The sequence below is a fragment of the Aegilops tauschii genome, chromosome 3, assembly GCF_002575655.3.
Source record: "Aegilops tauschii subsp. strangulata cultivar AL8/78 chromosome 3, Aet v6.0, whole genome shotgun sequence".
In the NCBI taxonomy this organism is placed as follows: Eukaryota; Viridiplantae; Streptophyta; class Magnoliopsida; order Poales; family Poaceae; genus Aegilops; species Aegilops tauschii.
Genome location: NC_053037.3, coordinates 531,982,075 through 532,054,163, shown reverse-complemented (window position 1 = coordinate 532,054,163; position 72,089 = coordinate 531,982,075). Strand labels below are relative to the sequence as shown.

Below are 72,089 nucleotides of genomic sequence, written 5' to 3'. Positions count from 1 at the left end.
CTAAAATGTACTCCTATTTTATTAACATAGTACAGACTCAAACTACCATTTATTTCTTTCATATACGGGCTGACAGGTGGGCCCCACGGTTACGCGCCCCGATGGTGCAACACTAGTTGCGCCGCGTGGAACGTTTGACTGGTCAATTGATTGTGTCATCAACAAAATACGGAGTTGTACGGGTGAGCCAGTGACCGTATAATCATGATATGTATTTCTTTAACACAGTACAGACGCAAGGGCTCATATATACGCGCAAGCACTCACCGCTATAAGCGCACACACGCGAACCCTACCCCTATGAGCACCTTCGAGAGAGTGGGCCATCATATATGATCTTGAGATTTTACGAAGTCACCATAGGTGCCTCGTAGTCGAGTGGAACGTCTCCTCCCACAGAACGTACATCGCCGGAAAATACTGAAATTAACACAAGATAAATGCGAGCACCGGGACTTTAACCTTGGTGGGCTCGAGAAACCACTGTCCTCTAACCATCCAACCACATGTTGGTTAGCACGACAAAATGTATGTGGTGACCGTGATGAGCTTATTCTGAAGTCCAGTGACCATATCGTGCTTTCGCTTCAAATACAATGACCGTAAGTGTCGTCAACAAAATACGGAGCACGCATCAAATGCAAAGTCCGTCAGTGTCATCAACAAAATATGGAGACGTATCGTGAGCTAGATACCGTTGTACTATTGTATATGCTTATTTTCTTAGTGGCCGATTGCGTGTGTGGTGTGGTGGGCACATCATTTCTAGTTGTGGTGGGTCAACATGAAGACTCATGGGTCGGTTCCATCCTGCGCCACATATAGGTTGGACCGAGGCATGTTATACGAAGACCCATGTGGAGGACTCGGCGTACAACACGAAGCTACCAGAGTCGCGGAGGACTCTATCCCCACTGGTGATAAGCCGACTATATATGATTTGTAACCCTAGGCCCTTAGTATGTTATACAAGCTTGGGGGCTAGTTCGTCGATAGTATACACACACGCACAATGCCTGGTATTCACGTGTACTTTGTACACACCCCTATCACTAATATACAGTACCAGGTGTAGGCTCTTTCTTCAACTGCAAGGGTCCGAACCGAACTAGGGTAAAACTTTGCCTCGTATTACAATCCAGCCTAACAGCCAGGGGTATCCTACCGAATGATATGGTGAAATCATATCTGCCAACTACTAAGAGAGAGGTGTGTCGGGGGGGCAATGTGTGCGAGAGAGGCCTAAAGATAATGTGCGTGCGGGAGACACGTAGGCACATATATGTGCGTATAGAGGGCTAGTAGAGACCGTGCATGTGTATATATGCATGTGAGAGAAATAGTGTTTTCCAACTGAGATAAATGAATAGAGTGGTACATAGTAGTCAGAAAGAGAGAGAGAGAGAGAAACAGAGAGAGCATGTGTGTGAGACACCCCGACACCCTGAGAAAGATTGTGAGCATGTGTGAAAGAGAAATGCCGATGCATATAAAGTGTGTGCACTTATGCGTTAGATAGAGAGATATATAACGCGTTTGTGAGAACGGGGCGAGGCATAGTGCATCTACGTGTAAAAGGAGGTTCTACGCATTAAATTAAAATATAAATGGCATTATTATTTTTGGATGAGATCATGAATTTTGCAAATTGTGTATGGACGAAAATCGGTCTATCAGACACCCATACTCTATTGAATTCTAGCATGTGCATGTGTTTATTTCATATTATCGATCCATAGAGTGAGAGCGGTTTGAAATACACGCAATGGATGCTTTCGCAATTCATATATAAACATTAATTAGTGCACTCCATGTTGTTAGTGTGAAGCACTTTATACATTTGTCACTTGCATGGATACATTCCAAATTGCTAGCTACGAAATAGAATACATGTCGAATTCAACATAAAGGGGGTTTTGAAGATTCGAATTCATAGGAAGTGCATTCATCTATTTGAACCCGAGATAATGGCATTTGTAAATCAGATGTAAAAGGGGGCATCAATCTTTGTTGTGAGTTTGAACATGCTATATATATTCATACGCATAGCTAACTTTTTTTTTTGCAACCAAGGAGATTATATCTGGAACCATGCATGAACTGAGGTAAGTTGCATATTTTTTAATATATACTCGTGTACAATGTATATTCAAATGTACCCCCTCCATTCCAAAATAATCATAGCTTTAGGATTTTCAAGAGTAAAGATTTGTGAAGTTTGACAAATCCTGAAAGTTCAATTCAAGGGAACCAAAAACGTTAATGCTTCTACTCCCAAATATTGAAAGAAGCGCCAAATAGGCCTCTGCTCACCCGAAACCGCGCGAGACTAATGTTTTGGTGGTAGGATATTACTGTCCTGACTCTGGCCCGTGTAGCCTATCGGCCCGATGTCCAGAGGTCTAAACCGGGGAAGGTTTGTAACTTCACCAAGACGCCAGTCTCAGCCGCCTCCGAGAAGCATTCATACGCCGTGGGCGCCTACCCATGCGCTCGGCCGAAATCTATCCCGCCCACATTTGGGACACCTGACATGACTGTCCTACCCCCAACCCGCAATATGTCCGAAATTTTAGATGGGGGCAAAGTTTGTAACTTTCCCCAAATTTCAAACAAGCGCGTCTCAAACCGAAACATTGTTCCCCCTTAGTTCCCTGCCTCCCTCTGTTTCCCCATTCATACTCCGTGGGCGCGAAAACGCCCTCTCCACCAGCCGCGAAACCCCAGCCTCCTCCGTCCTCCACCCCATAGCGGCCAATCCACCGCCGCCCTCCTCCATCCCGCCGGAGCCGGTACCCCGACGTCGTCGTCCAACGCAACCGCAACCGCAACACCCTCAAGGACTTAGCAGCTGAAGCCGAGGTAGAGCTGCCTCCACGACGCCGACGCCGACGTGCGCTGTACCTGAACCACTCCGACCACACCGTCCTGCGCCTCACTGCTGCGGCTCCACTGTCGCAACCGTCCACCGCACCGGAGCTATTCCCGCTACACCGTCGTTCGCCGCCTCGGATCTGCTTCCCCGCCGCCGACAGACGGCCACCGCACCACACTCAACAACTTGGCCATGGGTTCGTCCAAGGCTGCACCATCCTCCACAACTTCTGGTTTCCGGCGAACAACAAGAAGATCGTCGGAAAAACAGAAGGAGGACACAGCACTGCCAGCAGAAAGAGGTACTCCTCTTCCCTTATTCGTGCAAATCTTACGTCTCCGCTCACACCGTATTCATCCCACGAAAGAAACTAGTTGAGCGCTTCTTACTGCATCTTCTTCGTGATACTAAATGCACAAGGTTTCCTCCCTTTTACTATTTCACCTTTGCTAGAGGTCAGTAGCCCGCCTGGATTTCAATTCAGGGTCAGTCGAACCGCAATTAAAAGAAGCAGCACCCGCTTAGGCGCGCGGAGCACCTAGTCCGCCTGTTCCCCGGGGAAGCGGCGCATCGGTGTCTATCATAGGGGTGTGGGGCGTAGGAGCTGCTTGCGCCCGATCTAGAGGTCGGCGGGGCTTGAATGGATGGCCGGGGGGGCGGTGCCAAGCACGGCGGTGCGGTGAGGTCGAGGGGAGGGCGCAGGCAGGGGAGGAATACTGGGCCGGTGGTCGCTGGCATTTCGAGGAAGATCGTCAACACTGACTGGCTGGAGGTAGATGAAGGCGATCTGCCCGTTCTTTGTACATCGGACGGTGCAAAAAAAATGGACTGACCTATTTGCTTTCAGTCGACTGTTATTTTCATAGAATCCGGTAGTAATTTAGTGTGGCATGCATGTTGTAGAGCTATCATATGTCTCCCGTCATTTATTTCTCACCGACCTGCTATCTGCTACCTTTACACTGTATTAATTGTGCACACACTTCACCCATACTCACACTATTGTTTTTTTATGCATGGATACTTCAGACTTTGACGCGGTGTTGATGAATGCAGAAAAGAAAAGACAGAAGTCGCTCCAGTGTAATTCAAAGATAAGCACTAAGCGTTTCAGCGCTCTAATGGGTGCAGTGTCAGCAGTTGGAGACAGTAAACGTAGCTCTGAAGTTGATGATCTCAATTGCCACACACAACCATCCCAGGTGCTTTCTTTAACTTTGCGCTGTCAAATGTGGTTGCATGTTGCATACGGTGTCTAGCTTGTATTGCTTCCAATTTGGTTAAATTGCATCTGCTTACTTTACACATTATACCTTTGATAATGACATGCCTTCCTGTTTTTGATACATACTACATATGTCTATTAACCATGTTCGTACATCAAACTAATGCTCTTTTGTATCACTCGTCAATCACTTATGATGAGATAGCCACCCGAGTGGGTTACTGTGAGACGCCCTACTCGTCTAAAGAGTGCAGTGTCATCCTCCCCACATGATTCTCAAGAAACAGCAATGCTAAATGAAGATAGTCAACGTAGCTCTCTAGTTGATCACCGCAATTCCCCCACACCACCATCGCAGGTGCTTGCTCTTACTTGGCAGTCTGACATGTGGTTGCATGTTGCATATGGTGTCTACCTTGTAATGCTTCTAATAAGGGTAAATTGCATCTGCTTAGTTAACACATTATACCTGTGAATATGACATGCCTTCCTATTTTTGGTACATAATACGTCTTTCTATTAACCATGTTCTTACATCAAACTACTTTTCTTGTGTATCCCTCATGAATGCTCCTAATTTGTTAAATTGCATCTCCTTAGCTTACACATTATACATGTGAATATGACACGCCTTCCTGTTTTTGGTACATACTACATCTGCCTATCACACCATGTTCTTACATCAAACTACTGTTCTTGTGTATCCTGCGTCTATCGCTTATGATGAGACAGTCACGCGCGTGGGTTAATATGAGACGCAATACTCTCATAAAGAATGCAATTTCATCCTCTCCACATGATTCTCAAGAAACAGCAAGCCTAAATGAAGATATTGAACGTAGCTCTGTACCTGAAGACCGCACTTCCCCTACACCACCATCACAGGTGCTTGCTCTAACTTCGCAGTGTGATATGTGGTTGCATGTTGCATACGGTGTCTAGCTTGTAATGCTTCTAATTAGGGTAAATTGCATCTGCTTAGTTTACACACTATACCTGTGAATATGACATGCCTTCCTATTTCGCTACACACTACATCTATGTGTTAACCTTGTTCTTACATGAAACTACCTCTCTTCTGTATCCTGCATCAATCACTTACGATGAGTCACCTTTATTCGTTGCATATTGCATATTATTTCTACCCTGTTGCCATGTATTGCTTCTAATTTGGTCAAATACATTTGTTAGGGCACCCTTTTAATTTGGCAGAGTGATATTGGTTTCATCTTTCATATGGTTTCTAGCTTGCATCGATTCTAACAAGTTCAAGCACCTTGTGCTTAGTTTACACTTTATACATCATACATGTCAATATGTCACGCCGTCCTGTTTTTCATACATATTCCATCCTCCTATCATGCGGCTGCCTTACATGAAAGTAGTGTTCGTCAGTATCATGCATCAATGAGTTCTGAAGAGCAAATTTTATTCCTTTTTCTTGTGGGTTTGAGTTGACAAGGCAAAATCAAGAAAGAGGAAGGAAAAGAGTAAGGAAGGCGATGATGGTGGTCCACTGCAGCAATGTAAACGGAGCATCTGTACCGATTCTCCTTGTACTGATAGTGGATTACAAGGTCCAAGTCTCCGCTCCCCTAGTCCACCATCCAAGGTGCTTGCTCTAACTTGGCAGTGTGATATCTGGTTGCATGTTTCATATGGTGTCTAGTTCGTATTGCTCCTAATTAGTGTAAACTGCATCTGCTTAGCTTACACATGATACATGTGAATATGACACGCTTTCCTGTTTTTGGTACATACTATATCTGTCTATCACACCATGTTCTTACATGAAACTCTCTTCTTGTGTATCCTGCATCAGTCACTTATGATGGGACACCTTTAAGTTGGCAGTGTGATATTAGTTTGCGTCTTGAATATGATTTCTAGCATGTATTGCTTCTAGTTTGATGAACGCCACCTATGACAAGACAGTTTTAACTTTGCAGAGTGATATTGATTGCACCTTCCATGTGGTGTCTTGCAGTGTTTCTAATTTGTTGAAGTGCCTTCTGCTTAGTTACCACATCATAGGTGTGAATATGTCAAGCCGTCCCTTTTCTTGTACATATTCCATCCTCGTATCATGACTTTGCCTTTCATCAGAGTAGTGTTCGTCAGTATCATGCATGAATGAGTTCTGAAGAGCGAATGATATTCCTTTTTCTTGTCGGTATGACCTCACAATGCAAAACCAATAAAGCTGAAGGAAATTGGCAAGGCATTGGATGATGGTGGTCCTTCCGCGCAGCTGAAACGGAGGTTCTCTACAGATTCTACTCCGCCATCCTCCCAACAAGATTCGCCAGACAACGCAAGGCTAGACAGTCAACGTAGCTGTGTAGATGATGAGCACATCTCCCCTACTCCACCATCACAGGTGCTTGCTCTAACTTGGCACTATTATATGTGGTTGCATGTTGCGTATGATGTCTAGCTTGTATTGCTTCCAACTTTGTTGAATTGCATCTGCTTACTTTACAGATAATGCCTGTGAATATGACATGTGTTCCTGTTTCTACATCAGACTACTATTCTTGCATATCCCGCATCAGTCACTTATGATAAGGCACCTTTAAGTCGCCACTGTGATATTGATTGTGTCTTGCATATGATTTCTAGCATGTACTGCTTCTAATTTGTTGAAACACCATACAGTTTGAACTTGGCAGAGTGATATTGCTTGCATCTTTCATATGGTGTCTAGCTTGCAGTGCTTCTAATTTGTTGAAATGCCTTATGCTTAGTTACCACATCATAGGTGTGAATATGTCACACCATCCTGTTTTTCATACATATTCCATCCTCGCATCATATGTTTGCCTTTCATCCGAGTAGTGTTCGTCAGTATCATGCATGAATGAGTTTTGAAGAGCAAATTTTATTCCTTTTTCTTATCGGTTTGACTTCACAATGCAAAATCATTACAGCTGAAGGAAATTAGTCCGGTAGTGGATGATGGTGGTCCTTCGGAGCAACTCAAACAGGGGGTCTCTACAGATTCTACTCCGCCATCCTCCCAACAAGATTCGCAAGACAACACAAGGCTGGACAATCAACGTAGCTGTGTAGATGATGAGCACATCTCCCCTACTCCACCATCACAGGTGCTTGCTCTAACTTGACACTATTATATGTGGTTGCATGTTGCGTATGATGTCTAGCTTGTATTGCTTCTAACTTGAATTGCATCTGCTTACTTTACACATAATGCCTGTGAATATGACACGTGTTCCTGTTTCTAGAACATACGTGTACATGATGAGCACATCTCCCCTACTCCACCATCACAGGTGCTTGCTCTTACTTGGAACTGTTATACGTGGTTGCGTTTTCCGTATGATGTCTAGTTTGTATTGCTTCTGATTATGTTGAATTGCATCAGCGTAGCTTACAACTTATACCTGCAACGATCACTTACCCATAAGACACATTTAACTTGGGACTGTGATGTAGGTTGCATCTTGCATTGTCTTCTAGCTTGTACTGCTTCTAATTTCTTGAAATGGCACTTACGACGAGACACTTTTTACCTGATAGAGTGATATTGGTTGGATGTTCATATGGTGCCTAGCTTTCATTTCTTCTAATTTTGTTGAAATGCCTTCCGCTTACTGTTTTTTCATACATATTCCATCCTCCTATCGTACGTGTGAATATGAAACACTGTCTTTTTTTGTATATATTCCATCCTCCTATCCCACGCTTGCCTTATATCAAAGTAGTGTTCGTCTGTATCATGCATCAACCAGTTATGCAGAGCTAATTTTATTCATCTGCTTGTGGTTTTGACTTCATAAGGCAGTATCAGAAAATAGGAAGGAAAAGAGTAAGTTAGGGGATGTTGGTGGTCCTCCGGACCGACGCAAACAGAGACTCTCTAGATTTGCCACTGCTACTGCTAATGAAGTTGAAGTCCCAAGTCTACATGATGAGTTCATCTCCCATACTCCACCATCGCAGGTGCTTGCTCTAAGTTGACAGTGTGATAATTGGTTTCATGTTGCATATGTTGTCTAGCCTGTATTTCTTCTATTTTGATTAAGTTGCACGTGCTGAGTTCATACGTTATACATGTGCATATGACATGGCTTTTTGTGTCTAGAATACACTGTATCTATCTATCATACCATGTTCTTACATCAAAGTACTGCTGTTGTGTATCCCGCATCAGTCACTCATGATTGGACGCTTTTAACATGGCAGTTTGATAGTGGTTGCATCTTGCATTGATTTCTACGTTGTACTGCTTCTAATTTTTCGAATTGCCACTTATGACAAGACACTTTTAACTTGGTAGAGTAATATTGGTTGCATCTTTCATACGGTGTCTAGCTTGCACTACTTCTATTTTCTTGAAAATCCTTCTGCTTAGTTTGCACATCGTAGCTGTGAATATGTCATGTCGTCCTATTTTTCTTACATATTCCATCCTCATACGGTTGTCTTACATCAAAGTATTGCTTGTCTGTATCTTGCATCAATGAGTTCTGAAGAGTGATTTTATTCTTTTGTGTTGTGGATACAGCTTGACATGGCAAAGCCAAAAAAGAGCAAGGAAAATAATATAGTAGGGAGTGCTGTTACTCGTCGGGTGAAACGGAAAAGGTTCGGCCGTCGAGATTCTGCTGGTACTTATAGTGCAGTAGAAGGTCCAAGTCCACCGGCTAAATCTACAAACACAGTATCACCTGCTCCACCAGCTGCAGCATCCGCTTCAACTATACCAGCATCTCAACCTGTTACTCGTTCGTTTGCTCCGGAACTGGCCAGTTCCCAAGCTGCCTTCACACCTAACACTACTTCCGAAGCACTGATGACACAACATGACTTGGCAAGATCAGATGAACCTCATGAGCATCAACACCAAGACGGTACCTGACCGAGTCAAGTTGCAGTTGCATGCTCCTTTATATGTACTCTCAAAGTTTGATGTACACTAACACTTTCCGTATTCGTTGTTGAACTAGCACCACGGCGCAAGCGGAAACAGACATCAGGGATAATGCTTGACAGATTAACAAAATCTAAAGGAGGAAGAATGGAGATCCATTTTGAGGCAAGTTTAAAAAGGCCACGTGATGCTACAGAGTCAGCCAAGTTAGTATCAGAGGCAGCCGTTGCCGTTAGGTGTCATGCACGTATCCTCCCAACATGGATCCAGTACAGGAATGAGAAAGACAATACCCAGTTTAACACCTTCCTTGACCATTTATCCGTAAGTAATGTTATTCATCGCAATTAGTAATATTGTCTTGCTCTGTCCCATACTTTCTAGCTTCCTCCTAATAAGACTCACATTCTTTTTTCAACAGATGAGGTTCAAGTTGGATCCGAAAGATGATGCAACTAAACAAGCATGCACTCATGTTTTTCAGTCTGCTCTGCGACAGTATCGGTACCACCTTAGAAAATCTCACTTTGAAGGCAAGGCTAACAATGAAATCGCCCAAACATCTCCAGTGGAATATATTACAGATGAAGACAGGACAGCCGTCGTTAAATACTGGTCTGATCTAAAATATTAGGTAGGCTATATGTATTTGATCAGACCACATATTGAACTTGTATTTATGTATGTGCCTTACAAGTGTATCTTCTTCTAGGCTAACTGTTTGAAGAACAAAACCAACCGTTCTAAAGTGAAATTCCAACAGACAACAGGATCTCGTAGCTATATTGCACACTGCGAGGCTCTTGTAAATAGCTGCTACTTCCTTCTTTTTTGTGCCATATTATCGTATCTATATTGACTTGTTCCAAATACAGAGGAAAGCCCGTGCGGACCAAAAAGAACCTGAACCGAATGTAGTGCAAATCTTCAAGGATTGCCACACGAGCAAGATGAAGGGCATGAGCACACCAGTTCAAGCCGCTGTTGTAAGTCCTTACTCCTCCTGCCTTGAACTGATTGGTACTGTGATGTGTTCATTTAACTACTTGGTTTGCAGCCAATGTCAGTTACTCTATTCACTTTTATTCACAGTTGTCTTACCGTATCATTTCACCTTACATGGTTTAAAAGAGATGAAGGATATTCTTTTGGTCTTGATCTGTAATCTAGTTGTTATGTTCACGTGCGCAGACAATGATAAAATAGCCTGTTTGTTTTATATCTGTTTGCCCATGATATGAATGATGTCGTACTATGTTCATCCTACTTTAAACCATGTCTCTTTATCCTTAGATGTCAACCAATGTGAGGAAATAGACAATACAGTAGGCATGCTACATGGACATATGTTCTGAAAGTGATTTTATTATGTAGTTGGCACGACAATACATGCTAATGTATTACAGTAGTTCACCAAAATAAGTTATGTATAAACGTTTAACCTACTTTGTTTGTTTTTGTCTCATTAGTAACTTATCTGGTACACTAATCTACAAGTTCAAACTTTCAGGAAGCTATGGAACAAATGATTGAATAGCCACAACCACCTGAAGGTGACGAGGCTACTACAGGCACAATATCACCTCTTGCTGCAGTGTGTCAATATCTCTCCACTAACAGTGCAAAAAGCACCTTCCTGCGTAATTCTGGGTTGGTTGTCAAGGTAACCTCGTCCAAATCGCCTACTGAACAAAATCTTCTAGCTAGACAGAGTGATATATCTGTGCTCCAGACACAAGTCCAATCCCTAATGGACGTTGTTTCGGAAACAAGAATAGTGGTTGAGAAATGTCGTCAAGATATGAATGGTTTTGAAACCAGACTATCAGACATTCGCTTCGTTGTTCAAGAGCATTGGCGGAAAAAGGTGGAGATCGTGCTACTCCATCAGATTCTACTTCCTGAAACATTAGCACCGAGGTCAAATGATCTGTGCTTCTATACATCTGATGGAGCTTTTATCTGGAAGGACTGTAAACTTTATGCCAACAGGCCTTTTGTTGTATGGTTGGAATTTATTTTGTTGTGATACAACATTTATGATGCTGCCTCAGGCTGCAGTAATTACGACGCTATTTTTGTATAGTGTAGGTTTATCTTAGTAATGTATTCGGCCGAAAGCTTCATAGGAGCCCAACATGCCAACATTCGTCGGGCCCATTCCAATTGGGCTAAAAACGATTACGGGCCGAAATTGGCATGTAGCCCACTAAAAATATCTGGGCCTAAATCAGCATAATCTTTCATATTTTTCTGGTAGGCCTGTGCCCATAGTGGGCCTTTAACAGGCCTAAACATAATTTGGGCCCTCAGTAAAAATAGGTCGTTTACAGGCGTAAATATCTCGAGCCCATAAAAAACATGGGCCTTTAATAGACTGAAAGCGAGATTGGGCCCTGATTGTGCCAAATAACCCACTGGACTTAGCAGGCCGAAATGGTGGCCCATTTACGATGCGGATCTTTGACAGGCCGAAATTCAGATGGGCCGTAAATGCGCCGACCTAATACACGGGCCTTTAACAGGCCCAAACTTCAGTCGGGCTAGATTATCGTCATTTTTATATGGGTCGTTAATGGGCCCGATATGACGTTGGGCCACATATGGCCCATGGTTTACGTTCAGCGTTAACAGGCCGAAAATGACAACAGGCTGAAAGTGGCCCAAAGCTATAGTGGGCCTCTAACAGGCCGAATGTCAAACATGGCCGAATATGACCCAAATCCTTTACGGTCGTTTATGGGCCGAAAGTTTTGATGGCCTGTAATTGGGCCCAAATTAAGCCGGACCTTTAACAGGCCGGAAATACACCGGGCCGTAATTCGGCCCAATTACTTAGCGGACTGTTAACGGGCCAGAAGTGACCATGGGCCGCGTTGATGACAAGTTTAGGACAGGCCGTTGACGGGCCGATTTGATAGAGAATGTTGGGCCTTTAGCTGGGCCGGCCCATTATGGTCTGCAGAATCTTGTGGGCCTTTAGCTGGGCCGGCCCATTGTGGTCCGCAAAATCTTGTGGGCCTTTAGCTGGGTCGGCCCATTATGGTCTGCAAAATCGTGTGGGCCTTTAGCTAGGCCGGCCCCATTATGGTCCGCTAAATTTTGTGGGCCTTTAGCTGGGCCGGCCCATTATGGTCCGCTAAATCTTATGGGCCTTCGGTTGGGCCGACCCATTTAAACTTTGTGGGCCACTTTTGGGCCAGTCCACGTGTCAACATATCATAGGCCCATCTCGACCGTTGGATGAGTGACACCTGTGCCAACGCGGAGCTGACGCGTGGATCCGTCAGCCAATGAGAATTTTACACGTGGAAAATCGGCATTGGTCGTGGCTGTTAACGGGTTATTGGATCCAAAATCCGACCCGATAGCTTAACGGTGTTCCGTTACGGTGGATGCCATGTGTCGGTCACCCTTGACGAAAGCACTTCTGTGACGCGCGATGTATCGTCATGGAAGTGGACACTTCCATGATGATAATTTTGGCAATGTCATGGAACACTTCTACGACAGCACAGGTATGACTATCTTGATACTGTCATAAATTTGTCATGGATGTACATGCATGACAGAAAACGCGACCTACTGTGACAAACACGTATCATAACGGAAGTGTATTTTTTCTGTAGTGAGTAAGGTGCCCGTGCGTTGCACGGAACAGTTAAATGCATTGATCGGCGAGTTGTTTATTTTGACAAAGGATGTGAGGGTCATCTCATGTGTAACGGGTATCGATAGGTTTCTTCGGATATTATTTCATCTCTAGAGCTCACAAACATCTGGGTGAAATAGATAAAAAATTATCTTTTGCAAACAAAAGCATTCAACTATTCAACCTGCATCCAAAACTTGTGAAGAAATAACATTTATTGTGCTTTGCAAGAAATGATCTTTAAGAATTAGTTTTTGAGTATCGATTGTTGTACATGTTGGCTATAGATGACATGGCACTTTCTTATAGTCAACAGTTTGCTATACTATTAAGTATTAACCATGCCCTTATACACCTAGACAGAGGGACTAAATCAGGATGACTTAGAAGGGGGCAGAGGAGATGTAAGAAATTGTTCATCATAAGTCTTTCACCAGTACTGTAGTAAAAATTCATACATGGAAGATTCTAGACTAAACCATAAATAGATACACTTTTATTCATGCTCGATACTCCAATAGAGCAAGATCATGCATGGAAGTCTCCACATGCTTAGACAGCGGATTACATTGAGCGAAGACTAATGATCAACATTTAACTTGGTAATGCATATGTCCAGGTGAACCTCCTTGGAGTCCCCGTGCACCATGTTGGGGGGGGGGGCATACCATGCGTCTTCCATGTCCACATCGGCGGAAAGGTCCCAGCTCGACACAGTCCTAGTCAGCTTCCTGTAGCCAGTGTCACCGCCCACGTACCTCAAAGGGGTAGTAACAGTGAGCACGGACCCGTACATCGGCATCGTGTTAGTGTCAGCGTCAGCGGCGTCGCCCCTGACGCACACTATAGAGACAGGGCAGCGGCCTGCGCAGGCCTCACCGGTGCCCACGATCAAGAGGAAGATGCTGCCGTCCTCCTCCGAGACTAGCAGGCGGCGGTGATCCTCCAGTGACTCCAGCACGGTGAACGGGTAGCACGTCTCATACTTGATGTTCTCCGCCAAGGGCCAGTAGTGATCGCCACACGCCTGTGTGAGGTGATGCACGATGTTCGCCGGCGAGGCCCAAAACGGCATCGGGCACTCATAGCAGTAGACGAAGGGCTCCTTGGAGGCATCGACCAGGCCGTCCATGAAACGGGAGTGGCTGTAGGGGACGTTGTGCCAGTTGAATATATGAGCAAGTTACTACGAGATTTAGGCTGAATAAGCACAAAATAAATCATGACAACTATAACAGAGATTAAACTAATCATGTAGACTAGCATAGTAGATGAACAGATCGAATCTAGGACACAGACTAGAAACATGAATTCTACCACGATTTTGAACAGGAAGGACAGAAACACATACGGTGCAACGGGAGCAGCGTCGTTGGCGTTGAGGTTGTCGTCCATGTCGTTGAGGAAGAGGTTGCCGAGGTCGGGGAAGAAGTCATCGTCGGTGAAGTCGTCGCTGCCAGCAGTCGCGAGAGTGTGCTCCCCAAATTTCAACAGCGCCCGCCGAATGGAGCGCAGGAGGGAGTGGTTGTAGGGGACGTTGCGGCCGCCGAATGGAGCGCATGAGTAGCACACGAAGCAGTAGATGGTGCTCCTCCCTAGTCTCTATCTATACTCTTATCTCTATCTCTACTACTCTTCTTTGTTTTTTATAATATACTAGTAGTAGCTGTCAAATCGAATAGTACTGCGCCATCCGCTGCACGCCCGGCTGAACACGCCTCCATCAAACGCCTTCGTTAAACCCGTATGCAAACTGAGAAATCTACTCAGGCCCGCGGGAGGAAATTTGCCGGTTGCCGATGGAGAATAATAGAGTCACGTCCAATCCATTTGAGTTAATTGCGTGTATGATTCTCCCTCTATAAAAAGTTAATTGCATCCTTAATCTTGTATTCTAAGTACTCTGTGAGTTACACTGTCAGTACCGTGTAAATGACTTGCAGGCTGGCTACAGATTCGTACAGAAAGTTAAAAAGAAACAAATCCATCCTTAATCTTGTATTCTAAGTACTCTGTGGGTTCCACTACCGGTACAGTAGTGAAAGAAGTATATACTAAAAAATATAAAAAGCTAAAGTTTAGGACAGAATTCGAACTCAGGTCATCGCGCTGCGAGCATCCGGCCCGGACCAGTACACCAGGTGTTCATTGCGGACGATGCAAGAGATAAACCTTTATAACAATGAGCCCGTCCGTTACAACGGATCCAAAGTAGAATAATACATATTCACAGATTTGAAAGGAAACAGTTTAGTTTTGATATACATATCACTAAAAATATCTTATGTTTCACACCAAATATATTCTTTGGGTTGTTTTGATGAAGTAAGGGAGGAATGTGGTTGGTTTCAAGATACTAAGGGGTTTTGTGTAAACTGGAGCAGAGAAGTGGGAATTGTTGCAAAAGGGCACAACTTACATCATAGCCGTTAGATGCAGATCTAATGGCCAGAAATGGCGGATGGCAGACACACCATCATCACCAACTTAGTCTTTTATACGAGTAGGAGTAGAGAAAAACACGAGTTGGTGATGATGGTGTGCCTGCCATCTTATGCCCATGCGTTGCACGGAACATGAAGATACATTTGTATGAGTAGTTTATCTTGTGGGAGAAAATGATGAACGAGGAAAGGCCTTATCTACAAATGTGGAGAGGAGTGCGGGTAAATTGTCATAGTTTCCTTCCTATCCGTTAGATATAGATTGGATGGCCTATATTTCAGGATGGCAGGCACACCATCATCACCAACTCTGCTTTTTATAAGAGTAGAGATAGAGATAGGAGTAGAGAAAAAAACAAGTTGGTGATGATGGTGTGCCTGCCATCTTATAATATAGACTGTCCGATCTATATCTGACGTATATAAAGCAAACTATGACAATTTTATAAAACATACCCGCACCTCTCTCCACATTTACCGATAAGGCCTTGCCTCGTTCATCCTTATCTCCCACAATCTCATTGCTGAGCAATTAAAAAAGGAAGTCTATGGAACAATTTGGCATGGTGGCCGCTGCCGGCGCCGTCCATCCCCATGCCTCCGCCCAGTCCGACCACCAGTCACCACCACGCCCCACTCCTCCTCACCTTATCTATCATCTTTCCCGAGATATGATTTTTTTGATGAAATGGTCGAGATACCATTTTTCCGATAAGATTCTCGAGATATCATTAGTTTTTACACATGGGATTACTCCGGCATGGGTCAATCACAACAGGTGTTTTGTAAAAAAATGCATCTTGATGTTCCGTGCAATGCACGGGCATCTTGCTATTTTTTGCATATAGTTCCAAACACCACATAGACACGGTCTTTGACCATTTTACAACTATGTTAGTATCATTGTTAGTGGTCAGCCGGTGCAAGTTATAGCCCCGGGTGTTTTAACCTTTTTTTAGTAATGATATTTGGCGATTGTTCGCCACGAGCTCAATCCTGGCGAATCCCACGTAACCGTCAGATTTCCATCCGACGGTGGCCTACCATGTCTCCCATCGAACGTTTACTGGGGATTGGAGTTAGCACTGATGGCGGTTCGTAGTCGTTCCACGCTCGGGCATTGAAGTTTGTAACTATTTTAGATTAGAATATACTACTCCTCGCGTGCTAGTAGTAGAGCAGAGTCCTATTCCACTACTACTCTACTCAAACAAGTTAGGGCATAGTAGTAGGTACTGTAGGTACTGTAGGGAGTAACCCTACGCTGCTGGTATGTGTCTCGTAAGTCAAGCGGCGTGTTGTAGTCATCATCACATGTCCACTTCCCGCAGCACATATTCGCTTCTCCATCTTTGTCCGCACATAATCTCGTCCAATCTTGCATCCCTGCTAAGGCGCTTCTTCCCTCCCCCCTCGTCCGAAACCGAAGCACTAAGAATGGTAGAACTGAGTAGCGTCAGTCGAAAAATAGTGGTTGGAATTTGCTCCCCACAGAGGTAATCAAGCTCATTGTTTCGCGTGTGGACAATCTCAGTACCATGCCGCTCGCCTCGTGCTTGTCGGGGCTGTACCGTTTACTCAAATCCCTCAGGCCGGAGCTTTTTAAGCCAGCTCCTTGCTTGCTGATGCCGCCTGATTTTCAAAAACGGCGTGTCACGCAACATAACGATCATAGGGTGGCGAGCATCAATCCCCTTGACTGCGATTTGATCCCCGTCACCCTCAACTACATTAACGGTATGTACTGGGTCGGCATGAACACGTCTTGGATGGTGCTCGTCGATGGTCGCGGCAGCTGGATGCTCGTGGAGGTCTACACTCGGCGATTGATCCCCCTTCCTTCGATTAACACTACACTGCTTTGGCACTGCGGCCCGGAATACTCGGAATCTTATAGTAGCCAACATGATACCAAGTTTGATTTGCTCAAGGTTGTAATCTGCCAAGTGCCCACAAGATCTGCGAATTATAAAGACTCCAAGCTAATTGCGTTCTTCAACCGTGGTCTCGCCTATCTGACAGGTCACTGCGGTAAGTGGATAAATCTGCACGTCCATCGCAGGATCATACATCCTCCATGGTTCTCTGATGCCATTGAACACAAGGGCTTCATTTACGCCGTCGACTCCTGCTATGGCTGGACGTATTGCTGGCCTACTCTAGTCATTGCTAGAAATGGCTGTTACAGCAGTATGTTATTTTCCGATGATATCATGATGGCTTGCTTATATTACTGTCAACATTTACTGCAAAAATATTCATACTCATAACATGTTGTTCTTAAGATTGACTACATTAAGAGCCCTTTTTTATTTGACTCCAACTTGATATGATGTTGTAGGCCACTTGGTGTCCCTACCCTTCCTAATCCCAGAACCTTTCAAAGAAAAGCAGCATGGCAGTTGCAGGTGGTTCCTGGCTCGATCAGACGACGGCGAACGAATGATGATCGTTCGCACGTACAGGATGTGTTGTTTCGCAGAATACAATCACAGTCACTGCAAGGTCTTTGAGCAGGATCCCAGCTTCTCTGGGTCTTCAGGAATTTTTGACTGGAGGCTGGTAAGTAGCCTTGGTACACGCTCTCTATTTCTCGGACTGAATTATCCAATTAGCCAGGAGATAACCAACGACAAGGATCATGATGGCAGCGCGGTTTCGTTCATCAGGCAAAACTGTGTGTACACAACGTACCATGCGTCTCTGCATGCACCATACCCTGATATGTGCCGCCACGCTCTGTAGCCCAAAGTAGGAGAGATGGTCGCAAGTATCATACTTCGACCTGCTGGCTGGAGTTTCCCCCGTCAGGCACCCATCTGGTTCAAGCCGTCAGCCAATCTCCATAGCTTAATAAATAGTAACGTCTAACTGAGCGAGTTAGTTAGATGCGTACACTTGGTGTAGTAGGATCTTTATTTAGTTTGATGCATACACTTGTTCTTTTCTGGTAGCCCTTTTGTAATGATGGCTGATGTTTGGTTTGGAAGAGAGAGTTGCGTCTTTACTCTTCTGGCCTGCTTACTGCTTCTGTTGCACCCCCAGTCCTGGTTGCTACTGCTGCTATTTTCAATGTACAATCAGTAGTATATTTCGTCTGTTGGTTGAATAAATGTGTTGTTAGAACGACAAACACAATGTTTTGGAAGTCGTTGCACGGTCCGATCCTTTAGTGCCACGTACCATATGTAGCGCATACTATTTTTGGTACGGAACACATTTTCCACTTGTTGATAACATGTGATGACCCACAAGTATAGGGGATCTATCGTAGTCCTTTCAATAAGTAAGAGTGTCGAACCCAACGAGGAGCAGAAGGAAATGACAAGCAGTTTTCAGCAAGGTATTCTCTGCAAGCACTGAAATTATCGGTAACAGGTAGTTTTGTGATAAGATAATTTGTAACGGATAACAAGTAACAAGTGTAAATAAAGTGCAGCAATATGGCCCAATCCTTTTTGTAGCAAAGGAAAAGCCTCGACAAACTCTTATATAGAGAAAAGCGCTCCCGAGGACACATGGGAATTATCGTCAAGCTAGTTTTCATCACGCTTCGCGTTCGGTACTTTCATAATTTGATATGTGGGTGGACCGGTGCTTGGGTGATGTCCTTACTTGGACAAGCAGCCCACTTATGATTAACCCCTTTTGCAAGCATCTGCAACTACAAAAGAAGTATTAAGGTAAACCTAACCATAGCATGAAACATATGGATCCAAATCATCCCATTACGAAGCAACGCATAAACTAGGGTTTAAGCTTTTGTCACTCTAGCAACCCATCATCTACTTATTACTTCCCAATGCCTTCCTCTAGGCCCAAATAATGGTGAAGTGTCATGTAGTCGACGTTCACATAACACCACTAGAGGAAAGACAACATATATCTCATCAAAATATCGAACGAATACCAAATTCACATGACTACTTATAGCAAGACTTCTCGCATGTCCTCAGGAACAAACGTAACTACTCACAAAGCATATTCATGTTCATAATCAGAGGGGTATTAATATGCATAATGGATCTGAACATATGAGCTTCCACCAAATAAACCAACTAGCATCAACTACAAGGAGTAATCAACACTACTAGCAACCCACAGGTACCAATCTGAGGCTTTGGGACAAAGATTGGATACAAGAGATGAACTAGGGTTTGAGAGGAGATGGTGCTGGTGAAGATGTTGATGGAGATTGACCCTCCTCCGAAGAGATGATCGTTGGTGATGATGATGGCGATGATTTTTCTCCTCCCGCGGGGAAGTTTCCCTGGCAGAACAGCTCTGCCGGAGCCCTAGATTGGTTCCGCCAAGGTTCTGCCTCGTGGCGGCGGAGTTTCTTCCCAAAAGCTTGCTTATGATTTTTTTCTCGGACGAAAGACTTCATATAGCAGAAGATGGGCACCGGAGGCCTGCCAGGGGGCCCACGAGGCAGGGGGGCGCGCCCAGGGGGTAGGGCGCGCCTCCCACCCTCCTGGCCAGGGTGTGGGCCCCCTCTGGTATTTTCTTCGCCCAGTATTTTTTATTAATTTCAAAAATGACTTCCGTGATGTCTCAGGACTTTTGGAGCTGTGCATAATAGGTCTCTAATATTTGCTCCTTTTCCATCCCAGAATCCCAACTGTCGGCATTCTCCCTCTTCATGTAAACCTTGTAAAATAAGAGAGAATAGGCATAAGTATTGTGACATAATGTGTAATAACAGCCCATAATGCAATAAATATTGATATAAAAGCATGATGCAAAATGGACGTATCAACTCCCCAAGCTTAGACCTCGCTTGCCCTCAAGCGGAAGCCGATAACGATAAATATGTCCACATGTTTAGAGATAGAGGTGTCGATAAAATAAAATACGGACATGAGGGCATCATGATCATTCTTATAACAGCAACATATTTGAATATTATCATATGATTTCTTATGCTCAAGTAATAATCTATTCACAATGCCAAGAATGAATCAGAAACTTCATTGAGAACCAACAAACTATAATCTTAGTCATTGAAGCAATTGCAATTTATCATAACATCGGAAAGAGTCTATATAAGAGCTTATCAGCAAGTCCACATACTCAACTATCATTTAGTCTTTCACAATTGCTAACACTCACGCAATACTTGTGGTTACGGAGTTTTAATCGGACACAGAGAAAGATAGGGGCTTATAGTTTCGCCTCCCAACCATTTTACCTCAAGGGTAATGTCAACAATAATAATTCATGTTAACTTACATCCAATTGGATATATATGTCAGGATCTTTCAAACACACTGTGCTTGCCAAAGGATAAAATGTAAAAAGGAAAGGTGAAGATCACCATGACTCTTGCATAAGGGTAGAAGATAAAAGTAAAACATAGGCCCTTCGGAGAGGGAAGCAGCGGTTGTCATGTGCTTTTGAGGTTGGATGCACGAAATCTTAATGCGAAAGAATGTCACTTCATATTGCTACTTGTGATATGGACCTTTATTATGCAGTCCGTCGCTTTTATTTCTTCCACATCACAAGATCGTATAAAGCTTATTTTCCACACTAATAAGTCATACATATTTAGAGAGAAATTTTGATTGCAATGCAACATGACAACTTACTTGAAGGATCTTACTCAATCCATAGGTAGATATTGTGGACTCTCATGGCAAAACTGGGTTTAAGGGTATTTGGAAGCACAAGTAGTATCTCTACTTGGTGCAAAGAATTGGCTAGCATGAGGGAGAAAGGCAAGCTCAACATGTTGGATGATCCATGACAACATACTTTATTTCAGATGTAAGAAAACATAACCCATTACGTTGTCTTCCTTGTCCAACATCAACTCTTTAGCATGTCATACTTTAATGAGAGCTCACAATCATAAAAGGTGTCCAAGATAGTACAATTATATGTGGGACTTCTCTTTCTTTATTACTTCCTATTAATTGCAACGATGACCAAAACTATGTTTGTCAACTCTCAACAACTTTTAATCATCATACTCTTTATATGTGAAGTCATTACTCTCCATAAGATCAATATGATCCCTTTTGTTCTTTTTATTCTTTCTCTTTCTTAAGATCATAGCAAGATAGCAAAGCCCTTGACTCAACACTAATCTTTATTTTATACAGCTCACGGACTCGATTACATAGAGGGATCATAAAGCAAAACTCAAAACTAAATCATACTAAAACTTTATTCTACTAGATCAAGATATTACCAAAAGGATCGAACTAAGAAAAACGGTAAAGATAGGAGTGTGATGGTGATACCATACTGGGGCACCTCCCCCAAGCTTGGTAGTTGCCAAGGGGAGTGCCCATACCCATGTGATTATATCTCTTTTGCTGGTGCAGGAGATGGAGGTGATGATGGATAGTCGCACATCGAGCGTAGGAGGTCCTCCAACTTGCGCATAATGCCCTTGAGTGCGATGATATGCCCCTTCAACAAAATATTTTCACACGTGAGATACTTGTTTTGTATATGAGCTAACTCAATCATCTTGAAAGCTTCGATCTTAGTTGGGGTAAGAAGATTGTGATCAAGTTGAAGGATGTCTTCTGCTGCCGGAACCTGGTCGTCCGTGGTCTTCTTGATCCCTTCATCCTTGTTGATCTCCATGGGTTCTTCCCTCTTCAGTTCTATCTTCATTAGCCAAGCATCGTTGTCACCGTTGTTGGAGGAGGGGGACGACATGATGCCTGGCCTTGACAACCCTGACAGAAAACAACTCGAAACAAGAACAGAGGATAATTGCGTGATACGGTGGTCAAAACCTTCGGGAGATTATATAATGAATTTTTACCGACCAAAAGAAGTATCGTGCAAGAAAACGGAGTCCGGAGAGAGCACGAGGTGCCCACGAGGCAGGGGGCGCGCCCAGGGGGGTAGGGCGCGCCTCCCACCCTCGTGGAAGCCTCGTGTCCTTCCCGGACTGCTTCTTATTTTCCTATTTTCTTAAATATTCCAAAACGGAGAAAAATTGCCATTAGAACTGTTTTGGAGTCGGTTTACTTACCGTACCACATACCTATTCCTTGTCGGAGTCTAAAACGTTCTGGAAAGTGTCCCTTATGTATTCCTCCGGGGTTACGGTTTGAACAACATTAGTTTCAACATTTATAGGATTACCTGAGATATAATGTTTGATTCTTTAACCGTTCACCACCTTCGGATTTGTGCCTTCGAAGTTGTTGATTTTTATGGCACCGGAACGATAGACCTCCTCGATAACGTAAGGACCTTCCCATTTAGAGAGAAGTTTTCCTGCAAAAAATCTTAAACGAGAGTTGAATAGTAACACATAATCACCTACATTAAACTCATGCTTTTGTATCCTTTTGTCATGCCATCTTTTAACCTTTTCTTTAAATAATTTGGCATTCTCATAGGCTTGGGTTCTCCATTCATCAAGTGAGCTAATGTCAAATAACCTCTTCTCACCAGCAAGTTTGAAATCATAATTGAGCTCTTTAATAGCCCAATATGCCTTATGTTCTAGTTCGAGAGGTAAGTGACATGCTTTCCCATAGACCATTTTATACGGAGACATACCCATAGGATTTATGTATGCAGTTCTATAGGCCCATAGTGCATCATCATGTTTCTTGGACCAATTCTTTCTAGATCTATTAACAGTCTTTTGCAAAATTAATTTGAGCTCTCTAGTACTCAATTCTACTTGACCACTAGACTGTGGGTGATAAGGAGATGCAATTCTATGATTAAGATCATACTTAGCAAGCATTTTATGGAAAGCACCATGAATAAAATGTGAACCACCACCAGTCATTAAATATCTAGGGACTCCAGACCTCGGAAAAATAACTGCTTTGAGCATCTTAATAGAGGTGTTATGATCAACGCTACTAGTTGGAATAGCTTCTACCCACTTACTAACGTAATCAACAGCAACTAAAATATGCGTATACCCATTAGAGGAAGGAAACGGTCCCATATAATCAAAGCCCCAAACATCAAATGGTTCAATAACAAGTGAATAATTCATAGGAATTTCCTGACATCTACTAATATTACAAATCCTTTGACATTCATCACAAGATAAGACAAACTTACGAGCATCCTTGAAGAGAGTAGGCCAATAAAAACCGGATTGCAATACCTTATGTGCAGTTCTATCTCCAGCGTGGTGCCCTCCATAGGCCTCGGAGTGACACTTGCGTAGGATCTGTTCCTGTTCATGCTCAGGTATACAACGCCTAATAACACCATCTACTCCTTCTTTATAAAGGTGTGGGTCATCCCAGAAGTAATGCCTCAAATCATAGAAAAACTTTTTCTTTTGCTGGTACGTGAAACTAGGTGGTATAAATTTAGCGACAATGTAATTAGCATAATCTGCATACCATGGAGAAGTACGAGTAGCATTTATGACAGCTAATTGTTCATCAGGAAAGCTATTATCAATAGGTAGTGGGTCATCAAGAACATTCTCTAGCCTAGACAAATTGTCTGCAACGGGGTTCTCAGCTCCCTTTCTATCAATAATATGCAAATCAAATTCTTGTAGCAAGAGAACCCATCTAATAAGTCTAGGTTTAGCATCTTTCTTTTCCATAAGATATTTAATAGCAGCATGATCAGTGTGAATAGTTACTTTAGAATCAACAATATAAGGTCTGAACTTATCACAAGCAAATACAACTGCTAAGAATTCTTTTTCAGTAGTAGCATAATTTCTCTGGGCATTGTCTAGAGTTTTACTAGCATATTGAATAACATTTAATTTCTTATCAACTCTTTGTCCTAGAACAGCACCTACCGCATAATCACTAGCATCACACATAATTTCAAAGGGTAAATTCCAATCAGGTGGCTGAACAATAGGTGCAGAAATTAATGCTTTCTTAAGTATTTCAAATGCTTCTACACAATCATCATCAAAGACAAAGGGTATATATTTTTGTAATAGATTAGTCAGAGGCCAATTTTTTTTTTAAAATTCCTTAATGAACCTCCTAGAAAAACCGGCATGCAAGGAAACTTCTTATACCTTTGATGTCCTTGGGACACGACATCTTTTCAATAGCATCAACTTTAGCTTTATCAACTTCAATACCTCTTTTAGAAATTTTATGCCCCAAGACAATACCTTCATTAACCATAAAGTGGCACTTCTCCCAGTTCAAGACAAGATTAGTTTCTTCACATGTCTGCAAAATTCGATCAAGGTTGCTCAAGCAATCATCAAAAGAGGATCCATAAACGGAGAAATCGTCCATGAAAACCTCACAAATCTTTTCACAAAAGTCAGAGAATATAGCCATCATGCATCTTTGAAAGGTAGCAGGTGCATTACATAAACCAAAAGGCATACGTCTATAAGCAAAGGTACCAAAAGGGCAAGTAAAAGTGGTCTTTTCTTGATCATCAGCTGACACAGGTATTTGAGAGAAACCAGAGTAACCATCTAGAAAGCAAAAATGTGTATGTTTGGATAATCTTTCTAGCATTTGATCAATGAAAGGCAAAGGGTAATGATCTTTTTTAGTAGCTTTATTTAATTTGCGAAAATCAATTACCATCCTATAACCTGTAATAATTCTTTGCGGGATCAATTCATCTTTATCATTAGGAACGATGGTAATACCTCCCTTCTTAGGGACACAATGAATAGGACTTACCCACTAACTATCAGCAACTGGATAAATTATACCTGCTTTAAGGAGCTTTAATATTTCCTTTCTTACCACTTCTTTCATCTCAGGATTTAACCGTCGTTGATGATCAATAATTGGTTTGGCGTCTTTCTCCAAATTTATTTTGTGTTGACATAGAGTGGGACTAATGCCCTTAAGATCATCAAGAGTATATCCAATAGCAGCATCCCAGAAGTAATGCCTCAAATTTCATCAAGATAAGCATATTTAAGAGTATCAAGCAATGGTTTAAGCTCAAACACGGGATCACCCTTGGGTGGAGGAGGATCCCCTAGGATTTCAACAGGCAAGTTGTGTTTCAGAATAGGTCCCTATTTAAAGAATACTTCATCTATTTCCCTTCTTTCATTCATAAACATATCATTTTCATGATCAAGCAAATACTGTTCTAAAGGATCATTAGGAGGTACAACAATAGAAGCAAGACCAATAATTTCATCCTTACTAGGCAATTCCTCATCACGGGGTTGTCTACGAAATTTAGAAAAATTAAACTCATGAGACATATCACCCAAACCAATAGTAACAACATCCTTTTCACAGTCTATCTTAGCATTAACAGTGTTCAAGAAGGGTCAACCAAATATAATGGGACAAAAGCTATCTTGTGGGGAACCAAGAACAAGAAAATCAGCAGGATATTTAACTTTCCCACACAAGACTTCAACAACTCTAACAATCCCAATCGGTGAAATAGTATCTCTATTGGCAAGCTTAATGGTAACATCGATATCTTCTATCTCAGCAGGTGCAATGTCATGCATAATTTCTTTGTATAAGGTATTACACTAGCACTAGCAACCATATCACATAAGCCATGATAACAATGATCTTATTTTAACAGAAATAACAGGCATGCCTATAACAGGTCTGTGTTTATCTTTGGCACCAGGCTTAGCAATTCTAGCAGTCTCATCACAGAAGTAAATAACATGCCCATCAATATTATCAGCCAAGAGATCTTTAACCATAGCAATATTAGGTTCAACTTTAACTTTCTCAGGGGGTTTGTGTGTCCTAATATTACTCTTGTTGAAAACAGTTGAAGCTTTAGCATGATCCTTTATTCTAACAGGGAAAGGTGGTTTCTCAACATAAGCAGTAGGAACAATAGGATCATTGTAAGTGATAGTCTTTTCTTCAACTTTAATAGGTGCAAGTACTTTTACTTCAATGGGAGTATTATATTTAAACCACTTCTCCTTAGGGAGATCAACATGAGTAGCAAAGGATTCACAGAAAGAAGCTACTATCTCATAGTCAAGTCCATATTTAGTGCTAAATTCACGGAAAGCATCGGTGTCCATAAAAGATTTAACACAATCGAACTTAGGTGTTATACCTGACTCTTTACCTTCGTCGAGGTCCCAATCTTCAGAGTTGCGTTTAATTATTTCCAATAAATCCCATTTGAATTCAATAGTCTTCATCATAAAAGAGCCAGTACAAGAAGTATCGAGCATGGAGCGATTATTGAGAGAAAGCCGAGCATAAAAATTCTGAATAATCATTTCTCTTGAGAGCTCATGATTGGGGCATGAATATAACATTGACTTAAGCCTCCCCCAAGCTTGAGCGATGCTTTGTCCTTCGCGAGGCCAAAAATTATATACGATCACGATGAACAAGATGCATAGGATAAAACTTCTGATGAAATTCCAATTTCAATCGTTTGTAGTTCCATGATCCCATATTGTCACATAGCCTATACCATGTCAATGCCTCTCCCTTCAAAGATAAAGGGAAGAATTTCTTCTTGATAACATCATCGGGCATACCTGCAAGCTTAAATAATCCACAAACTGCATCCACATAGATTAAGTGTAACTCGGGATGCAATGTTCCATCTCCTGCAAAAGGATTAGCTAGCAGTTTCTCTATCATACCCGAAGGAATTTAAAAGTAAACATTTTCAGTAGGTTGAGGAGCAACTCTTTGCTCTACTGGTCGGGGTGAAGGTACCCCGAACAAGCCCCTCAGAGGATACTTTCCATAGTAGCAAGTGACAGTAAATTTCAGCACACTATATAATTTTTCCTTACCAAATTCCACCTACCAAAGGCGCTTCACTCCCCCACAACGGCGCCAGAAAAGAGTCTTGATGACCCACAAGTATAGGGGGTCGATCGTAGTCCTTTCGATAAGTAAGAGTGTCGAACCCAACGAGGAGGAGAAGGAAATGACAAGCGGTTTTCAGCAAGTTATTCTCTGCAAGCACTGAAATTATCGGTAATAGGTAGTTTTGTGATAAGATAATTTGTAACGGATAACAAGTAACAAGTGTAAATAAAGTGCAGCAAGATGGCCCAATCCTTTTTGTAGCAAAGGACAAGCCTGGACAAACTCTTATATAGAGAAAAGCGCTCCCGAGGACACATGGGAATTATCGTCAAGCTAGTTTTCATCACGCTCATATGATTCGCGTTCGGTACTTTGATAATTTGATATGTGGGTAGACCGGTGCTTGGGTGCTATCCTTACTTGGACAAGCATCCCACTTATGATTAACCCCTATTGCAATCATCCGCGACTACAAAAGAAGTATTAAGGTAAACCGAACCATAGCATGAAACATATGGATCCAAATCAGCCCCTTACGAAGCAACGCATAAACTAGGGTTTAAGCTTATGTCACTCTAGCAACCCATCATCTACTTATTACTTCCTAATGCCTTCCTCTAGGCCCAAATAATGGTGAAGTGTCATGTAGTCGACGTTCACATAACACCACTAGAGGAAAGACAACATACATCTCATCAAAATATCGAACGAATACCAAATTCACATGACTACTTATTGCAAGACTTCTCTCATGTACTAAGGAACAAACGTAACTACTCACAAAGCATATTCATGTTCATAATCAGAGGTTTATTAATATGCATAATGGATCTGAACATATGATCTTTCACCAAATAAACCAACTAGCATCAACTACAAGGAGTAATCAACACTACTAGCAACCCACAGGTACCAATCTGAGGCTTTGGGACAAAGATTGGATACAGGAGATGAACTAGGGTTTGAGAGGAGATGATTCTGGTGAAGATGTTGATGGAGATTGACCCTCCTCCGAAGAGAGGATCGTTGGTGATGACGATGGCGATGATTTCCCCCTCCCGGAGGGAAGTTTCCCCGGCAGAACAGCTTTGCCGGAGCCCTAGATTGGTTCCGCCAAGGTTCCGCCTCGTGGCGGCGGAGTTTCTTCCCAAAAGCTTGCTTATGATTTTTTCTCGGACAAAAGACTTCATATAGCAGAAGATGGGCACCGGAGGCCTGCCAGGGGGCCCACGAGGCAGGGGGCGCGCCCAGGGGGGTAGGGCCCGCCTCCCACCCTCGTGGCCAGGGTGTGGGCCCCCTCTGGTATTTTCTTCGCCCAGTATTTTTTATTAATTCCAAAAATGACTTCCGTGAAGTTTCAGGACTTTTGGAGCTGTGCACAATAGGTCTCTAATATTTGCTCCTTTTCCAGCCCAGAATCCCAGCTGCCGGCATTCTCCCTCTTCATGTAAACCTTGTAAAATAAGATAGAATAGGCATAAGTATTGTGACATAACGTGTAATAACAGCCCATAATGCAATAAATATCGATATAAAAGCATGATGCGAAATGGACGTATCAACATGCAGCCCACTGATCAAGGCCCAATAGAGGAGCCCGTAATTAACTGGAAGGGAGGCTCTCACATGAATCCGGCCCACATACATGCTCATGGTCCCGTGAACATAAATAAGTAAATAAATAAAGCTAAATGCTGATGCACTAGTTCTTTAAATTAACAATTTAACACGAGGATATTATTTCCTATGATAGTGTCGTTACATTTAGTCGATATTATTATTAGGCAAAGATAGCGACCAATCCTCTTTCTCCCACCATTTTCTTCTTGCAAGCAGCGGACCCATGCAAATCGTAGTCAATGTCGTAAATAGTTCCAGTCCATTTTTATTTTTCAATAAGAATGTCCAACCCAGCCCAGCACATTGGCGACAACACTTTATCCTCCGCCTTGGTGCGCTCGCCGCGGCGCCGCCGTCCGGTCCTGTCAACATAGTGAATCGGGAGAGGAATGTAGTTGTGAGTATGATAGTACGGACCCACCAGGTCAACTCCCGAACACAAGCAAGTGCCTCTTTTACTACTCAGATGTACCCCTCGTATTTTTACTCTAATCCACCCTGCTAATATCTAGGACCCACATCATTTTCAACGTATAGTCAATTAACGACAGAATTGCACAACTTTTTTTGAGTAGTAATTCAGAGGAGCAGGCTATAAACTGGGTTGTGCGGTCTCTGTGGCCCGTCTAACAACCTGACCAGCCCTGCAGTTTTTTCTTTGGGAAACACTACTGCAGGATGCTGCTAACGCGACACTACGATCAAACACCCTTTCACCAAACTGTGTGCGATGCATCAATCACAAACGGGGATGTAAAAAACCATCAAAAAAGGTGCAAAATGTTTGCAATGGAGGATGCATCAAACACGGTTCACATTTTAGTTGCGTGTGCGATCTAGGGCATACAGTTCAGTCCAATGAACTGTTTGCGATGAGGCGGAACAAAAGAAATGGGCAGCCTGATGAAGGCGTGTGCGGTATAGAGCATACGGTTCACTCAGATGAACTGTTTGTGATTAGGCAACACAAAAGAAATAGGCAGCCAGATGAAGGTATGTGCGATATACAGCATGTGGTTCACTCGGGTGAACTGTTTGTGATTAGGCAACACAAAAGAAATGGTCAGCCAGATCAAGGTGTGTGTGATTGAGGGCATACGCTTCAGAAGGATTAACTATTTGCGATTAGGCAACAGAACAGAAACGGGTAAGCCAGATCAAAGTGTCTGTGACTGATGGCATACACTTCACATGGATGAACTGTTTGCGAGTAGCCACAACAAACTGAAACAGTTAGATAGATCAACGTGTGTGCGCTAGACGAGCACAGCCATTCTAATTAAAAGAAGCGTGTGCGATGGTAATAACGAGCGCGCACGGTTGTTGGAACAAGACGTGTGCTGACATTGCCTATTGCGGTTCACCCTATGGTGCGAACGCCACGTACGCGGCCGAGAAGGCGTACGTGCCCACGTTACGCCTTCCGGGAATAGTTCCACACTTATAACCGTCAGTAAAGTTTGAGCATGCGTCCCGTCACAATTTTTTTAGAAGAACAGGGAGGCCGTGTCCCGTCACATTCCAAATTACAAACATATTCACACTGATCAAAACCTAAATGGTTTCCCACTTAGGAGCATATTACTACGCGGTTATAAATACTACTACTCCAAGATGACTGCACATTCCTCCTCAACTCCTCATCCGCAAAAAGTCAAAAACAAACAAGTCATTCATCATCGCTCCCTTGCGTCCGCCATGGCCAGCGTGAGTTCTGGGTCGAGAGATTGCCACCAGGGAGAGGCGAGCCTGGAAGCGCTAGCACGAGAGATGTCCCGCCTCGCCACGAAAGCAGCCAACATGTCCCGCCGCACGACCGTAGCAGCAGAGAGGTCCCACCGCGTCGCCGAAGCAGCACGGAGGACCCGCTGCGCCGTCGATGCAACAGACTGGTCCGGCTGCGCCGCGAAAGTAGAAGAGATGTCCCGCCACGCCGCGAATGCAGCAGAGATGTCCTCCGGCGCCACGGCGGCCTGGGAAAATGCCTCGCGGGCAGGCGAGGACTCTTACAGGCGCGTGCGTGCCCTCGTCCTTAGGAAGATGGATCAGATCTCCAGGTGGGAGAGGTTGCAGGATGACCTGACAGCCTCGTTTGAACAGCCTACCAACGTCATCCGGCAACTAAATGAGAGCAATGCGAAGCTCCGGGCCGAGCGCGACTTGTTGAGGGCGAAGATCGTCGGATGTGCGGAGCAGCAGGAGCAGACCATTGCCTTGTTGAAGAGGACCGACGTCATCGTCGAGAAACTTATGGACGAGAATAACAAGCTGCGAGCGCAGAAGGCTGGTGGAGGAATCTGTGGATGCTCTCAAGCAGCATCTTGAGGACAAGAAAGAGCTCGTCGCAGCTCGCCGTGCAGACTAGTTCCCGCGGCCTGCAACAACGCATCAATAAAGTAGAGATCGGCGAGCTAGATCGTTGTCTTCCTTCTTCTTTTGCCCTTGTATATTTCGGGCGTTGCCGCATGTGGCTTTTTTTAATTATGTTTCTAAATATGTAAGACAATTATTATCCATTGTCATCGTCCTTATATTCATCATGCTTGCTATAAGTCGCAGTCGATGCTATATAGGTCCGTCGGATCTTACATCAAGATCCATGCAAAACTTTCTTTTCAGATTTTCATTTTTCTCTCTTAAATCTCAGTCCAGTGAGACATATAGCCACGCCGTAGAACAGGTGATCGGGCGCCATTGGGAGGGAGGTGCGCGGCGGTTAGCGGTCAAAGGGCTCTCATCCCAATGAGCACGCGCAGGGGTCTGATCGCACGCCTCCCGTACTCAAATAGCTACCCCGCACGACACCTCCTAGCCAATAAAAAAGGGGACGCGTGGCCGCACGTAATTGGTAAGTCGAACGCCCACGGTTTCAATAATACTTGTGTTTTGTAACGTGACAACACTTGTTCCAAAATGACATTGTTGATTGTTAATGTGTGGGCCTTCGCAAATCGGACAGAAAAATTACCACAGCATGTTGGTGCCATGTCATGAGACCATGCCAAGTTTCATGATTTTCAGGCGTGTTTTGGAATTACAGGAATTAAAAAACCAAGTTTCTCATTCTTTTCGGCCGAGCCACGTTGCCCAGATGTTTGAATTTCGTTCCCATCTCTTGCATGCGACCTAGAAATTCACCCAAGGACACACATGTGATTTTTCAAACAACTTTGGTGCAATGGAGCATGTGCTTGTAGTTCAATTTTGAATTATGCAAATTAAATGCCTAGAAACTCCACTAATGTATAAAAAGGCGAAACGAGCCCGGAATAATTCCAAATTTTAGCACGGTACTTCTATTTGGTCTAATCTGGATGTGTAAAAAAATTAAAGCGGGAGAAGGCAGTGTACGTATGTCGTTTCGCACACGGAGGTGACATGTTCCCTCTCGGAACCAGGAGCCTTCTTGAGGGAAGCTCCGGTTTGCAAGAAGCCTATACCAAAGCTTGTCCCAATTTGGCCAAAAAAAATACCGCAGCATGTTGGTTCCATGTTATGAGACCATGCCAGGTTTCATGATTTTCAGGCGTGTTTTCGAATTACAAGAATTAAAAAACCAAGTTTCTCAATCTTTCTGGCCGAGCCACGACGCCCAGATGTTTGAATTTCACTCCAATCTCTTGCATCAGACCTAGAAATTCACCCAAGGACACACATGTGATTTTTCAAACAACTTTGGTGCACTGCAGCCTGTGCTTGTAGTTCAAATTTGAATTATGCACATTAAATGCCCAGAAACTCAATTAATGTATAAAAAGGCGAAACGAACACAGAATAATTCCAAAATTTAGCACGATACTTCTATTTGGTCTAATCTACCTGTGTAAAAAAATTAAGGCGGGAGAAGGCAGTGTACGTATGTCGTTTCGCACACGGAGGTGACATGTTCCCTCTCGGAACCAGGAGCCTTCTTGAGGGAAGCTCCGGTTTGCAAGAAGCCTACACCAAAGCTTGTCCCAATTCGGCCAAAAAAATACCGCAGCATGTTGGTGCCATGTCATGAGACCATGCCAAGTTTCATGATTTTCAGCCGTGTTTTGGAATTACAGGAATTAAAAAACCAAGTTTCTCAATCATTCTGGCCGAGCCACGTTGCCCAGATGTTTGAATTTCACTCCCATCTCTTGCATGGAACCTAGAAATTCACCCAAGAACACACATGTGATTTTTCAAACAACTTTGGTGCACTGGAGCCTTTGCTTGTAGTTCAAATTTGAATTAGACACATTAAATGCCCAGAAACTCAATTAATGTATAAAAAAGGCGAAACGAGCCCGGAATAATTCCAAAATTTAGCACGTTACTTCTATTTGGTCTAATCTGGCTATGTAACAAAATTAAGGCGGGAGAAGGCAGTGTACGTATGTCGTTTCACACACGGAGGTGACACGTTCCCTCTCGGAACCAGGAGCCTTCTTGAGTGAAGCTCCGGTTTGCAAGAAGCTTACACCAAAGCTTGTCCCAATTCGGCCAAAAAAATTACCGCAGCATGTCCGTGCCATGTCATGCCACCATGCCAAGTTTCATGATTTTCAAGCGTGTTTTGGTATTACAGGAATTAAAAAACCAAGTTTCTCAATCTTTCCGACCGAGCCACGACGCGCAGATGTTTGAATTTCACTCCAATCTCTTGCATGGGACCTAGAAATTCACCCAAGGACACACGTGTGTTTTTTCAAACAACATTGGTGCACTGGAGCCTGTCCTTGTAGTTCAAATTTCAACTATGCATATTAAATTCCCAGAAACTCAATTAATGTATAAAAAAGGCCAAACGAGCCCGGAATAATTCCAAAATTTAGCACGGTACTTCTATTTGGTCTAATCTGGCTGTGTAAAAAAATTAAGGCGGGAGAAGGCAGTGTACGTATGTCGTTTCGCACACGGAGGTGAGACGTTCCCTCTCGGAACCAGGAGCCTTCTTCAGGGAAGCTCCGGTTTGCAAGAAGCTACACCAAAGCTTGTCCCAATTCGGCCAAAAAAATTACCGTAGCATGTTGGTGCCATGTCATGAGACCATGCCAAATTTCATGATTTGCAGCCGTGTTTTGGAATTACAGGAATGAAAAAACCAAGTTTCTCAATCATTCTGGCCGAGTCACGACGCCCAGATGTTTGAATTTCACTCCCATCTCTTGCATGGGACCTAGAAATTCACCCAAGGACACACATGTGATTTTTCAAACAAATTTGGTGCACTGGAGCCTGTGCTTGTAGTTCAAATTTCAATTACGCACATTAAATGCCCAGAAACTCAATTAATGTGAAAAAAACGCCAGAAGAACCCGGAATAATTCCAAACTTTAGCACGGTACTTCTATTTGGTCTAATCTGGCTATGTAAAAAATTTAAGGCGGGTGAAGGCAGTGTACGTATGTCGTTTCGCACACGGAGGTGACACGTTCCCTCTCGGAACCACGAGCCTTCTTGAGGGAAGCTCCAGTTTGCAAGAAGCCTACACCAAAGCTTGTCACAATTCGGCCAAAAAAATTACCACAGCATGTTCGTGCCAAGTCATGACACCATGCCAAGTTTCATGATTTTCAGGCGTGTTTTGGAATTACAGAAATTAAAAAATAAAGTTTCTCAATCTTTCCAACCGAGCCACGACGCCCAGATGTTTGAATTTCACTCCAATCTCTTGCATGGGACCTAGAAATTCACCCAAGGACACACATGTGATTTTTCAAAGAACTTTGGTGCACTGGAGCCTGTGCTTGTAGTTCAAATTTGAGTTATGCACATTAAATGCCCAGAAACTCAATTAATGTATAAAAAGGACAAACGAACCCGGAATAATTCCAAAATTTAGCACGGTACTTCTATTTGGTCTAATTTGGCTATGTAAAAAAATTAAGGCGAGAGAAGGGAGTGTACGTGTATCGTTTCGCACACGGAGGTGACATGTTCCCTCTCGCAACCAGGAGCCTTCTTGAGGGAAGCTCCGGTTTGCAAGAAGCCTATACCAAAGCTTGTCCCAATTCGGCCAAAAAAATTACCGCAGCATGTTGGTGCCATGTTATGAGACCATGCCAGGTTTCATGATTTTCAGGCGTGTTTTCAAATTACTGGAATTAAAAAAACAAATGTATCAATCATTCCGGCCGAGCCACGAGGCCCAGATGTTTGAATTTCATTCCCATCTTTGTCATGAGACCTATAAATTCACCCAAGGACACACATGTGACTTTTCAAACACTTTGGTGCACTGGAGCCTGTGCTTGTAGTTCAAATTTGAATTATGCACATTAAATTCCCAGAAACTCAATTAATGTATAAAAAAGGCCAAACGAACCCAGAATAATTCCAAAATTTAGCATGGTACTTCTATTTGGTCTAATCTGGCTGTGTAAAAAAATTAAGGCGGGTGACGGCAGTGTACGTATATCGTTTCGCACACGGAGGTGACACGTTCCCTGTCGGAACCACGAGCCTTCTTGAGGGAAGCTCCGGTTTGCAAGAGGCCTACACCAAAGCTTGTCCCAATTCGGCCAAAAAAATTACCTCAGCATGTTGGTGCCATGTCATGAGACCATGCCAAGTTTCATGATTTTCAGCCATGTTTTACAATTACTGGAATTAAAAAACCAAGTTTATCAATCATTCCAGCCGAGCCACGACGCCCAGATGTTTGAATTTCACTCCCATCTCTTGCATGGGACCTATAAATTCACCCAAGGACACACATGTGATTTTTCAAACAACTTTGGTGCATTGGAGCCTGTGCTAGTAGTTCAAATTTGAATTATGCATATTAAATGCCCAGAAACTCAATTAATGTATTAAAAAGGCCAAACGAACCCAGAATAATTCCAAAATTTAGCACGGTACTTCTATTTGTTCTAATCTGGCTGTGTAAGAAAATAACGCGGGAGAAGGCAGTGTACGTATGTCATTTCGCACACGGAGGTGACACGTTCCCTCTCGGAACATCGAGCCTTCCTGAGGGAAGCTCCGGTTTTCAAGAAGCCTACACCAAAGCTTGTCCCCATTCGGCCAAAAAAAATACCGCAGCATGTTGGTGCCATGTCATGAGACCACGCCAAGTTTCATGATTTTCAGGCGTGTTTTGGAATTACAGGAATTAAAAAACAAAGTTTCTCAATCATTCCGGCCGAGCCACGACACCTAGATGTTTTAATTTTATTCCCATTTCTTGCATGGGACCTATAAATTCACCCAAAGACACACATGTGATTTTTCAGCAAACTTTGGTGCATTGGAGCATGTGCTTGTAGTTCAAATTTGAATTATGCACATTAAATGCCCAGAAACTCAATTAATGCATAAAAATGCCAAACGAACCCGGAATAATTCCAAATTTAAACACGACACTCATATACTAGTTGCATGTTCACTGTACGTAAATGTTCTAGCAATTCAAACACCATCCTTTCCCTCCGTAACACCATTTTGTCTTTCCAAACATAATGAAAAAATCAGGTATACCACAAACAGTTTACTAGAAAGAATCTTGTCGGATGTGATATAAAATATCTTGGCGCACCGTCTTGTCTGGCTTACGCAGGGAGCTTCGTCATCTACAGTCCATCGCCCCCGCTTGAACCACACTTGCGCGCCAGTTTCTCGCAGCACCGGGCGAATTTTTTTGCCACTGCGGAAATATCTATCTCCCCGCCCCCTCCCTCCTACCAAAAGCCACATTTCCACTATTCCTCCTTGCTTTCTAAGTTCAAACCTTCACTGCTGCTTACTGGCAGCTCAGCCTCCTCGCCGGCGACCCTTCTTCTTGCGGCGCCGCCTCCTCGCCGGCGACCCTTCTTCTTGCGGCGCCGCCTCCTTGCCGGCTACTCTTGTTCTTGCAGCGCTGCCTCCTCGCCGGCGACCCTTCTTCTTGCTGCGCGGCCTCCTCGCTGCCGACCCTTCTTCTTGATGCGCGGCCTCGTCGATATGGTCAGGTAATCCACACCCCACCCACACCATCTTCCTCCTTTCCCATCCCAAATGCCCCGACGGACGGAGCGACACCTTCCACTGAAATCACTGCGCCCCTCCTCCAATTAAGCACCGCCCACAGCCATTTTACATGCAGTATAACATGGAGCTGAGTAGCATGCGGCCGCACGCGCGAATGAGGTCGCTATGGATGACATGTGTGTCGACCGCCAGATCTTGGAGGAGCACCTCGTCTTCGCGGCCACCGTCGACACCGTCGCGCGGTTGTCTACTTTAAAATACAGTTCGCGATGTTTTCTCGAGGCCACTGCCAGTGCCTTCTAGTGATTTGTCCTCTGTAATGTTAATATGCAATCTGATGTTCAGTTAACAGTTTGGTCCTCTGAAATGTAATGTTTAGTTAACACTTTGGTCCAACAATTGCTACATTTCGTAGTACTGTTCTCAAGCATTCTTTGTTTTGTTAACTGTCTTATCTTCTAGTACATGTTTTTGTTCTGCAATGTCATGCTCAGTTAACTATTTTGGTTCATTTGGTCTGATGTCCATTTAACTGTTTGGTTCAGTTCTGCAATTTGATTTTCATTTGATGTGGGTACAATTTTGTATTGTTATGCATGTGACACCAATCGAATTTGGCTGTACTCAATACATATTCTACTGATACTATGGCAACTCTCAGTTAACCTGATCAAGATCTTCCTTATGTGTGTTGCAGGGAAACAATGGGAGACACTTCGGTTTACCATTGAGGTTTGTTCAAGCAGGGTCCTTTGGCTAATAGCACATTATTGTGCAGTTGCAGGAATCATTCTAATATTTGGGTTTCTTACAATTTGGTCTTGCACATGTAGGTCCTGCTGTCAGAGGCTTAGACCCACTGTTCGACCCATTTTGCATATGGGGAAATGAGATTTCCATGAATATTAGTCAAGTCAAGAAACTCAGAAAGATTGTTAGGATGAAGAAACTTGCGACAAATAACAGCAAGATCTTTGTTTGCACAATGAAGAAGACATCAGTCAACTATAGGATGGTACCAACTCTTTTACCTTGTTTTTACCCCTTGCGCCATTTCAAAATTTACAACGGCGATTTATGCATAGCTTTGTTTTCAGTACATTTCAAAGCAGTTCACCGATGATTACCTCTCAAACCACCTGCATGGTCAAGAGGCGAGGAAGGTATTCATTCAAGACCCACGGTACAATATTGAAGTCTTGCTAAAGAGGACGAAGGTTGGGCGGGCAATTATTCATAGCCACTGGCCTAAAGTTGCAAGGACATTCAACATCACTGAAGGCTCAATACTTGCCTTCCGCTTCTGCAGTTTCCCAGATGAGATTCATCTGTCTATTAACCGTGTATGATGCTACTTTCCAAAGGTTTTTGATGTTGCATGTGAAACTTGGTGCTGTTGTGTAATGGCGTAACTGAGTGCCGAAGCTATCTGATGTAATTCGATTATGAAATCTTGGTTGCTTTTATACGGATATGAAATATCTGGCGTGTTTTATAAGAAATTTCAGTTTGATTAGTACATGGATTATCAATAATAGGCTAATTACCCTGCTTATTGGGGTTTTCTATTGCAAACGGTTACTCAGGCAGCACCGTGGGCAATGAACTCAAACAACCCGCACGGTTTCTAGAAAGTGGGCATGTTCGATCAACTAACAATCACACACGGCTTCTGGTAGCGAACTGTTTGCGTTAGGCCACCTTGCACAAACATTTCCACACAAAGAACTGTGTGGGATGTACATACCTACGGAAATGATTTTCTGGGATTCACCGTGTGGGATGTACATACCTACGGATATGATTTCTGGGATTCACCGTGTGGGATGTACATACCTACGGAAATGATTTCTGGGATTCACCGTGTGGGATGTACATACCTACGGAAATGATTTTTGGGATTCACCGTGTGGGATGTACATACCTACGGAAATGATTGGGTTTCCATGCCTCGCCCGATCGCACACGGCCCCAGCCTAGGTCCCACGAGGGCCTATCCCCGATGATTTCTGGGTCTTGTGGGAAGGACCCCCCTATCGCCCACACTCACTTGGCGACGGTTCCAAATGCCGCCGCGGAAAGGGGTTTTAAACCGTTTGTTTAGGACATCGCTGTACCAGTGAAAATAGGTAGCACAGTATTTCTTTTTGAAGAATACCCAAGCTAGGCCTATTTGTTTTCTCCGACTTACTGGGCTGAAAATCTTTCAAAATGAGGAGGAATGCATTCCGGCCTGGCCAAAGAGTATGGCCAGTGTCTGTTAAAAGTAATATCAAAGGGATTGAAAATTCCAAAAAAATATAGCAAATGAGAAATTAGTTTCTTTTTTTGTTTTTATTCTTCACTAATATTTTATATTTCATTGGATTTTAACATGACATAGTACTAATTTATTTTTAAATTTGTTTTAGTATGGCTACTAATTTTTGGATTAAGAATATTTTGTTCCCCAGCAAAAATTTGCGAATTTTCAAAACTTCGGACATATTTAGTTCAATTTTTTAACCCTCGTACTGACTAGAAAATGGGCAGCAATTCTAAAAATTGAAAATGGGCTACAATAAATTCCATATGAATTAGAAAATGAGTAAAAATTATAAAAATGATAGCAAATGGGCTGTACACGCCACAGATTTCGAGGCTGACTTATTAACGCAAGGCTTTGTTAGTCAACACACGATTCTAGAAGCAGTGACTGTTGGATGTCCATCCAATGGCCGATGTGCTTCTTCAATCTCTGATCTTCCTGCTCCAGCCGCCTAAACTAGCGCCGGCGGGACTGCCTGCTCCCTCCTCTTGTGGCCCGCTGTGATGCTGCGCAGGCTTCACCGGCCCACCCTACTCCCTCCGCTTGCCTGGCCGCACGCAATCAATTACCTTCTTATTACGCGAAAAAATGATTCCTCCCACTGACATTTGGGGCGCACCGGTTGGGAGGCTGACCTATGGGCCTACTAAGTTGACGCGTATGCAGGGCTTTGTCAACTTAGTCAACAAACAATTGTAGCAGTAGTGACTATTGGATTTGAATCGAACGGTACTGCTGCTTCTTCAATCGCTGCTCTTCTTGCACCAGCCGCCCAAACCAGCGCCGGTGAGACCGCCTGCTCCTGCCTCCAGTGGCCGGATGTGTTGCCGTTGAGGCCTCACCACCCCCTACTACTCCCTCCGCTGGCCAGGCCCTGCGGCGATGGCAGCCTCACACCGCAGCCGAACCAGTGAACCATCATACTCCTCTCCGCGTGGGCATCCACTGCCGCGTCGTCCCCTTCCTAGGCCTCGCCGTCGTCCACCGCCCTGGTGCTCTCGCCGCGGCGTGGTCAACGTGGACAAGGAACAACTTCAATCGGAAGAGTACTGTACGTGGAGAGGCCGACAGTTGGGTCCACGGCCGCAACAAGGAAGTGCCTCCTTATTACGCAGAAAATAATGATTCCTCCACCTGACAGCAGGGACCCACCGGATGGGCCACCATATTTCACGAAACAACATTTCCCCCCTGACTGTTGGGACCCACCAGCTACATCTTCGCATGCAAGGAAGTGTGTCCATATTACGGGCAAAATAATGATTCGCCCCCCTGACTGCTGGGACCCACCAGCTACATCTTCACACGCAAGAAAGTGCCTGACAGTCGGGACCCACCTGGTCGAAGCGTACGTAGCGTTGTCATTCTGGTCGCGAATGTGTACGTACATACGATCGGTCTGTCTGCAGGCTACAGCGATGAACCGTGGCCATGTAAGGAAGGGCACGTGTCGTAGTAGAGGCGTGCACGTGTCGTAGTAGAGGCGCGCACGTACCATGTACACATACGTACAGCGGCCAGGGTGCAAGAAAGTAAATACGGCCACGTACGTACATACGGGCGAGGTCTCGAACGCCTACTTGTGCATACGTATGGACATGTCTCATGTACATGGCTGGGTTGGAACGGAGAAACTGCGTCGTCGTCGTGTTCATGGGGAGGCAACGAAATGCGTCGCGTTCATCAAGAGGCAACAAAACGCGTGTTGTTCGTCGGGAGCCAACCGGCTTGGACGGAACAACCGATGGAAACGAGGCCTGACGTACCGCAGAACGGAGGAAACGGCCTTGTGTTCGACTGGCCACGGTCGAAACAAAATCCTGTTCATCGGGAGGGGTCTGGCGTACCGCAAAAAGGAGGAAACAGATTTCTCTTGGACCTCCTACGGTCGAAACGGGGTCCTGTTAATCGGGAGGGGTGTGGCATACCGCAAAACGGAGGAAACGGACTTGTGTTGGAGCGCTACGGTCGAAACAGGGGTCGTCTTCATCGGGAGGGGTGTGGCGTACCGCAAAACGGGACTCCACGGGATACTGTTCATCTCCATCATCGACCTCCTCCAGCCTCCACGGGCTACTGTTCATCCACCGTCGACCTCCTCCAGCCTCCACTTGCGACTGTTCATCCGCGGGCTCTTGTTCATCTAGTCTCCACCGGCTACTGTTCAACCAGCCCTCTCCATGGGGTCCTGTTCAACCACCCCACCACGGGCTACTATTCAACCAGCCCTCCACCGGCTACTATTCAACCAGCCCTCCACGGGGCCCTGTTCATCCAGCCCTCCACGGGGTCTTGTTCATCCAGCGCTCCACCGGCTCGATCGATCGGGGTCCTATTCATCCTGCGGCAACGGCCTCTACTACCACAAGTTCCTGTTCATCTAACCCCCACCAGGTACTATTCATCCAAACCCCCAACAACGCTCACTGTTCATCAAGAGGCAGCAGGTTTGATCGGCTTCAGTTAGCAGCAGTAGCGAAGAAATCGCTCGATCGAGTTCAGTTAACAGCCATCAATCGATCGCCCGGGTTCAGTAACGCGTAGCCTGCAGTGCAATCGCTTGGGTTCAATAGGCGAATGCCTCGCTCGGGTTCAGTTAGAGCCCAACTCCTCACACATGCGCGTACGTGTACGAGAGAAACGCGCATCACTCGGCCTCGACCACCCACCGTAACCGGGAACTCCCCGATATTTTCCTCGCCCTCGCTTCTACCATAGTTTTTTCCGTCATGGACGGCCCAAAGAATGTCATGCAGCTGTGTCTCCGGCCCGCCCAAGACGAAAAGCCCATTTTCTATCATGATTTTTTGTCATAGAAGTAGGATCCCACCACATCTCTGATGATACCGGGTTTTGTCACAATTATCGTCATAGAAGTGTCATAAGCATGACAGAAAAAAATCATTCGGCCCAAAATGTCACGGATGTTTCTTTTTTGTAGTGATTATACTTTTCTTTATGTAAAGTCATTACTTTCCATGGGATTAACATATGATCTTTTTATTATTTTCATTACTAAGATTGAAACATGAAAGTAAAGAAGCAAAACTCAAACTACTCTTTATTATATAACTCTCAACTCGATTACATAGATAGATCATACTAAACTTTTATTCTTCTAAATCACGAAATAACTAATGACCGAACTAAGATAGGTAAATATAATAGAAGTGATGGTGATACAACACCGGGGCACCTCCCCTAAGCTCGGCACAAGCCTAGGGTGGTGCCCATATATACCCATGTACTCTAGTCTCTTTCTTCGATGTTGGTGGTGCAATATTCTTGGCAACGATTTCCTTGAGGATGCGGTTCTCCTCCTCAAGCTTATTGACCTGGTATATGAGCTCCATGATTTCCTTACGGAGCTTGCTGGTGATGGCCAGAGCACCATCAACCTAGGGATGCAGCTTGGATGAGGAGGTGAAGCAATACTCTTTTGCAAGTTACAATAGGAAATAAATCAAGTGTTGGAGGTTTAACCGAGTTTGGGAGACTTGATTTCTTGAACTCCATGTGCATATCTCCAAGTCGAGGTAGAGGGGCTTATCCTTGTTTCTCCAAGCTGGTGTCATCCATCCTCTTCAAATATGTGCCTTGCTCCTAATCCGTGGAGCAACCATAAGGATCCATGTCTCCATATATTCTTGTGTTTGCAACATAGTGGGAAGCATAGCTCTCTCAGTCTCAGTCTTGAGAAGACATAATGTCAGATCTGCCAGAAAAGATTCGCACGATACGGTGGCTAAGGCATAAGGATCCATGTCTCCATAGATACCCCCAGTATATATAAAGAATTTTTATCTTGCAAAACAAGTATTCCAGAAGAAACGGAGTGGGGAAGGCACAGGAGATGGCCACAAGGCAACCAGGTGCTCCCAGGGGGGTAGGGCACGCCCCGTCGCCTTGTGACCTCCTCGTGGGTCCCCTCGGCTGTTTCTTATTTTTGTATTTTTTCTAATATTCCAAAACAGACATAAATTATTTTTATTAATTTTTTGGAGTCGGTTTACTTACCGTATCACATACCTACTCTTTTTTTTAGGGTTTTGGAGTGTTCCAGAGGGTCTCTCTCTTATGTGTTCCTCAGTGTCATAGTTTGAACAATATTAGTTTCAACATTAATAGGTGTACCTGAGATATAATTCTGAATTCTTTGCTCATTAACCACTCTCAGATTAGTGCCCTCGGCAGTATTAATCTTGATAGCTCCAGGGCAATAAACCTCTTCGATGATATAGGGTTCTTCCCATTTGGGAGAAGTTTACCTAGAAAAAATCAAAAATGGGAGTTATACAATAGAACATGCTCACTCACTTTGAATTCCCATCTTTGAATTCTTTTTTCATGCCATCTTTTAACTTTTTCTTTAAACAACTTGGCATTTTCATAAGCTTAGGTTCTTCACTCATCTAACGAGCTAATATCAAATAACCCCTTTTCACCAGCAAGTTCGAAAACATAATTAAGTTCTTCAACTGCCCAATATGATTTATGTTCTAGCTCAAGAGGTAAATGACATGCTTTTCCATAAACCATTTTATATGTAGACATACCCATAGGATTCTTATAAGCAGTTTTATAAGCCTGTAATGCATCATCCAATTTCTTGGACCAATTCTTTCTAGATCTATTAACGGTCTTTTGCAAAATTAATTTCATTTCTCTATTGCTCAATTCAACTTGACCACTAGAATGAGGATGATAAAGAGATGCAATTCTATGGTTAACATCATATTTAGCAAGAATTTTACGGAAAGCACCATGAATAAAATATGAGCCACCACCAGTCAATAAATATCTAGGGACTCCAAACCTCGGGAAAACAATTTCTTTAAGCATTTTAATAGATATGTTATGGTCAACACTACTAGTTGGAATACGTTCTACCCACTTAGTAACGTAATCAACAGCAACTAGAATATTTGTGTACCCATTAAAGGAAGGAAAAGGTCCCATAAAATCAAATCCCCAAACATCAAATGGTTCAATAACAAGTGAATAATTCATAGGAATTTCTTGACGTCTACCAATATTACCAATTCTTTGACATTCATCACAAGAAAGGACAAACTTACGTGCATCCTTGAATAGAGTAGGCCCATAAAAACTAGACTATAGTACCTTGTGTGCAGTTTTGTCTCCAGCATGGTGTCCTCCATATGCCTCGGAGTGACACTTCCATAGGATTTGTTCATGTTCATGCTCAGGTACACAACCTCTAATAACACCATCAATTCCTTGTTTATATAGATGTGGGTCATCCCAAAAGTAATGTCTTAAATCAAAGACTAATTTTTTCTTTTGTTGCTATGTTAAACTAGGTGGTATATATTTAGCAACAATGTAATTAGCATAGTCTGCATACCAAGGAGTATTATGAGAATCATTTATAACAGCTAATTGTTCATCAGGAAAACTATCATCAATAGGTAGTGGGTCATCAAGAACATTTCCCATTCTAAATTATCAGCTACGGGATTCTTAGCTCCCTTTCTATCAATAATATACAAGTCAAATTCTTGTAGCAAAAGGACCCACCTAATCAACCTAGGTTAATTATCTTTCTTTTCCATAAGATATTCAATAGTAGCATGATCGGTGCAAGTTTTTTACTTTAGAATCAACGATATAAGATCTGGATTTATCACATGCAAACACAACTGCTAAAAATTCTTTCTCAGTAGTAGCATAATTTCTTTGAGCAATGTCTAGAGTTTTACCAGCATAATGAATAACATTCAATTTCTTATCAACTCTTTGTCCTAGAACAACACTAACAACATAGTCACTAGCATCACACATAATTTCAAAAGGTAGATTCCAATCAGGTGGTTGAACAATGGGTGCAGAGATTAAGACTTTCTTAAGTATTTCAAAGGCTTCTACGCAAATCATCGTAAAAAACAAATGGAACATCTTTTTGCAAAAGATTAGTAAGAAGCATAGAAATTTTAGAGGAAGTCTTTGATGAATCCTTATAAAAACCAGCATGACCAAGGAAGCTTCTTATACCTTTTATATCTTTAGGGCATGGCATTTTCTCAATTGCATCAATTTTAGCTTTGTCTACTTCAATTCCTTGTTCGGAAATTTTATGCCCAAGTACTATACCTTCATTAACCATAAAGTGACACTTCTCCAAATTCAAGACAAGATTAGTTTCTTCGCATCTCTACAAAACTTGATCAAGCTTGCTGAAGCAATCATCAAAAGATGTTCCGTAAACGGGAAAATCATCCATGAATACCTCAACAATCTTTTCACAAAAATCAGAGAATATAGCAGTCATACATTTTTGAAAAATAGTAGGTGCATTACATAAACCAAAAGGAATGCGTCTATAAGCATAAGTTTCAAAAGGACAAGTAAAAGTAGTTTTCTCTTGATCTTCATTTGACACAGGTAGAGAAAAACCAAGATATCCATCAAGGAAACAAAAGTGTGTATGCTTAGACAATCTTTCTAACATTTATCAATAAAAGGCAAGGGGTAATGATGTTTTCTAGTAGATTTGTTTAATTTCCTGAAATCAATTACCATCCTATAACCAGTTACAATTCTTTGTGGGATAAGTTTATTTTTCTCATTAGGAACAACAGTAATGCCTCCTTTCTTAGGGACACATTGAACATGACTTACCCATCTACTATCAGCTATGGGATAAATTATACTTGCTTCCAGAAGCTTTAATATTTCAGCTCTTACCACATCCTTCATTTTAGGATTCAACCATCGTTGATGATCAACAACTAGCTTAGCACCGGGGTTCATATTAATCTTGTTCTGACATAAAGTGGGACTAATGCCCTAAAGATCATCAAGAGTATATCCAATAGCAGCACGGTGCTTCCTCAGAGTTTTAAGTAATTTCTTTTCTTCATGCTTTGAAAGGTTAGCATTGATAATAATAGGAATACATGATATATCTTCTTTTCATCAAGATAAGCATATTTCAGTGTATTAAGTAATTTCTTAAGTTCAGACAAAGGATCACCCTTAGGTGCAGGAGGAACCCCAAGAGTTTCAACAGGTAAATTATGTTTAAGGATGGTTGCTTGATTAAAGAATATCTCATCTATTTCATTTCTTTCATTCATATGCATATCATTTTCATGGTCTAGCAGATATTGTTCTAGCGGATCAGTAGGAGGTACGACAATAGAAGCAAGACCAATAATTTCATCCTTACTAGGCAATTCTATATCATGTGTTTGTCTACGAAATTTAGAGAAATTAAACTCATGAGACACATCACCACAACTAACACCGACTGTTTCCCTATTGCAATCAATCTTAGCTTTAATTGTATTGAGGAAAGGTCTACCAAATATAATGGGACAAAATCATCTTGTAGAGAAGAACTAGAAAATTAGTAGGTTACTTGATCTTACCACATATGACTTCATCATCTCTAACAATACCAAGTGGTGAAATAGTATCTCTATTTGCAAGCTTAATAATAACATCAATGTCCTCAATCTCAGCAAGTGCAATATCATTCATAATCTCTTGATATAAGGTAAAAGGAATAGCACGCACACTAGCACCCAAATCACATAAGCCATGATAACAATGATCTCCTATTTTAATAGAAACAACAGGCATGCAAACAACAGGTTTATTCTTGTCTTTAGTATCAGGCTTAGCAATCCTAGTTGCCTCATCATAGAAGTAAATAACATGCCCATCAATATTATCAACTAAGAGATCTTTAACCATAGCAATATTAGGTTCCACACTTATTTGCTCAGAGGGTCTAGGTGTTCTATTATAACTTTTATTAACCACAAATGAAACTCTAGCATGTTCCTTATTCCTAACAGGGAAAGGAGGTTTCTCAATATAAGCAGGAGGCACAACTGGATCAACATTATAAATAACAGTTTCATCTTTAACTATAATCGGTTCCTCAATCTTTTCTTTAATAGGTGGGCGATACTTAAACCACTTCTCCTTAGGGAGATCAACATAAGTAGCAAATGATTCACAAAAGGAAGCTACTATTTCAGAGTCAGTCCATATTTAGTACTAAACTTATGATAAGCATCAGTTTCCATAAAAGATTTAACACACTCAAACTTAAGTTTTATACCTGACTCTTTACCTTTGTCTAGTTCTCAATCTTCAGAGTTGTGTTTAATTCTTTCCAGAAGACCTGATTTGAATTCAATAGTTTTCTTCATAAAGGAACCCGTAGAAGAAGAATCGAGCATGGATTGATCATTATGAGAAAGTCGAGCATACAAGTTTTTTATAACAATTTATCTTAAGAGCTCATGATTGGGACATGTGTACATCATGTACTCAAGCCTCCCCCAAGATTGAGAGATACTTTCTCCTTCACGAGGCCAAAATTTATATATATATATAATTCCGATCACGATGAACCAGATGGACAGGATAAACTTATGATGAAATTCCAATTTCAAACGGTTCCAATCCCATGTTCCAATATAATCCAATAGCATGTACCATATCAATGCCTTTCCCTCCAAAGATAAAGGGAATACCTTCTTATTAACTCCATCCTCGGATAAACTTGCAAGCTTAAACAATCCACAAATTTCTTCCACATAGATTAAGTGCATATCAGGATGTACTGTTCCATCTCCTGCATAAGGGTTAGCTAGCAGTTTCTCTAACATACCCGAAGGAATCTCATGATAAATATTTTTAGGAGGTTCAGTAGGTTGAGGGGCAAATCTTATTGCTTCCGGTCAGGGTGAAGATACCCCGAACAAGCCCCTCAAAGGGTTACTTTCCATAGTAACAAGTGACAGTAAATTTCAGCACGTAATATAAACATTTCCTTACCAAATGACTTACCAAAGGCGCTTCATTCCTCGGTAATGGCGCCTTAAAAGGGTCTTGATGACCCATAAGTATAGGGGATCAATCTTAGTCTTTCGATGAGTAAGAGTGTCGAACCCAGCGAGGAGCAAAAGGAATTGACAAGCGGTTTTCAGCAAGGTATTCTCTGCAAGCACTAAAATTATAGGTAACAGATAATTTGATAGCAAGGTAATTTGTAATGAGCAACAAGTAGCAATGGTAACAAAGATGCTGCAAGGTAGCCCAATCCTTTTTATAGCAAATTATAGGCCGGAACGTTCTTTTATAACAAGAAAAGAGTACCCGAGGACACATGGGAATTATCATGAAGTTACTTTCATCATGTTTGTTTGATTCACGTTCGCTACTTTGATAATTTGATATGTGGGTGGACCGGTGCTTGGGTGTTGTTCTTACTTGAACAAGCCTCCCACTTACTATTACCCCCTCTCGCAAGCATCCTCAACTACCAAAGAAGAATTGAGATAAATCTAACCATAGCATGGAACATATGGATCCAAATAAGCCCCTTATGGATTAACACATAAACTAGGGTTTAATCTCACTCTAGCAACCCATCATCTACTTATTACTTCACAATGCCTTCCCATAGACCCAAGTATTGTGAAGTGTCATGTAGTCGATGTTCACATGAAGCCAAAAAAGGAAGCAACAAGATACATGTCATCAAAATATCTAACGAATACCAAATTCACATGATTACTTATAACAAGACTTCTCCCATGTCCTCAAGAAAAAAAAGTAACTACTCACAAATCATATTCATGTTCAAGATCAGAGGGGTATTGCATACCATCAAGGATCTGAACATATAATCTTCTACCAAATAAACCAACTAGCGTCAACTACGAGATGTAATCAACACTACTAGCAACACACAGGTACCAATCTGAGGTTTTGACACAAAAACTGAATACAAGAGATGAACTAGGGTTTGAGATGAGATGGTGCTGGTGAAGATGTTGATGAAGATTGATCCTCTCACGATGAAAGGGTTGTTGTTGATGTCGATGTCTTCGATTTACCCTTCCCGGAGGGAAGTGTCCCCGGCAGAATCGCCCCGTCGGAGAGCTAAAGTGCTCCTGCCCAGGTTCTGCCTCGAGACGGCGATGCTTCGTCCCAAAAGTCTTCTTTTGATTTTTTTTCTAGGTCAAAACCCTCCATATCGCAGAAGATGGGGGGGGCGGAGGCCCGCGAGGGGCCCCACAAGGCATCAGGGCGCGCCCAGGGGGTGGCCATGCCTTGTTGCCTTGTGGGCAATTGGTGGGCCCCCTCTGGTACTTCTTTGCTCCTATATTTTTATATATTTCATAAAAATTCTCCGTGAAATTTCAGGTCATTTGGAGTTGTGCAGAATAGGTATCTCTGATATAGCTTTTTTAGGTCCAGAATTTCAACCGCCGGCAATCTCCCTCTTCTTGTAAATCTTACAAATCAAGAGAGAAAAGGCATTAGAATTGCATCACAAAGTGTTAAAATGATCAAAAACATTATAAATAACAGTAGGAAAGCATGATGCAAAATGGACGTATCCTCGCTATGAGTGGATAAGCAATGCAGCTCGTTCGGGTAAGTATCCGACATTGACGCAAATGCTTCGCTTGTGATGACATGGCACGCAGAGATCGTCAAGATTTGGGCGATCGCTATGAGCATGTTCGGGGCGAGACGTCAAAAATCCGACATTCAGCATTTATGGCTCTCCCCCTCTCCATCTCAGCGGTCACTCAAGACTCACACCTAGTAGATGAACCAGGAGACGCCCACCACAACTACCAGCTAGCATATTCTGGTCTCAAAACCCCATTGGGATCCCACATGTCAGGTCTACATTGATGGAATAAAGTAGAGGGAAGTGGATATTTCAACCCCGAACTCTTGCCCTAGTCTAATTTACAATCCCAAACTTTAATACCGTCTAAATTACAACCCCCAAGTCTCAAAACTGGTCAGGATTCAACCCTCCCCTCCCTGTTGACCGGTTTTGACCTGGGGTGACCAGTTTTGACTAGTCAACAGGTCCAATCAGCCTGCCACGTCAGATTATTTTTCAAAATTTCAAGAAAAAGTAAATAAAATATGTAAGATCAGGAAAAAAATCAAGGGAAAAATATATAAAAGCAAAATTCCGAAAAAATTGTTCACGAAAAAATCTAGGGAAAATAAAAATGTATTTTTCTGGAAATAATTTTTTCGTGAATTTGAGTTTTTGGGTTTCTTCTGGATTCTTTTTAGAAATTCGTTTTTTATTTTCCCTGTTTTTCAGAAATTAGATTTCTTATTAATTTTCCTGGATTTTCTTCGATTTTACAAATTGTTTTCTTCGAAATTTTGCATCTTTTGCAGACGTGGCATGCTGACTGGACCTGTTGACTGGTCAAAACCGGTCAACCAGGTCAAAACCGGTCAACAGAGAGGGGAGGGTTGAATCCTAGCCTGTTTTGAGAGTTGGGGGTTGTAATTTATACGGTATTGGAGTTCGGGGTTGTAAATTAGACTAGGGCAAATGTTCAGGGTTGAAATATGCACTTCTCTCTATAAAGTAACGCAAGCAAAAGCCCACCACAACATGCATTTTACTAAGAGAGCTAATTTTCTCCTTCAAATTGATTTCGTATATATGTAATAATAATTAGACTTCTTATTCAATGGCCGAACAGTACATACCATGCTCTAGAGCGTCAAGGAATATGTGGATGCATGTAGTCTTTTTTAGGGAGAGGGACATTTACTATAAAGTGTGACGATTTACTGTAATCTTTTTTAGGGAGAGGGACATTTCTTATTATTAACATGCACTTTGTGCACTTCTTGCATGGTGTAAGAGCTACATGCTGTTGTTAGTAATTTTGTTGTCTTCTTCACACTTCACTCTATGGAGGGAGGGAGGGGATTGCATATGTCAGTCCGTGAGAGTGGTCTGTCGGATGGACTGGGATCCAGTGACTGGCCTCTGGCTAGTCACGCGGTAATTGGCGGGTAGCCCACCGTTGGATACAGGGGGGGTTCAGATCAAACACTGCAGTAGGGAACACCGTAGACGGGGTACTGTAGATCGGTTACTGTATACGCGGTACTGTAGACCGAACACTGTAGATTTTGTACTGTTCACGCACATCTGTCCGCTGATTTTAGATCAAACGGTGTGAAAAGGGGGCAAGTCATCGTACTGTTCACTGGTGACTAGCAAGTCACTGGATCTCAATCCGGATGAGTTGAGAGTCGCTGCCTCTGTATATTGTGTTGACATGGATGTACGAATTGTTTTCACATGGATGTATGAGCATGGGGATGCACAAACGGATCAGAAATTCAGCTCCCAGGGGCCAGGGAGTTTGGGAAGAAAAGGAAGTGTAAGGCATACAGAGAAAGCATTATCAGTGTGGAATATAGTGTTTCCGATTGTTAACTGTGACATGAACTAGCAAGGTGACCCACGTGTTTGCGCGGCTAGATTTCATACACTTTATTATATTTAATGTTATTTTCTCTCAAGGAAATGGTCTCACTATAAGTTCTCATTATAGTCAATATATACATCTTGTTAAAACATGATTGCAATTTGATGATTTTTTTTAAATTAAGGGTAAATATCTACAAATTACATATGTCACTCAAGTCGCCGCCTTTCGGATACATTGCTTAATAATATGGCTACATGCATCATTCTGATGCAGAGACTGGGGATGATCCTCCTTTTCAAATAAAGTGTGACGATTTACGTCAAGGAATATGCAGAGGAGAAAACAAATATCACTAGCAGCAGCGTATAGCTCTTCCGAGACTCCGAACGACACCATGCAAAAAGTGCTCAAAGTGCATGTGAAGATTATTTAACGCCCCTTCACTCAGAAAGATTACAGTTTTTGCGCCTATTTGGGTGCACCGAGTCATGCAACTGGTCTCGGGGGGCCAAACTGCGGTCTCGGTTAACGGAGAAGTAGGTCACTTCTTCAGGAACAAGCGCGGGTTGCGTCAGGGCGACCCTATGTCCCCGATCTTGTTCAACTTTGTCATGGACGCGCTAGCAGCCATGTTGCGTAAAGCCACGGAGGCAGGTCACATCAAAGGGGTGTTGGGACACCTCATCCCAGGGGGGATATCTCATTTGCAGTATGCCCACGATATGCTACTGCTGTTCCAACCTGGCCTCCATAGTGTGGCTACCGTCAAACCCTGCTGCTTAGTTTCGAACTCATGTCAGGGCTCAAAATTAACTTCCACAAGTGCGAAGTGCTGCCCATGGGTTTGGACGCGGAGGAGGGCAGACGTATAGCGGACCTGCTCAACTGCAAAGTTGGCAAACTTCCATTCACATACTTAGGCCTCCCATTAGACGCCAAGTGTATCATGATTGATGGGTGGGCTCCATTATGGAGCAAAGTGGGCGGGCTTGTCGGCCCGTGGAGGGGGAAGTTCCTATCCTCTGCAGCGAGATTGGTGCTCACGAACTCTAGCCTGTCCTCGCTGCCACATTTTGCAATGGGCCTTTTCCTCTTGGCTGAAGGCGTTCACGCCAAGATGGACACGCCTCGGTCTCGCTTCTTTTGGGAAGGATCGGGGCCTAAACGTAAATATCACATGGTCAAATGGGCCACGGTATGCCGTCCCAAAGACCTGGGAGGTCTCGGGATCACGAATACTAGAATCCTCAATGTTGCACTCATGTGCAAGTGGATTTGGAAACTGTCCCGGGGGCGACGGGTTTATGGGTTGACCTATTGCGAGCAAAATATTTCCCAAATGGGAATTTTTTCGAAGGTGCCACTAGGGGTTCTCCTTTCTGGAATGACCTCCAGGCAATACGTCCGGCTTTTGCAATGGGGGCCAAGTTTTCCATTGGTAACGGTCGCTCGGCCCGTTTCTGGCCTGATCATTGGATCGGTACCCAGCCTTTATGGTCGGAATTCCAAGACCTCTACGCCTTGGCAGTCAACCCGGAGTTATCGGTGGCCATGGCACTCACCTCGTCCCCCCCGACGATCCACTTCCGTCGCGAGCTTACCGGGCAGGAGCAAATGCATCTCACGACGCTGCTTACGCTCGTCAACCCGGTGACGTTGTCCATGTCTGCAGACTCGGTGACGTGGGCACTCACCCCGTCTGGCAAGTTTTCAGTCAAGTCCCTCTACCGCAAACTGTGTCAGAGGCCGTCCCTCCAGGTGCCTACGGGCCTGTGGAAATCACGCCTACCGCTAAAGATTAAGGTCTTCTTTTGGCAGCTGTTTCGGAACAGACTTCCCACCGCGGCAAATGTTGCCAAAAGAAATGGCCCGTCGACTGGTTTGTGTGCAATCTGTAGTTCGCCCGAAGATGCGAATCACGTTTTCTTCCGTTGCCCGTTAGCTCGTTTTTCCTGGAGTGCGGTCCGGTCTGCGGCCAACACAGCTTGGGACCCGCGGTCGTCCTCGGATCTTGCGGCTATTCTTGATTCCGCTTAAGGAAGCAACAACTGAGTGCTTTGGAGCTGTTTTGGTGCGCTGTTTTGGGCAATTTGGCTCACTAGGGACAAATTAGCGATCAAGGGGATCTTCCCGACCCACCCTGCTAACTTAATTTACAAATGCAACATATTCCTGCAGCAGTGGAGTCCGTTGGCGAAGCGCAAGGATGCTGAGAAGCTGAAGCAAGCTCAAGTTCGTCTTCGTCAGGTCTATGTTTTGGCAAGGGAGCCAGCTGTCACTTCTACTACGTGAAGTGATCCTTTTGTCGCTCGAGGGAGCCTGCGTGCTCCATGTTTTGGCCATTGGCCATGTAATATGCCCGCTAGAGCCTCTTTTGGTCATCTGAACTCTCTAGATACCTTGGCCGTTTGGTCTGAGCCTCCGTGCTCGTTTCGGTTGTCTTGTATTGTTACGCTGCCTTGATGTGGGCTTTATTAATTTAAAGCCGGACGCATCTAGCGTCTTCGTTCTAAAAAAAAGATTACAGGGAAAATCGTCACAGTTGCTGCCAGTGATGCAACTGAAGCGCCCTGTTAACTACAGCTACAGTAGATGCCGATTCGATGGAGTACTATTACACTAGACCCACACAAGATACCATTGATGCAACACGCAAACATGGTTAATTAGCAGATAACCCTGACCCCTACTCGCCACGGCCACATTCAACATGCATTATACTCGTATATGTGGCTCAACTAGCTCCCCATGTACTGATGCGCTTGCTCGATCGGTCACTGGTAGTACTAATTAACCGGAGATGTACTTTAACCCTAAACTAATTGTTATTCTGAAGAACACTGAGATAAAATACGGGTTAATGAATTATTTACCACAGTTTTTCTGTCCAAAATTTTGAAGGACGTGTGATCACTATTCTGAAGACCCGATTAAAGTATCTTTTTTTTACAAATTCTTGCATTATATTAAGAGCCCTTTTACGGTGATTGGGGCGGTACTGGGAGGACTTTCAAGTACTTACCCCTTCGATTTTTATTAGCCATCCGATCTGGTGGGGGATTAAAAATGAATTAACTTAATTAGTTTAATCGGAGAAGGGCATAATGGTCCAAGGTAAAAAAAATCAACCGATCACGTCCACGACCAGAACCACGTCTAGATCTAGTAGCTCGGTGAAGTCCTCCTTCTCGACCAGAACCACGTCTAGATCTAGTAGCTCGGTCAAGTCCTCCTTCTCGTCCTCTTCCTTCTGTCCGACGAGCCCGGCGAGAGGAACCAATTCACCGTCGTCGGCGTCGTTCTCATCCTCCTCCTGGTCCCCTTCACTATAAAAGACGTGGTCGGCGGCAGGAAGAAGAATAAGGCGTGACATCTGCGGCGGCAGTGTCGGTGGCGACGGCGGCGGCGGTATAGGAGAAAGCCCCCCACTGATCCCATCGCTTGCGGACTTGCATCTTAAGGTATGAATCGCCTGAATCTCAACTTACTTTGATTCGTAGCCTGCACTTCCTACTTAGATTTGTTTAGTCATCATCGATTTAGGTTTCCTTAGTGCATGCAATTCAATTTAGCAGTACTTACATCTCTGATCACGTCTGATTTTTATTAGACATCCGATCTTGCGGGGAATTAAACTTGGGCGTTGATGATTGGTTTCCCTCACATGTCAAACGAGCAAAGTCTTTTCCATGCACTTGTCTTTGCCTATGAGCTATTTTACACCTGCAACATTGATAAACAGAAAGATGTTGATGATTGGTTTCCCTCACATGTCATATGCAGGAAGACATGGCGTATGCAAGTGATGAGAGTATGTTCGAGTATCTAAATGTTGTCAGCAAGATGTTTGATAGTGAGGCTAAAGGCTATGAATTCTACAACAAATATGCTCTTGAAAAAGGTTTTAGTGTGAGGAAAAGCTACGTTGAGTGGGATGGATCCAACAAATACATAATTTTAAGGAAAATTGTGTGTAGTCGTCAAGGGTTTCGCGAAGAGAAGCACATGAAAAGAAACATGGAAGATAGAAAGAGGAGGCCACGAAGTTTAACTCGTGTTGGGTGTAATGCTAAATTGGTCATTACGAGACAGGAGGAAACCGGTCGGTGGTTTCTCAAGGATTTCATCGATGAGCACAGCCATCCTCTAGCCCCACGGGATCTTTCTTGTCTGCTGCGTTTGCACAGACGAAGTAGCGATGAGCAGAAAGCGGACATTGCGGACATGGAAAAATGTGGGATCCACAAATACCGTATTATGGATATTTTGTGCTTTCAATACGTTGGATTTGATAAGGTTGGATGCATAAAGAGGGACATTTATAATTTCTGCCATGCTAATAAGCAGGAGACAATCAGTGCCGGTGATGCTAATACGGTGATCATGCACATGATGGCGAGGCAAGAGCGAGATGTGGATTTTTTCTTCAAGTACTTGGTAGACGAGCATGGCCATCTGAAGGGACTGTTCTGGGCTGATAGTCAATCGCGACTTGACTACGAGGCTTTCGGAGACGTCATTGTTTTTTATAGCACATACAGAACCAACAAATACAATCTGCCATTCGTGCCGTTTGTGGGGTTGAATCACCACCGCAGCACTGTTATTTTTGGTTGTGGTATAATTTCTCATGAAACAAGCCAGGCATACGAGTGGATGTTGCGGACCTTTTCTGATTGCATGGCGCAGAAGCATCCGATATCTGTGATCACAGATGGGGACCTTGCAATGCAGAGAGCAATCAGGGTGGTCTGGCCAGACTCAAACCATAGACTATGTATATGGCACATTCAGCAGAACATTGTACGCCATCTGCATGATGACGACGTAAAGGAGGAATTCAGATCTTTCATTTATGATACTTCTTTCATTGAAGAGCATGAGATAAAATGGATACAATTCTTACAACGGAATAAAGTAACCAGTGAGGAGTCTTGGCCGCATCAGATGTATCAGATGAGAAAGTTGTGGTGTGCTCCATATCTTGAGGGGCGTTGTTTCCTAGGATTGAGCAGCAATCAGAGGAGTGAGAGCTTGAACTCTGTGCTACATACGCATCTTGAGGGTAAGATGTCGTTGTTTGAAATGCTAGAGCACTATGAGCGTTGCCTTGCATCGCGATGGATTAACGAAGCTCTCCAAGACGTCGAAGCCTTGCAGTCCGTTCCATTTACAGTGGAAAATGCTTCGCCGCTTGAGAAACACGCCGCAACAGTTTTCACACCTAGTGTCTTTAAGATGGTCTTATGGAGCATAGATGCTGTCAGCAAATGTCAGATGAGAGAGATACTAGATGGATCAGAAGATTCCACTTATGTTGTGTCCAAGCAGGAAAGAATGGATAAAAATTTTGGAGTGCGCATTGAAGAGCAAGGAGGTCTTTTGCACAGGGTGAGTTGTTCATGCCGTAAGCTGGAATGCGCAGGCACACCATGTTCCCACATTTTGTACATATTGGGGATTTTAAAACAAACAATGCTGCCCAGTTGTTGCGTTCCCACTAGGTGGACTATGAATGCAAAATGTGCATACGCACCTACCAGAAAAAACCAGATGTATGACTATTCGGTAAGCCTGCAGAGGTACCGCGAGTTGCGGAATTGTAGTCACGCCACAAGTTTCAAGGCATGCCACTCTGATGAGGACTATCACCGTCTAAAGATGCTTTTGGAAGCACAACATCATGGCAAGCAATCAAGTTTTGAACAAGCTGACAGCAAGGAGTCAACTAATGCTCAGCATAACAGCATTATGTTTGGCCCGTTGATGCCGCACTCGGAGAAAGTTGATAAGGTTCTGGATCCCATGCATGTGCCAGGCCGAGGTGCACCGAAGAAAAGGCTGCAGGCAAAGACAAAGAAGTCAAGATCACAGAATATGTGTGGCTATTGCAAGAATCCTGGTCACAATCGACGTAAATGCGCTAAATTGCTAGAGGTACGAAATATGTTCATATTTATTTTTTGCATGTGTTTTACTCATAATTGATGTCCATGTGATTTATTCTATTCTTCTGTGTAGGATCTCGAGGCTGAACTGTGATGTCTACATACAGCATGAACTGGCGATGAGCCAGAGAAAGTCGTGTGCCATTCAGCTTTGTGTGACGTGGTCTTTACATTCTATTTCATCGTGACAGTAATTTAGTGAAGTGCGGTTGTACTGCCATGTTACTGTAGTAGTTCGACATCTTTCGTTTTCATTTTCTGTGTGTATCATTTGATGTCCAACTTTAAGAATGATGATGTATTTCGAACAGGAATAAGGGCTAGCATGGAGCACTTGTTATTTTCGAGTAGAATAATTTTTCCACCACCTCCAAATCACCCCAATTTTCCTGTACAAGGTGACACACATGTGCCAAACATGTCTATGAAAGAAATTTTTGAAAAAAATTATTTTACAATGCCCCCTTGAGGCATAGACCGATGTTTTCAGCAGTCAGTCTAGAGGGCATTATAAATTCAAAAAAATTCAAAAAAATACAAAACCTTGGAAACCTAGCATTGTTTGTGCAAGAGATCATGTGTGCCAGAATTGAGGTGATTTGGAGGTGGTCGAAAAAATGCCCGCATTCCGGAGGGACCATTTGGTCTAACTTAAGCCAGTTTTTGAAAAAAGGTGAATTTTTCCACCACCTCCAAATCACCCCAATTTTCCTATACATGGTGACACACATGTGCCAAACATGTCTATGAAAGAAATTTTTGAAAAAAATTATTTTACAATGCCCCCTTGAGGCATAGACCGATGTTTTCAGCAGTCAGTCTAGAGGGCATTATAAATTCAAAAAAATTCAAAAAAATACAAAACCTTGGAAACCTAGCATTTTTTGTGCAAGAGATCATGTGTGCTAGAATTGAGGTGATTTGGAGGTGGTCGAAAAAATGCCCGCATTCCGGAGGGACCATTTGGTCTTTTAACTTAAGCCAGTTTTTGAAAAAAGGTGAATTTTTCCACCACCTCCAAATCACCCCGATTTTCCTGTACATGGTGACACACATGTGCCAAACATGTCTATGAAAGAAATTTTTGGAAAAAAGTATTTTACAATGCCCCTTTGAGGCATAGACCGATGTTTTCAGCAGTCAGTCTAGAGGGCATTATAAATTCAAAAAAATTCAAAAAAATACAAAACCTTGGAAACCTAGCATTGTTTATGCAAGAGATCATGTGTGCCAAAATTGAGGTGATTTGGAGGTGGTCGAAAAAATGCCCGCATTCCGGAGGGACCATTTGGTCTAACTTAAGCCAGTTTTTGAAAAAAGGTGAATTTTTCCACCACCTCCAAATCACCCCAATTTTCCTGTACATGGTGACACACATGTGCCAAACATGTCTATGAAAGAAATTTTTGGAAAAAAGTATTTTACAATGCCCCTTTGAGGCATAGACCGATGTTTTCAGCAGTCAATCTAGAGGGCATTATAAATTCAAAAAAATACAAAACCTTGGAAACCTAGCATTGTTTGTGCAAGAGATCATGTGTGCCAAAATTGAGGTGATTTGGAGGTGGTCGAAAAAATGCCCGCATTCCGGAGGGACCATTTGGTCTAACTTAAGCCAGTTTTTGAAAAAAGGTGAATTTTTCCACCACCTCCAAATCACCCCAATTTTCCTGTACAAGGTGACACACATGTGCCAAACATGTCTATGAAAGAAATTTTTGAAAAAAATTATTTTACAATGCCCCCTTCAGGCATAGACCGATGTTTTCAGCAGTCAGTCTAGAGGGCATTATAAATTCAAAAAAATACAAAACCTTGGAAACCTAGCATTGTTTGTGCAAGAGATCATGTGTGCCAGAATTGAGGTGATTTGGAGGTGGTCGAAAAAATGCCCGCATTCCGGAGGGACCATTTGGTCTTTTAACTTAAGCCAGTTTTTGAAAAAAGGTGAATTTTTCCACCACCTCCAAATCACCCCAATTTTCCTATACATGGTGACACACATGTGCCAAACATGTCTATGAAAGAAATTTTTGAAAAAAATTATTTTACAATGCCCCCGTGAGGCATAGACCGATGTTTTCAGCAGTCAGTCTAGAGGGCATTATAAATTCAAAAAAATACAAAACCTTGGAAACCTAGCATTTTTTGTGCAAGAGATCATGTGTGCTAGAATTGAGGTGATTTGGAGGTGGTCGAAAAAATGCCCGCATTCCGGAGGGACCATTTGGTCTTTTAACGTAAGCCAGTTTTTGAAAAAAGGTGAATTTTTCCACCACCTCCAACTCACCCCAATTTTCCTGTACATGGTGACACACATGTGCCAAACATGTCTATGAAAGAAATTTTTGGAAAAAAGTATTTTACAATGCCCCTTTGAGGCATAGACCGATGTTTTCAGCAGTTAGTCTAGAGGGCATTATAAATTCAAAAAAATTCATAAAAATACAAAACCTTGGAAACCTAGCATTGTTTGTGCAATAGATCATGTGTGCCAAAATTGAGGTGATTTGGAGGTGGTCGAAAAAATGCCCGCATTCCGGAGGGACCATTTGGTCTTTTAACTTAAGCCAGTTTTTGAAAAAAGGTGAATTTTTCCACCACCTCCAAATCACCCCAATTTTCCTATACAAGGTGACACACATGTGCCAAACATGTCTATGAAAGAAATTTTTGAAAAAAATTATTTTACAATGCCCCCGTGAGGCATAGACCGATGTTTTCAGCAGTCAGTCTAGAGGGCATTATAAATTCAAAAAAAATACAAAACCTTGGAAACCTAGCATTGTTTGTGCAAGAGATCATGTGTGCCAAAATTGAGGTGATTTGGAGGTGGTCGAAAAAATGCCCGCATTCCGAGGGACCATTTGGTCTTTTAACTTAAGCCAGTTTTTGAAAAAAGGTGAATTTTTCCACCACCTCCAAATCACCCCAATTTTCCTATACATGGTGACACACATGTGCCAAACATGTCTATGAAAGAAATTTTTGAAAAAAATTATTTTACAATGCCCCCTTGAGGCATAGACCGATGTTTTCAGCAGTCAGTCTAGAGGGCATTATAAATTCAAAACAATTCAAAAAAATACAAAACCTTGGAAACCTAGCATTTTTTGTGCAAGAGATCATGTGTGCCAGAATTGAGGTGATTTGGAGGTGGTCGAAAAAATGCCCGCATTCCGGAGGGACCATTTGGTCTTTTAACGTAAGCCAGTTTTTGAAAAAAGGTGAATTTTTCCACCACCTCCAAATCACCCCAATTTTCCTGTACATGGTGACACACATGTGCCAAACATGTCTATGAAAGAAATTTTTGGAAAAAAGTATTTTACAATGCCCCTTTGAGGCATAGACCGATGTTTTCAGCAGTCAGTCTAGAGGGCATTATAAATTCAAAAAAATTCAAAAAAATACAAAACCTTGGAAACCTAGCATTGTTTGTGCAAGAGATCATGTGTGCCAAAATTGAGGTGATTTGGAGGTGGTCGAAAAAATGCCCGCATTCCGGAGGGACCATTTGGTCTAACTTAAGCCAGTTTTTGAAAAAAAGGTGAATTTTTCCACCACCTCCAAATCACCCCAATTTTCCTGTACAAGGTGACACACATGTGCCAAACATGTCTATGAAAGAAATTTTTGAAAAAAATTATTTTACAATGCCCCCTTGAGGCATAGACCGATGTTTTCAGCAGTCAGTCTAGAGGGCATTATAAATTCAAAAAAATTCAAAAAAAATACAAAACCTTGGAAACCTAGCATTGTTTGTGCAAGAGATCATGTGTGCCAGAATTGAGGTGATTTGGAGGTGGTCGAAAAAATGCCCGCATTCCGGAGGGACCATTTGGTCTAACTTAAGCCAGTTTTTGAAAAAAGGTGAATTTTTCCACCACCTCCAAATCACCCCAATTTTCCTATACATGGTGACACACATGTGCCAAACATGTCTATGAAAGAAATTTTTGAAAAAAATTATTTTACAATGCCCCCTTGAGGCATAGACCAGTGTTTTCAGCAGTCAGTCTAGAGGGCATTATAAATTCAAAAAAATTCAAAAAAATACAAAACCTTGGAAACCTAGCATTGTTTGTGCAAGAGATCATGTGTGCCAAAATTGAGGTGATTTGGAGGTGGTCGAAAAATTCACCTTGAACAAAACCTAGCATTACCAAGCACATGCCCACTGTATGCAGCATGTCTCATCAGTCAAGCAACATTGAAGCACCTACTGCGATCATTGCAGCATCAGAATATAAACACTGCAACAAAGCATAGCTGACCTGCATCTAGACAGTTGATATACTTCAGAGGCATACTAGATTAATTAAGTCTCTGCCATACTTAAGAGTCTGCCATACTACTTAAGAGTCTGCCGTACTACTTAACAGTTCACAAACACTTCCACCTTCCAGATTCACAGTTCACAACCATACTAGCGCAAAGTTAAACATCATCAACTATATTGATGATGAGTAGCACTACCAGCTTCACAGAGGGTAACTAGATGGGACCCATAGCCTTTAGGAGGGCTGCATGCTCTGCCCTGATCTTCACGTCGTTCCCACTCGTTGCTACAACGCGTGCATGTGACATAAGGTGCTCATACAGCCCATCCTTGGGAATTGGCTTAGTGGTGCAGTATGGGCACCTGAACTTTCCCCCCTTGTAGTACGCCGCCTTCCCCTTCTCCCTGATCTTGTTGGCTTCATGCTCAATGAAGGACTTGTGGTTGCACTCTTCCACCTCATCTCCAGAGTTGTACTGCACATACAAATGATTTGCATAAATACATACTTCCCATTTAGAGTAATGTAATTAACAAACATCAAATAATTGCCATTTACTTGCCCGTTAATGAACAAACAAACATAATAGCCCATTTACAGCTAATTAATGCACAAACAACAGAATAGTTCCATTTAGAAGATTTTAGTGGACAAACAACAGAATAGTTCCATTTATATGCATTCATATATGGTTTCATGAAAAACATCACACATATCCCATTTACAGCTAATTAATGCACAAACAACACAACTTTCAGAGGAATTAATTGAAAGTACAACAAAACTTTCCATTTTAGAATAATTCAATGGACAAACAACACAATATTTCCATTTATGTGCATTCAAATAAGGTTTCATGATCAAAGACCACAAATATGCCATTTAGAGCTAATTAATGACCAAACAACACAACTTTATGATATCAATGAATAAACTATATAACATTCCAATTTAGAGGCATTCATATAGGGCATCATCAACAAACAACATCTCACACAGATTAATAAACACACCAAAAACAACTTGGGGTTACCTCATCATCGTCGTGAGACTCAGACGGGTCGTCGAACCCAGCGATGTCCAGCTTCCTCTTGTTGCCAGCAGCTTCCTCTTTCTGCAATACAAGTAATTAATTCAATTATACTACTAACTACATATAACATAGTATACAAAGGTCAAGCAATCTGCAATGTGCTTCTAATAACCTAAAATGTTACTTTGACCTAAAATTATCCAAAGGTCAAGCATTCTACAATGATAGCTTGGTCAGACTAAAATTTTAGATCATGCTGACTGTGGTCCTTCAAACTGTAATGCCAGACTGGGCGCCAACAATAATTTTGTGAGTGCTCAGGTCTGCCAATTAATGGAGGTAGTACATTGGTTGACAACAAGTAATTGCATTTACTTCATCTGGCTCATGTAATGTACATAGTGGTACATCAAATGAACAAAGTAGGATTTTAACCTCATTTGTACAATATCAACTTTAATAGATACACTGGGTGGCGGCTCAGCCCCTGCCGCGGCCCACTGAGGGAATATGCAAAACAAATCTAACAACATATACAGCATATAACAAAATCTGAGCACATGAGGCAATCCAGATACTAATATAAAAAACCTAACTCTCATTAAATCACAAATCAGAAGGGGGTGCCGCATTCAATCACAAATCTACAAAAAAAAAACCCTATCTACTAAATCTTCTGCTTAACAACTACAACTAAGAGAGGAGGGGAACGAGAAGGATTACCACATCCACCACCTGCTTGTCGCTCGCCTCCGCACCTGCATCCAGTGCGCCGCCAGACGCCGTCACCACCAGGTCCGGCACGACGGATTCCGAGCCCACCACCCCCTGCTCCACCAGATCCGCCGCCGCAGCGACCGATCTAGCGACTGCGGGTGCAGCATCTCCCGCACCACCGACGGCGGCCACTTCTTGGACGGCATCTACCGCGGTGTTCGCGGCCTCGACCGCAACTCCGTGCGCAGTGGCGGCAGCGCCACCACCTTGCGCCATCGAAGCCTAAGAGAACCCACCGGAGAGAGGGAGGCGGTGGAGTTGAGCGAGTAGGTGCAGTGGCGGGGCGATGGAGACGAGGGGGAGACGATGCGGCAAGGAGAGAGGGGGTGAGCCGATTTGGGGGAAAAGGTGGGGGAGATGCGGCCGGTGGTGGTTCCCCTCCCTCTTTATAGGATGTGACGTTGTTGGAAGTTTTCGTGCGCCGCGTGGCTAGCCCTCGACCGCCACCGCCCACGCCCACGACCGCCGCACGTGACAAGGGAAAACGAATCGCCCACGTACAATACATGTATACCCCCAGTGTACAAAAGTAATCGGGCCGGTGCAAAAAAAGCCCGCCTACTTGCCCGCTTTCACAATTCAACGGCCTGCATACGACTAGTAACCCCATCATTTATTGGGCCAGGATGCAGAGGCCCGCCAGATTGTGAAAACAGGTAGCAAGTAGGCCCCACAGGGCAAGGACGGAGACGGTTAGGCAATGTGCTGCCCGCTTTAGAAAGGAACTTGAGAGGGAAAGCTCAGCGCGCTATATAAACCGGGGCTAGCTCCCCTCGCTCGGCGAGGTGGGACTAAACTCCCTGCACCCCTGGGATGTGCCCGGCGCAAAGCTCGCTTGGGCCTAATTCGGGTGGGCCGTCCCACGCCAGCCTCACCCGCTGGGTCGCTGGATGGACCGTTGGGCCATCTCGTTGCCTGCGCCTGAGGCCTGCATGCATGGGAAGGGCGGCGACGTGGGTTTGCATGCGCGGGTGGCGGACGTGCATGCATGCGAGCGAGGCGATTAAAACCTTGTTTTCACACTTTTCGATTCAACGTGGCAATTAAAACCTTGGTTTCACACTTTTTTGATCCACCCGCATCTATTCAACGTGGCAATTAAAGTGGCATATGGATCGTTCGACGCGGCTAGTTTGAACGTAAGCGCGGTCGGTTCCCTTCCCTTCCCCTTTCCCTATTTAAACCACCAGCCCTCACCTTCTGCACACATCCATTTGCGCCGCCCTTCTCTTCTTCCCCAAACCCAGAGCACTCTCTGAGCGAGCCGCGAGGATGCAGTACAACGGCCCCACCTACCGGCTCCCACCGACCATGCCGGACAGACAGTATCCGGCCGGCGTCGTCGTGGAGAGCACGCTTCGCGTGTGGGCGTTCTCACGCTGGAGGGGTGCAAGGGGCTTTGCCCATTGGTTCCTCCGTGCGGGCTTCGCCCTCCTTCCGGCGGGCTCGCCGGTGATGTTCCGACTGCATGAAGTGCGTCCAAACTCCTGGTCTCCGCCGATAGGGCTCACCGTCACCTTCACCAACAGATTTGATGCGTACTACCTCCTCGGCAAGGTGTTTTGGTGTGGATGCGAATTCATCGCATTCACAACCCACAACATCTTCACAAACTTCGACTGCGTCTTCCCCACCCGCGACGGTATGCACACCCTCCCCTACTACATCGGCGAGGACGGGATGGAGAGGAGCACTGGAGAGGAGGTGCAGTGAAGATGGTGGTGAAGGCCCGGTCTCGTCAGCTTGTCTTGCCTTAGCGTGTTAGGGCAAGTTTTTTATCTTTTAAATATTTCTATTAAGAGCAAATCATGTTGTTGGTTCTACCGTGAACTTTATCTATCCGAACTATGTTATGATTTCTACCCGTCTATTTGATATGTTGTTGGTTATCTGTGTTTTGCTTGCTATTTCTATCTTCTTCCCTTGATATTTCTATCTTATTTGACGTCAAAACCAGCAAGTTTTGGGGTTAGCTCAGATTTCACGCGGCCCACGGGGGTGTGCTTGCGCGCTTGATGGAAAAAATTGGTGTCATTCAACTTAGCCGTTCGGGTAGCAGGGGATGTTCCATCTGGGAAGACGGATTTTTTCGGCATGCTTGAAATGGACCCAAAATTTTTTTGAAACCCTTGTACCAACATGACAAGCATGCATGCCAACTGGAAATTGTTTTGCGACGTTGCATGGTTTTGTAGGCTATAATGATTACACGTGTAGATGAAAGGCACGAAAAAACAGTTTCAACAAAGACAACATCAATGATTTTTTACAAGTTTTATAGATGGAAACTTCTTTAGATGCAATGCCATCTCACAAACAACTCAGAAACAACTGTATGATTGATCATAAAACTCATGCATTGTTGTTCAAAGAACTGCTCATGAATAAATTGTACCATAATTGCGAACATAGTGTGAAACAGAAAAAAAATGTTTGTTTGCAACAAAATAATCCTGGTTTGAAGCTTAAACTGGTTGAAAAACAATTGAGCCTACTCCATATGGTCTTCTGCACTGCCAAAATCCAGTGACCTCTTGCGTGGAGATTGCGTCAGGCTTGGCGACGACCCATGTGCTTCAATCTTTTTCTCTTTAACATCAATGTAACCATACAACTGAAGTTGTTCTTGTTCTTTCTCTGCCAACTCTCTAGCAAGACCCTCCATTTCTTGGATTCTCACTTCCTGTAGAAAACCATAGGAATTGTATTAGGAAGAACTTAAAAATGACGTAGCCATAAACTAGATGCATGTAACATGTAAAATTTGAACCTCTGGATCAAAGTCATGCTCGGGATAACGACCCGTAGTTCTATTGTACACAATGTACAGGTGACATTTCTTGCTGCCATTCAGATCAGAAAGCATTTTTTCTACATCATCTGGTCCTGCAATCAAGAACATTCCTTCTGGCAGCTTCCACGCAGACTCGGGTAAGAAGTAGTACAGTTCTGCTCCCATTTTGCAACCAAAAGTATCTCTCATTTCACTCATAATGAGATCGTAGGTCACTTTGAGGGGTTCAAAAATTCTGACTTCTGCCGGGTGTTCATCAAAGTATGCTCTCGGGACATGTGACATCTCATCATCCCTGCTAACAATAAATTCCATGACCAGCACCTAGTATCTCACATCAGAGTTAATACATTAAATGAGTAAAGGGGCAAACATAATTTTTTATGTGCATAGCAAAATTGCGGTGTTGTTACCTGCTTTTGTGAAATGTATCCTTCATGTCGAGTGACTGGGGATTGTGCCATCTCAAACCTTCTCACCTTGTTATGTGGAATGTATCCTTCATGTGGTGTGACTGGGGACTCTGCCATCCCATGTTTCTTATCCTGTGTATGAAACGTCGACAGTGGGTTTACACACAAATTTTAAAAGGTCATACCATATCTTGGGTATGGCATCGTTGGGAGGTACTTACAAGGGGAGAATTGAAGATATGTTGTTGGGGTGGAGTGATGTGGCATTGAACGGGTGACTCTATCGCACTTTCTCGAGTGGATGGCGACTGTGCCGTCTCATGATGCTTAGCCTACATACAATCGCCGACATAAGGTTGCCACAAATTGAAGATGTTTGTATCATAGAATACTAAGGTCCTTAATATATACAATCGGTGCGAAATACTTACAGGGGGAGAAAAATTGAAGACATGTTGTCGGGGTGGCCGTGAGATCGCACGGGCTTCTAACATATGTCCTTCCAAACGGACCTTCTCCAGCATGGCCTTATAATCCATGTCCGACCGCTCCTGTAGCAGCTTGCTGTCCATATCCGAACGTGCCTGCAACACATAGGCATCCATCCTGACTCGCTCTGACTGTATAATACTGTCCACAAGCTTCCGGTCCTTCTGCAACGTTTGATGCATTTCCTTGTAGCCAAGGAAAAACTTTTTTTCCATGTCCTCACAGTCCCGCTTATACTTTTCTTCAATCTCAAGACGCATCTTCGCCATCTTACGAGAAAACTCCTCACGCTCCTCCTTTATCATCCTGTCAACGTATGAACGTTCTTTTTTGAGTTTCTTATCTACCTCAGCGCGATCCTTTTGCACCTTCAAGTCGATCTCCCGGCGCGCTTCATGCAAAGACTTGTCGTACTCCGCATGGTTGTTATGCGCCTCTGAGACCATGATCCCTACAACAACACATATACCCATAGTATGAAAACTGTATCCACAACCTCATCCAACTAATTCCTAACAATACCACCGAGAAAATATATTCATAACCAGTTCGTACGAACAACTACTACAAACTATCAATCAAAAAGCTCTTGCATGACATCCTGTACTCCAATTACACCAGAACTACTCAACTATGGCAAAGGCTGTATTTTCTAATCTCTTCGGAAATGACTTCTTGGTCGAATCAATGGAAAAAATAATCAGCACTGCAATCGAAGATGGGAGGAGCCGTGGAGGAGACCTTTTTAATCCGGCGTCGGCGTGGTCACTTCAGAAGCGATGGCGCGATCCCGGCGATGGCTATGTGAGGAGAAACAAGGTAGATGGGGGTGGTTAGGATAGGGTTGATATGCGGTAGAATGGGAAGGTATATATCCGTGATTGTAGGGATAATTAGTTATTTTGAAGTAATGCGCTTTGATGCAATTTTTTTAAGGAGCACGATCTTTTCTGGGCTTCCAAAACATGTGCACTGACCGCGGGTCCAACCACATATCACACAAGCCCGAGCCATCGCCGTGCCCGTGCCAACCCGAGGCCCACCATTGCCTCCCTTTCCCTTGCCCCACCAAATTGTTATTCTTCTCCGGCGACGAAGCCTGCCATCGCCGGCGGACGGTGAGAGACGAGAGATGTCCATGTCCAGTTCGGCCTCTCCGTCATCATGGCCGCGGTATGGTTCACTACCGATGACCAGATGCCCCGACTGCCCACGCATCGCGCCACTGAAGCGTTTGACAACCATATCGGAGAAGAATGGAAACCATGGGCGGGAATTTGTGAAATGCGAGAGCAAACCAGAAGCGGGGAAGGTTAAATCTATGTTCTGTTGTGTCTTTTTGCTATGAATTCTGACCCCAGATTTATTTATATTTCCTCGGAATTGGTATTTAGGGTTTCCCTTCCCTTTTTCAGAACCTGAAAACATGCAAGCATTTTGAGTGGCTGGATGAATACGTTGAGAGGCTTCAAACGGATGGCTTCATTGATTTGAGGCACGGGGCAACCCTAGAGGTAGATCTGCCATCGGCGGTGGATAATAAGGGCTATGCCAATGTTCCTCCGATGGTGGCGGATGCGGAACTCAAGGTGGAATTGAAGAAGATCAACAAGAACTTAAGGCAGTTGATCGATCTGAAGAAGCACGCAAATCTGATGGCCGCGGGATTTTATTTTTCAATAATTGTTGTGGGATTTGTTTACTTGTTGATCATCAGTCGTTAGTAGTTGTTAACAAATTATTTCAGTCAGCTTCTGTATAAGCAATGTCATGTGTGCTTAATGCCTTGTATGACCAGACCAAGGAAAAGCTCATTTGAAATCTATTGGAAAGGACAAATAAAATTGAAAACTGATTTCTTGTTTCCAAAATAAAATTTGTAACTTATTGTTCTCTAAAAAAGGAAGAGCAATAAATTCCTTCCACGAATTTCAAGAAATAATTGTCAACCCATTTATTACGTGATATGTTTGGCGCAATTAGTGGCTAACTGGTTATTTTTTGAGGAATAGTGGCTACTTGGTTGGATACATGCCAAACGTTACGTTCAGATTAGTTGCATCATTTCGTTCATTTTGTACCCAAAAAATCTATACAAAGTGTTAATTGGACAATGTGAACAATGTGGCATGTACCCTGAACCCTAACCACCCCCCCCCCCCACCACACACACACACAAAACCGTAAAAACATTCAAAATTTTGCCCCACATGGAAACCATTATGCATGAATTCTCTATGGGGTCATGGGATGCCATGTTGAAAGTTTGGGATCATTAGTACATGTACACGCAAGTACGATCTCTGACACGCACATTTCCGGTCCCTGTACATGTACATGTAAACCAACCCAACATCGATCCGGTTCAGTGGATGGATGCATGCTCTATGTGGCACGAAGTATGTCGGTCGAGCCAGTTGACGGGCTAGATCGATGCTACCGGAGGGATTCCATTGTAGACCAACGCTCGACCTATGTCCGGTGTGTGTGATAGGTCCACTGTAAGACAAACATAGTTCCGTCAACCCTAAAATCGTAAACACTGATAACCCTAACCCCCCCCCCTCACTAAACCGTAAAAACATTACAAATTTTGCCCCACATGGAAACCATTATGCATGCATTCTCTATGGGGTCATGGGATGCCATGAAGAAAGTTTGGGATTATACACGCAAGTACGATCTCTGACACGCGCATTTCCGACCTAGCATGTCAACACCCCGAAAGCACTAGCTGGTTTCCTCACCTGTATGAAACCAACCCAACATCGATCCGGTCCAGTGGATGGATGCATGCTCTATGTGGGACGAAGTTTGTCGGCCGAGCCAGTCAACGGACCGGATCGATGCTACTGGAGGGAATCCATTGTAGACGAACGCTCCACCAATGTCCGGTGTGTGTGCTACGTCCACTGTAAGACAAACATAGTTCCGGCGACCCTAGAACCCTTAAACCCTAAACCCTGATAACCCTAACCCCCCCCCCACTAAACCGTAACAACATTCAAAATTTTGCCCCACATGGAAACCATTATGCATGCATTCTCTATGTGGTCATGGGATGCCATTAAGAAAGTTTGGGATCATTAGTACATGTACACGCAAGTACGATCTCTGACACACGCATTTCCGGGCTTGCATGTCAACACTAAACCCTAAACCCTGATAACCCTACCTCCCCCACTAAACCCTAAACCCTGAACCCTGATAACCCTAACCCCCCCCCCACTAAACCCTAAACCCTAAACCCCTAAACCCTAATAACCCTAAACCCCTAAACCCCTAAACGAGTTGACAAGATTTTCTTATTTTTTTATATCATTTATCCAAATCTCACATAACTCACGCGGCCCACCCCTCCCTAAATCCTGCGATTACAGCTCCGCATTCTAACCACCCGGGCCGTCCGCACCTCCCACGACCGCTGCAAGATCAGATCGGAGACGCCGGTCGCCCACGGAATACAGGAGTCGGCGGCCACCACTCGCCGCCCACCGCCAACGTGATCTGAGGGGTCGGACGTCAGTGTTCTTCTCGCCGCCTCCTCCTCGCGTGAACGCGCCGTTTTTCCTTTGCGCCGTCGACCGCGCTATACCGGCACTTATAGTTTGCGACGCACTAACCGCCGCCATCTACTCGGCGGCACCGTCTCCGAGAGAAGGTATTACCTGATCGTAACTCTTTATAATCGTTGTCGGCCGCTCCTTTAGTAGTTGAACCCTCATAGGTTTTGCACCCAAATAGGTTCTCTGCTTAAACCCATAAGTGGATCATATGTTAAATGACCCAGTTAATTTTTTTAAATTTAATTCGCTGCTAATTTTGTTATACATTTTCCAATTTTGTTCAGATTAATTGAGCCAGATTTTATCATTGCATAGGAGCCAGCAATGTCAGTTTCAGATACGAACCTTCATAATGGAGAAAAGCCCATCTCCGAAATTACCGATGCGGTAAGTAATTGACTGTTTGTGTACAATCGTTTCGTACACATAATTCATGTGTACTCAGTATAATTTAATGGCATGTAACAGGAACTCGGTGAAAAGCATGGTCATATGAAGTTAGTATGCTCACAGACAAAGTTCGGAAAAACCATGAAACTGTTGTCACCAGACCACAAAAAGTACATCATATCAGAAACCAGTCTTGGCGGTCTAACCCAGATGCATGAAGTGACTCTACGGCGCATAATGTTGGTTAGACTAGCCAAGAGCATAGATATGGACACCCAATCCATTACCATCGGAAAAACGCCAATTCCTATAACAAAAGAGGACGTGCAGTGTATATTTGGCATTCCGATAGAAGGGGAGGATATAGAGCCACATCTGGAAATGCAAACCGACACAGAATTGTTTACCGCCTATGCAAACAATGGGCAAATTTTGATTTCTGACCTTGAAACGGCGATCCGAGCTTCCAAAGCCCCAGATGGCGATTTCCTGAGACGGTTCATTCTGTACGCAATTGGTACTGTACTAGCACCAACAGCACAACAGTATGTGGACTCGAAATATCTCAACCTTGTTACAAATCTTCAAAACCTTCGGAAATTTAAATGGGGATGTTTCACACTTAATCACTTCTTCAAGTCCGTTCACAAGTTTAGAACTCGAGATCACGTAAATCTACAAGGAAATCTAATTCTGCTCCAGGTTAGTGCTAGATCACTACTTAATGTCCTTTAATTATTGTTCTGTTGCATATCTGTATGGTGATGAACTAATTTATTGTGTAGTATTGGTACTGGGAGCACGTGCGTAGTGGCCGATTGATGTATGCTTCTAGACCCCCACCATTGATCGCACGATGGGACGAAACGACGGCTACTTTAAGAAGCGATGCTTACGACAAAGGAGGTCTTCATAACGGGCTGGTACCTATCTACAATTGAACTTTCTATACCCGACTTTTTATTTGGTACTAATGGTTCATTATATTTTATAAAAAAAGGCTGTCATGGAAATTTGTGCTCCTCAACGACCGTCTGAGAATTCTAATAATTTTCCAAGAAAAAATGATGAACATGTGCATCAACATGATTCGTATCGAGCACCATCACAAGGACAGCAATTTAGTAGCCAGCAAGTATGTACTCCAAAGACTATTTGTTTTTGCAATATCACAAATAGGTGTCATGGAACCTCATTCATTTAGCTATTGTTATCAACGGGGTTTTATTTGGTTTACACAGATTGACATGGTAGTTGAAGCCATGAATGCACGCTTAGCTGATCATGAAAAGAAGGTAGGCAGGAAGTTAATGGAAATTGAGCACAGATTTGATGTCAAATACCAGACGCTAGCTGAAGACTTGATCGACATGAAGACTAAAACTGGCACTAATCCTAGGTTGTCGAAGGCCGAGGATGAAATTAAAGACTTAAGGAGGGAACTACATGTATGTCATACT

The 72,089-nt window shown here is 43.4% G+C and overlaps 1 protein-coding gene across 1 annotated transcript; it reads left to right on the top strand.

The window, feature by feature from the left end:
* The first annotated feature begins 54,725 nt into the window (after positions 1-54,725).
* Positions 54,726-56,978, top strand: LOC141043086 (protein FAR1-RELATED SEQUENCE 5-like). Its single transcript, XM_073512005.1, has 3 exons — positions 54,726-56,327; positions 56,517-56,873; positions 56,958-56,978. Exons 1-3 carry the CDS (start codon positions 54,726-54,728, stop codon positions 56,976-56,978), a joined length of 1,980 nt encoding a protein of 659 aa, XP_073368106.1.
* Positions 56,979-72,089: the final 15,111 nt, after the last annotated feature.

Excerpts from the sequence above, each read along its gene's own strand:
- LOC141043086 (XM_073512005.1), top strand. The coding sequence starts at position 54,726 with ATGGCGTATGCAAGTGATGAGAGTATGTTCGAGTATCTAAATGTTGTC. Across the intron at positions 56,328-56,516 it reads AAGGAGGTCTTTTGCACAGG|AGGTACCGCGAGTTGCGGAA; the intron begins GTGAGTTGTTCA and ends GTAAGCCTGCAG. Across the intron at positions 56,874-56,957 it reads AATGCGCTAAATTGCTAGAG|GATCTCGAGGCTGAACTGTG; the intron begins GTACGAAATATG and ends TCTTCTGTGTAG.